The 61259-nt window shown below is 40.1% G+C and overlaps 1 protein-coding gene across 1 annotated transcript; it reads right to left on the bottom strand.

Moving 5' to 3' along the window:
* Positions 1–7042: 7042 nt before the first annotated feature.
* On the bottom strand, positions 7043–37940 carry mrps30 (mitochondrial ribosomal protein S30). The gene is made up of 5 exons (XM_076269784.1): positions 37318–37940; positions 30764–30909; positions 9607–9712; positions 9326–9502; positions 7043–7383 (listed from the first exon to the last, which is right to left on the bottom strand). Exons 1-5 carry the CDS (start codon positions 37901–37903, stop codon positions 7124–7126), a joined length of 1275 nt encoding a protein of 424 aa, XP_076125899.1. The 5' UTR covers positions 37904–37940; the 3' UTR covers positions 7043–7123.
* Positions 37941–61259: the final 23319 nt, after the last annotated feature.

Below are 61259 nucleotides of genomic sequence, written 5' to 3' on the forward strand. Positions count from 1 at the left end.
ACCATGCTAACTAGCTACAGTGGGTAGGAGTCATAGTTGATGACAAGTAACAGTTACAATAGCTGAACAGTTAAAAAGTTCAGTAGTTTAAAGAGCTAAATTGTTTAACAGTGAAATATTGTAGTGAGGACTTACTTTGAAACAGTTTTTGGCAGAGGAAGCAGTTGAACAGGGTGTGTAGTCTTAATAGAGCCAGTTTGTATGCTTAAAGCCTGAGACTGGCAGTTGATCCAGGTGGCCGGAACCAAATAGAGAGTTGCGACATCTCCATTGACGCTAATGTTCCATTTTTTTCCAACAATGGCGGCTAATGGAAGCCTCAAATAGTTCCCAGAAGTTAACAATTAATAATAGCAGCAGTGCAGTTACAGCAGTATAGACTGTTTGTAGCCAACATTTCAGACTCAGATTTACATTATTGGCTCATCCAAATAATAATAATAACAGTGATAACAGTAATAGTAGTAAAGTAATAGTATTAATAACCTAATTATAATAACTATTTATGTATCGACTATGACAGCTTTTCTACTGCTCAGTTTTTATCAGTTCCTTATCAAATAAATTAAAAGAGGCTGAAGCCCAATAAAAATTTGCCACACATAATAACCTAATACAAGATAAACCTTGCCTATCCCATTTCAATTCAATTAGGCAGCACTAGGCTACACCATGAACAAGCTGTCATTAAGTTTTTTGGTTTGTAGCCTACAACTTTTATGAAGTGACGTGTCTTGGGCATTTAGCTTATCGTCATGTCAACATAGTTGTAACGTTATGCGCAATGCTCATCTAGGCTATGGAAGTGGTTTAATTTTAAAAAGGGCAGCAAAAGTGGGATAAAGTGCAACTGCTTCCCCAAAACAGTTCCTCCATAACTGTGGATTTAATCGTTTGATATGTGGGTAACTTTCAGTGGACTAAACACATAAAAGGTAAGATTTTGTTATCACAAAGCTAGCTGGTTCGTTAAATATGGCGAAGCGTATTTAAAGCCAACTTTGTACTTGCAGCAGTGAAGCTGAGTTTGTTGTTAACATTGTTGGTAACGTAAACATTTCTTCAGTTAGGAGCAGGGCTGGGGTTTTTTTAAATAATTTTTTTGAATTCATTTTAATTGGCAAAAGCTAGCCTAATATGCATGAGAACCTAGATTTGAGGGAGCTGCAGCTGTTAGCATCAGCACGGTCATAGTAACACAGCAGGGCACACTAGCCCAGTGATGAAGGATCGTGTAAAATCCCCATCCCCAGAAAGTTTCAAACCAAGCTTGCGCTCATATGATGCATGATCACTGATCAAATTGCTATTTTCTGACACGATGCACAACCATTCCCAGGTGCTCACCTGTCTGAATAAGCTCTTTAGCCTAGCATCTTAATGCTGTTCACAGCACGGTGAATGACAAACGATGACTAAATGCTGTTCATGTTTATGAGTTCATAGCCTGGTTATTTATCGAAGGACTTACATGTCACATTTTATATTTTATTATGATCACTCGCATTACCATGGGGTTAGTGTGTAGGTAATGCCACGGTTAACTTAACATGCCCACCATCAGTGTTGGGCAAGTTACTTCAAAATCGTAATGTACTATGCATTACTTATTACTGTCATTTCAAAGTAATTTGTTACATTATAATATTACTTTCTCTGAATTGTAAGGCATTACACTACTATTGCATTACTTTTAAGTTACTTTCACCAAAATATCTAGAAATATGGATTTGCCATTCTAAATGCAGTTTATTACGCTCAATGCAGCTTGCTCTTCCAATGGAGGGAGATGTGGTATACAGTAGCATAATGACTGAGCTAGGCTTAAGGCAACAGTAGAATGCAATAGGCGCAGTGCTCATAACAATCATAGTCAGACTTTTGTCAAAAACCGACAAAAGGTCAAAGTCTGGTAAATTGTGATAGAAATACTGTAACTTTAAGGCCTAGGCCTACTCATTAAAATCAATAGAGAGCCTACTATATAGTAAATCAAAGCTTAAAGGAACCATATGTAAGATTGTGGCCAAAACAGGTACTACAATCACTTTCAAATTACTGTAGAGCGGTGTATCCCCTTCCCCTCCCCTCTGACTGGCAGAGTTGGCAACCGGATGACGAAACACTACTGACTTTGTGATTAGTAGATAGGTGGAGGGTGGCGCATTAGGCCAAAACACAACATGACAACATCAACATCAGTTGAGGGCTACAACTTCACTTTTTAAATGACAATATCCTGGCCAGACTACTGTTGTCAGTGATATAAGTATTTGAAATGAACATGATTTCTTAATGTCTAGTGACATATCAGGGCAATTTTATGATTAATTGAAATACATTTTTTACATATGGTTCCTTTAATAAAGACATGTCAAGATGGTGGCCTGCTGGCCATTTCGGTGCCCTAAGTGAGTGGCTTTGAGTGAGTGACATTTAAATGATAAGAGCATTGATCTTTAAGTTGTCATAATGCCCTTTTGCCAGCTCTTGTTTACAAGCCTTATTTGTTTGAGTTACATTGATAGCACAATATTAACAATAATATGCACAATGTTAAGTTGTTTTAAGCAACCTTCATTGCTTTGGTAATGGAAGTATGCAATGACATGTTGCTTCACATTTGGTTTTGCGAATACAAGTGAATTATGAGCCTGGTATCCACCTAGCTATCTGAATGGAATGCGTTTCAGTCGACTCAGCATATCATGTGCTTCATGTAGCCTAAATGCTTGGAAAACGAATGATTGAAGACCCACCAATTCTAGTACTACGTGGTGATTGAGAGAACCCAAAAGGTATCAAACTTGCATGTAACATCGTGTTAGTGCATTTTGACATTGTAAACGTTATTGATGAAGAGTGAAACGCAGTTTGCAGTAAAGCTACTATTCATTGGTTACATTTGGGTGCCCCCTCTGTCCTTTGGTGCCCAACGCAAAGTGCGTGATGCGCGTGGTGGGAGCGGTGGCACTGCCAGGCTACACAATCTTTTTCTGCATTTCTATCCCTTTATTCTCTTCAATTCAAGTTCACAGCACAAAGCTGACATGCACAACAGCATAGTTTGTGTTTTATCAAGAATCAAAAAGATTAGCGTGGCACTATTTAGATGTTTCAATAATTTACTTGTGCTATTTCGCGAGCTGAGAGATCTTTCGGTTTCGCAAACAAAGTGCACTAACTATTATGTTCTTCATAGCCTTGTCTCTGACAAGCTGAAAATAATGAGCGTAGGCTTATGTCCCGCAAATAGAGTCCGGCTGCGAGTCTGCTGCAGCCACAGTCATATTCAACCAGTATCAGGAGATAACGTTCTACTATTTTGCGAGGATTTTTTCTCCTCTGTTGTTCTCGCGTGGTGTTTGCGAATATGTATCAAAACAAAACAAGCGCTTAAATTTGGGTTAAACTGCATTGTAACGCGCGTTACTGAAGTTTGTACCGAGTAAATATTACCCAATTTGTAATGCCTTACATTACTGCGTTACCGCAAACAGCAATATATTACAGTAATTACATTACTTTTGTAACGCATTACTCCCAACACTGCCCACCATTACACTGGAGTTAAAAAACTTTTTTTTATTCTCCCGCGACGATAGGCTCATTAGCTCAGATCAGTGACTAGGCTACCAGAGAAAACACTGGGGAGAAAACTCAAAACAAGTTAATGTTAGACTAGCTGTGTTACAGTTTCTAGTTGCAAAATCAAAATTTCACTGGAGCTCCATGCCCTTTTGTAGGCTACAGTCTCAAAAAAACTGTTTACAGCTTTTCGAGTTACGTACAAGGTCATTTTTTTATAATGATAACGTTAATTTAGATACACTTGGGTGGGTGCAAAGCGTTTTCTAAAGAATCTCCCGTCTTGGTTTTGTACAGAAATTAGGCCAAATATTAAGTGACACATACGTAAAAGGGAGAAAAAAAGGTCACCTTCTGATATTTAGCAGGCTACGATATAAGGTCTGGAATTTAATTTAATATTGTTGTAATGGTAGGATAACTAGACAGTTTACACAATAAATACACTGTGTTATAAATATTGTATATCAATGCATTTATTGACTGTCAATTACCCAAAATCGTGTCTCTGTCTATCATTGAACAGTAGCCTATTTAATGCATTCTAATCCATTGTCAATCACTTCCGGGAACTTTTTGAAGTTTACATGAACCACGTGACCTTAACGAATTTTGAACACCCATTGTCGCAACTCTCTGGCCGGAACACCTGGCATAGGATTCTAATTGCTTAACGGCTCTATTGTGATGTCATCAGCCCATGTTAAGTCTATGGGGAAATTTTGAGTAGTTTTTAATTAATAGTTTAAAAAGTATAAAAGTTACAAAGCTGAAAAATACATAGCCCACATGTCCTAAGTAAGACCTACGTAACATAGTTTGAATGAAGTTTCTACGTTAAACGGTTGAAGCTGCATTAACTGCGTTAGAAGAAGAACTAGAAAAGCATTTCCTGAAGGAAATACAGTGCATGAAAATGCAAAAATATGATGTAAAATATCATACAGAGTAAAAACAAACTATATTGGTTGCTAGGTAGATGAGGTTTAATATAGTTGGAATGACTGAACTAGGTAGATGAGGTTTAATATAGTTGGAATAACTGGACAGTTAAATAGGTGGATTGTTTAAATGGTTAAATTCTTTGCTAGATAGATGAGGTTTAATATAGTTGGAATGACTGAACTAGGTAGATGAGGTTTAATATAGTTGGAACGACTGAACATAGTTGGATAGTTTAAAAGGTTAAATTATTTGCTAGGTAGATGAGGTTTATTATAGTTGGAATGACTGAACTAGGTAGATGAGGTTTAATATAGTTGGAATGACTGAACAGTTAAATAGGTGGATAGTTTAAAAGGTTAGATTATTTGCTAGGTAGATGAGGTTTAATATAGTTGGAATGACTGAACTAGGTAGATGAGGTTTAATATAGTTGGAATGACTGAACAGTTAAATAGGTGGATAGTTTAAATGGTTAAATTATTTAATAGGGAATTATTGTAGCAAGGACTTTTATTTTGAAACAGTTGTGGACAGAGGAAACAGTTGAATAGCATGTGTAGTCTTAAAAGAATGAGACTGTATGCTTAAAGCCTGAGAAACTGACAGTTGATGCAGGTGGCCTGGCCACCTGGCAGAAGATTCTAATTGCTGTGATGTCATAAAGGCCCAATGTTAAGTCAATGGGGAAATTTGGAATAGTTTTTAATTAATAGTTTAAAAAGTATAAAAGTTACAAAGATGAAAAATACAAAGCCCCCATGTCCTAAGTAAGACCTACGTAACATAGTTTGAATGAAGTTTCTACGTTAAACGGTTGAAGCTGCATTAAATGTGTTAGCGGAAGAATAAGAATAAGAAGCCTAGGAAGAACAGTACAGTGCATTTTCATGCACTGTAATAAGAAGCCTAGGAAGAACAGTACAGTGCATTTTCATGCACTATAATAATCAGAAGAAAAAGCCTTGGAATAACAGTACAGTGCATTTTCATGCACTGTAATGAAGCGCAGATCATGTAGTCCCCAACGTGACGTCATCACCGAATTGCGTAAAAAAAACCTGCTAATGCTAAAAACAACAAAAACTGATCAAAAAATTATATACATATATTGAGTGCTTTATGTACCCATTAATCAACAGTGGTGGTTAACTTGCAACATGGGCTTTAATTCAAATGTAATGGCTAACTGTAAAGCTGATGATACACAGGGCAATTTTTTGGACAATGGGAACCAGGTGAGTCACAGGGCAACAGACAACTTGCAACAGACGAGGGCAACAGGCAACTTGCGATAACTTTGTTAGCAAAACACTAAATCCCATTCAATCTCAATGGAGCAATGGTAGCTAACAGTTTACTGGAGGAAAACACAAGGTCTTTTTAACCTCGGCACATAAAAATAGATGTTAGTTATTTTATTAAGCATTTGATGAGGTAAAATGCCCAGTTTGGGTTTCAACATAAACACTTAACGAACTGTTGTGACCCTGCCATCTTTGTTGAAAATTTCAGCTCACAGATGGTCATGTAATTGTCATTGCTAGGACCCTGATTGGATGATCTCAAAACGTAGAAATTATGTTGCCCAATCTCAATGGTAAAGTGTCGCTCAGAAACATTGCCCAAAGAGTTGCCCCGTGTGCCCCTTTAGGTAGAAAATGTCAATATGTAGTGGAACTACAAAAATTATTACATTGCAAATAGATTTTGCCTCATTAACAATACTTTGCCCGTACTTTTTTTTTGTCACAGTCAGAAACACCAAGAAAAAAAGCATGGAATTTTGAAAAGGAAAATGAGTAGGAACCCTGCTATTACATTTTGTTTCTAATATTTTCTAGGACCTAGGATATAACTGTTTTTTTCTCCAAAGAATGTTGCCGTGATAGTAAATATGATTTGTACCTTTATATTAATTATATGCCAGCTGGCTCTTAGCCAGCACATATACTGTATTTCCGGTGGAGTGTCAGCTGGGTTGTAAGAGCATCTTCTGTTATATTCTGCTTCTTTTGTGTATCTATGCTAGCCTAAAAATCTAGACGCACCCATAGCGGCAGCAAATGTAATTTGCTGGCAGAGTAGTCTAGAAACTGTCCGTTGGCTTGTGAGCTGGTGGGAAAACGCATGGGACTCATAAGTTGTAGCGCTATCCTATTGCGTGTAGAGGGAATTTGAAAGACAACCCCTCGGACTGAGCACTGCGAATGGTGAGTCCCCAGATCTTGATGTGGGTGGCTCGTCAGGCTATCTTTATGCTGCATTACTTCTCTAAAAGAAAGGTAACATTAAAACAATAGCCACTACAACACATCTGATGCTCCACTGGAAATATATGTGCTGGCTGAGAGCCTTCTTCGGCATATAGTCAGTTAGAAAATATTGACCGTGGTCATAATAGGCCATGCCCACAAATGACGACACCATGGCCAGGCCATGACACATAATTTTGATATGGTTCAATAAGCAAAAAGCAAAACCTTGATTAAAATTCAAAAAGAAAAAAAAATACAAAATGTCTTTGTTTAATGTTATGCAAACAGAACATACAGAGGTACCACAAAAAACAGTAAATCCTGGTTTTCCTGGACTAGGCCCCATTCAAAAGAAACTGGATCAGGAGTCTTAGTACATGGTCATCTAATCCAATTACATCATTACCAATAATGTTTTCATAGAGCTGCATTCTCTTTGTACCCCAGCACAAGTTCTTCCTTGGATTGTCCACATCAGCTTCATCTGTCAAGGCTAAAGTATTCAGTTGATAACAGAAAAAGGAAAAGTACTTTCCATCTGTAATTACTGCCTGAGACACAAATGGCCTATCCAGGTCTTCATGGCTCCAGAAACCTTATGGAAGACAACAAAAATTAACATGCAGCAGTTAAGACTGTATTGAGATCAAACATACAATAGGCAGCTCATTTATTATTCAGGTACTGTAGCAATAATGACAGACTTACATTTTACCTGTAGTCTACTAATGTCATAATAACTACTGCGTTAGAGCAGGGGTTCCCAAACTTTTCAGCCCACGACCTCCAAAATAAACTGCCAGGGTCCACGTCAATTCAACCAGGGCCCACGCACTTAGGTCTCAAAAAAATCCGGATCATCCAGACCAAATGTGACGATTTTGCTATTCCTATTTATGTACCAGCACGCATTACATAGGTACACCTGGTAATTTTTTCAGATTTTTTTAAAACCTAAGTGTGTGGGATCTGGTTGAACTGACGTGGAATGACCCGCCAGTGATTTGTGAACCCCCACTATTCCCAAAGGTGGTAGAAGTATGTTGCGTGCAACAGCACACACACACCTAGAGGCAAAGAAATTTGAAAGGCTTTTATTTGAAATTAAACTACTATTTTTATGTTTTGTTACAATTTTGGTTAAAATAAAATATGCCATATACCTTTTATTTTCTGTAAAACAGTCCAGAGTAATTCATCCCATGCTAATACAACTCTGTAAAAAATCTATGTAGATATTCCGTCATATCCTGTTTAAACATAGTTTTCTGTGTTTTTTTTTTAGCATGGCTAGAGCTGGGACGATTAGTCGACGTAATCAATTACATAAATTCGTCAACGTGAATAATCTGCGTCAACTATTCGCAACGTAGATTTATTAATGCACCCGTGATCTAGCCTACATCCCGATTTAAGCCAAAGACAGAGCGCACTTTGAGAGATGTGTCTAAGGTGGTAGCTAAACATATTTGTAGCACATGCTACAAAAAATCATTCTGTGCCATGGATGATTAAGGCCCAATTCACACCAAAGATTCGCAATGAGACAAAACCCTTGCAGAAAGGAGTTGCAATGGTGTGAATTAGATGTTGCACGTCGTCTAGTCACAGTTGCAAGGTTTTAGAATGTTGCAGCAAGTTGCTGGTTTATAGAATGTTCTTTGGTGTGAATTGGGCCTTAATCATAGGTTAATCATTAGGCTACCAACCTAACACCGGTGCGATACAGTTTTGCCTATGGCTATACATGCGTGAGAATGAGACGCTTGTTTGTTTGTTTGAAGTGCGTGTGTAGGGTAGCCTACATGAGGAGAATGTGCTTTGATTCCAATTTGGTCGTAATAGTCTACACGATTAAAAAGCATGCCCACGTGTGTGTACATAGTAGGCTATCCAAATAATCCTGCAACAGCTTGCGAATTATTCTCCCGTGCCCAGCAAGTGTTTTGCCTAAAGCGAGATCTGTTGTAGGGACTGGTGCATTCACAAATTTATTTTTTATATGTGTATTGTCTCCAAAGACAAAGATATGGCCTAAATCATTACTTTTACTGATGGGTTATGATTCACCATTTTTTTTGTAAAAAAATGTTGGTTATTCATGTTCTTTTATTCTGGATATTAAATCAAATAAATATAAAAAAATCTACATTAACAATGAATTGTTCTTATTTGCTTAATACAAACTTAACTTATTACTTAATACAAGGGCAAGTTATCATATGTACAGGCACAGCTCACTAAGTTAATGGTCAGTAATATTACAATGAAATCATTTGAAAATCGAATCAAATTAGAACACATCTCACAGATTGATGTCTTTCATTTGGTATTATTATTTTTCATTCACGTTACTTTTTAGTCATTGTGAGACAAAATAAAAATCTTAAGTCTGGCAAGATGCTTATTCCCCCTAAATATTTTCTCTTTACACTGAACACAAATGATTAGAAGTATCACATTTTAATAACAAACACAGTCATGCATTAATTTCTCCATAATGCATTCTACATTTTGCAGAGTTAGGTTTGACTTGCCTTGATACATTGCCTGAGCTCCTGTCCAGGCAAAGAGGCTGGCAATGGCATTTGCCCGCAAGGTAACTTCTACCTGGTCTTCGGATGTTTGTTTGCTCTTCTGTGCTCTGTGCAAATGAACTGGTACTGTATGAAACTGTGTGTGTCCGTAACAGCATGGGTCATCGACCTTTGAACCTATGACACAGAAAACACTTTTAGAATACTCAGAGCAGGAAAGGACTAGTACTGAAGACCATTTATGCACCCAATACTGTTCTTTTTTGGTTAGGTGAACATACCTAAATAAATATTGTTCTCATACTGCCTCCTAAACAATGGTAGCCGGTCAGGCAGTAGATTCATGACTGGGACTTCGACAGGAACTTCACTCCTCAATGGGACAAACTGGTGAACAAATAAAAGATTAATTGTTTTTTAATTGAGACAAATAAAATAGCCCATCAAGCCGGTTTATCTTGAGTGTAACATAAAACAATGATTGTAGAAAATAACATGAATGAGTCCCTCTGTGTGGTAACGTTAGTTCCTGAGGGAGTACCCATTTATGGCAGCAAAGCAAAGTGAATTCTGAGAGTTATTGGCTTTCATCCACGAGCCAAAAATACATTTTCCGCTTTTTCTCGGTCAAGAAGGTACTGACTTCAAAATATATTTCACATTTCTACTACATAAATGTCCCAATGTGAATACACATTCATCTTTCCAGCGGTGAAATGCTCCTTTAAGTATGGGACAGTGGAAAGTAGAATTTGGGACAGAGGTGAAAAAAAGTACATTTAGTGACCCGTCTATACCATAGACTGTATATATAGAACTGGACAGTGTGCCATCTGTTAAGAGTGATGCGAGCGCCTAAAACAATTTTTGTATCAACAACTTTTTATTTGAAAAAATAGTTTTCAAGATGCTTCAATACACAATTTTTCTTTTCTCGCTGAAATTATTTCTTTTAATGTTATATTAACAAATCTAAAAAGGGCGTGTTTACACCTATGATTGACAGCTGGCTGGCTGCAGACACAACGCTTTGTCCATTAAGTTTTACCGTCTAGGCTGCAGACACTACCACGTCATCGCTCACTTATTTTAACGACACCTGATTTCGACACATAATCTAACCTAAAGAAGCGTTGCTGTTATCATCATTAGGCTATATCTTATCACAGTCTGACTAAATACATATTGATAGCAGTGTTGCCAACTTAGCGACTTTGTCGCCATATTTAGCGAGATTTCAGACCCCCCCCAAGCGACTTTTTTTTGTAAAAAGCGACTAGCGACAAATCTAGCTACTTTTTCTGCCGTTCTTGGAGACTTTTTGAGAGCTGTGCAAAGCAAATGCAGCAGTTGGGAATAGGTTGGAAATGACTGCTTTTCAGCCACTTAATGCTCATTCTGGTGTATACTATGACAAGATGTACAGAAGTGTAAAGTGTATCAATTACCACAAGTATATTAAATTAAATATATTTAAATTAGGCTCTTAAAGTTGCCTATTTCAGTAGGTCTAGGAGAAAAGCAAACAAGTGTAAAGGGGAATTAAAGGGCCATCACCGTTTTTTTTTTTTGGGGGGGGGGCAGGGTCACGACCTGGTGACGTAATTGATATGTAAATTAGTGTGTGACTTTTGGAGCTGGCTTTAGCTACTTTAGCGACAACGTTACTTGTGTTTTAGTGAACACATTATTGGACCATAGCTTAACGTGAGGAGGGATTCAAAGTTACAAATGGCCAATTTGCTTAGTATGCTCAGAACAGCGGTATCTGAAAATGCGTTAAGGTATCGTTGTTACCTGCGATTGCACTGCTGGAGAAGCATTTTGCATTGGTATGATTTGATCAGGTCTTGCCAGTGATGTACGTCTACGGGAGGATTTACACATCATTTCAAAATAATACGTCTAAATTGAAAACTGCGACAACTCATTGATAGGCTCTCTCAATATGTCTGTAATCGTATGCCTCTACCACATGCTTGCTAGTCTTTCACCAGAGAGGGTGCTCCATTATAAATCAAAAATGTAATACTGCAGCCTTCATGTCAGCTGTAAAAATATGAGAACATGGATCTACTACATCAGGATACTCTGTAAACATTTTACACATAATCAGGAAGCTACTTTGCTGTTCAATGTGTGATGTGTTTAAAGTGGTACTACGTTTAAAGAAACATTTTTATTCTTTGTTTCAAGTGCATAAGAAAATACCACATTATGATGATGATGGTTAGGCCATCCTTAAAAATATTCTTGTTTGCAGTAACAGACAAAAAAATAAAAAAATGGGTCGGTAGGTAGGTCAATATTTTTTTTTTCAAGATTCAAAGTAAAAAAAAAGTAAAATTTTGGTCATGGTGATTACGTAGGTATGAATTTAAACAATTGTATATATTGTGACGTAACTGACTGGGTCCTCAACCCGTGCCTTCAGGCGCATCACTGCAAACCTCAATCTGATGCAGGTTATGTAGACCAGCCTTTCTCAAACTTCTTTGACCTGAGGCCCAGTCATGGCAGACTTTGGGGTCATAGGGCTCATCTACACGTACCCAACCCCACTCCCTCCAAATCAAATTGTCATTATCATTATCACAATCATTATTATGCCTAGATTGTTATACATGCACTTTCACTTAAATATTTTGTGACATGCACATCAGAGGACTGCTTTAGTAATGTAAGATATAATTAGTTTCATTACTTTTGCATGGTTGCATGATGCTTGCATAAGAAAAGAAATACTTCTCAAAACAGCAGCAATTATATGGGTGCTATTGTTTTGGGATGTTTCCCTCATGCAAGCATCATACATTGGTATGGAGAAAAAAAAATACATGTTTTTTTAATGAAGTTTAATTTGAATGCCTGAATGTAAGGATTCAGGAAACACAATACCAGCTTTTTTGACGAGCAGATAGGCGTAAATCACTGATCTGTTGATCTGATGAACAGATAGAAAGAAGGCTACAATAGCTATTGGCCACGTTATATTCAAATTTGACTATACAATACTCAGTGCTATACAGTGTATTATACAGTCTCTGCTCTGTTTCTATGGAAGTTCCAAAAATCAATGTTGTTCTATCAAGTGTCGTTAAACAATTAAATAGCATTCAACAGGTTGAAGCAAAGCTTTGATACCAACGTTATTGATTTGTTTCAGTTTCTCTCGCGCAGACGCCTGCATTGAATGAACGCTCATACCACCACTTTATTGCATGGCTCCATGTTTAATGACATCGATAGCAGAAATGTTTGTTTTCTTTTTTTTGTCGGCCCGCGGTATCTTGATCAACTTCGCAGCAAATTATCAGACGAAGCACCGGGCCTAATTTCACTCCACGACTCCGCAGACCATCAGTCTCCACGTTGCAGACCCATATTTTGAGAAATACTGAATAGACCACAACCAATTTCAATTCTTCAACACGGTCACCGTTAGACCAGAGGGGAGACGGGATGGGAAAAGATTCTGGGCACAGTTCTTCCAGAACTTCGTGCCAAGTTCGAGCGTTGTCGAGATGTTTGTGTAAATGAAACGAAGCGTATAGGCCATAGTGTGACATGCGTAAACCAATGGTGTACAGATGACGCCACAGGGTTTTATTTAAGAGAGCCTACGTTTGTATGTAGGCAATTTATATTCACAATACTTAGGCCTACTAAAATAAATAATTAAAGTATTTTATTTGTATTGGTTGTTTAGAGTAAAAAAAAATATCGGTCGGTCTTAACGCAAGTTTACAACCGGCAAGTCGGTCGGACTAAAAGGGGAAAAAAATAAATATGTGGGTCGGTTCTAAATTGACAGAGTCGGTCGGGTTACGGCAAACGAAAATATTTTTAAGGATGGCCTTACCCTTAACAAATACAAAACAATAATATAGCCGCAAGCGGCAATGGCGGGCCCGAGCACCTGCGGGCCGCAACCCATGACATTTCAGAATCCAACAAAGCACCGACGTGGTGCATTTGTAAAATGTACATATTTGATATGTGTGTTATTTGTTTTTGCATGTTATTTTCTGGCACATTTACTTGCTTGGCCAGGTGGGGCAATATGCAAGGCAGGCCCATTGTGTGTCATCATAATCATAATATATATTAACCTGAGAAATTTCAGATTATTCATTTTAAGCAAAGAACATTTTTGATACACTTTTTGGCCAGATGGTGGCGCTATATTAGGCATGTGAATTACACATGTGAATATCATCACAATAATGATATCCAATATTTTGTAAAGTTTCAGATCAACCAATAAAGGCATTACCAATTTCTGGCACATTTTCCTGCTTGGCCAGGTGGTGGCGCTATGCCAGGCAGGCCCATAGGGTGTCTGGATATCATCATAATTATAATATCTATTAACCTGAGAAGTTTCAGACCATTCATTCAAAGCATAGAGCATTTCTGGCATATTTCCTGTTTGGCCAGATGGTGGCGCTATGCTAGGCATGTGAATTATATGTGTGAATATCATCACAATAATGATATCCAATATGTTATAAAGTTTCAGATCAATCACTTAAGGCATTGTCCATTTCTGGCACATTTCCTACTTGGCCAGGGGGTGGCGCTATGTCAGGCAGGCCCATTGGGTGTCTGGATATCATCATAATCATAATATCTATTAACCTGAGAAGTTTCAGACCATTCATTCAATGCACTGTGATTATATGACACATTTCCAGTTTATATGGTGAGATATTAAAATCATGACATATTACAACATATCAAAAATCCCTTCGCAATTTAACATCAGCAACATCTTGGCATAATGTTAGCCAAATTTCACATGAATCCGGCAAACCGTCTAGGAGGAGTATGTTAAAATTGATCATGTAACATCAATGTAATTGCCATTCTTTCTGTTGCCAGGTGGTGGCGCTATGCCAAATATACATTATGGGCATGTGAATATCATCACTACCATGGTATTCAAAGACCTGTGAAATTTAAAACATTTCAAGCCATGCATGGTGAATTAAGACACATTTATTGTTAACGTGGAAGGGTATTAAAATTCATAGTTTCGCCATTTCGTCAAATTACAACATATCAAAAAAAGCTTCACAATTTAGAATCAGAAGCATATTGGCATCATGTATACCAACTTTCACATGAATCGGATCAATCGTCTAGGAGGAGTACATTAAAATTGATCATGTCCACAATGCACAAAATCCCAATTACCTCACTTCCTGTGGGCGTGGCTAATGGCATGTTAATACAAAAGTTGATTGTTTTTGGGAGTTACACACACCCACCAAATTTGGTGTGTGTATCTAAAACTATATTCCAACCACAAGTCACAGTGACATAAGGGGGCGCTATGGAGTTCCTGGGCCAAGCCCAGTGCCAAGGCTTTTCCCCTGTGTATTCATGGTACCCTTTTGACGTGTGTGCCAAATTTCATGCGTTTTCACCGATGGGAAGAACGTCTTCTGGCATCACAATTCATCACATTTTAGTCCGCACAAAATCCCAAATACCTCACTTCCTGTTGGGCATGGCTAATGCATTGTACATACGAAAGTTGTTCATCTTGGGGAGATACACATACCTACCGAATTTGATGCGTCTAGCTGAAAGTATGTGCCAACCACTGCCTCAATCACCTAAGGGGACGCTACTGAGTCCCTGGGCCACGCCCAGGGCCAAGCTCTTGTACCTAACTGCTTTGCGTGACACCTGATATGTGTGCCAAATTTCAAGCGTTTTCGACCATGTTAACCACCTCAAAAAAGGAAAAAGGAAAACGCTCTGAGACAAAGTTAATATAATAATAAATATAGCCGCAAGCGGCAATGGCGGGCCCGAGCACCTGCGGGCCGCAACCCGTGACATGTCGGAATCCAACAAAGCACCGACGTGGTGCGTTTGTGAAATGTACATATTTGATGCGTGTTCTATATGTTTTTGTATTTTATTTTCTGCCACATGTACTTGCTTGGCCAGGTGGGGGCGCAATGCAAGGCAGGGCCATTGGGTGTCATCATCATCATAATATATATTAACCTGAGAAACTTCAGACCATTCATTTTAAGCAAAGAACATTTCTGATACACTTTTTGGCCAGATGGTGGCGCTATATTAGGCATTTGAATTACACATGTGAATATCATCACAATAATGATATCCAATATTTTGCAAAGTTTCAGATCAACCAATATAGGCATTACCAATTTCTGGCACATTTTCCTGCTTGGCCAGGTGGTGGCGCTATGACAGGCAAGCCCATAGGGTCTCTGGATATCATTATAATTATAATATCTATTAACCTGAGAAGTTTCAAAACTGTCATTCAAAGCATAGAGCATTTCTGGCATATTTCCTGTTTGGCCAGATGGTGGCGCTATGCTAGGCATATGAATTATATGTGTGAATATCATCACAATAATGATATCCAATATTTTATAAAGTTTCAGATCAGTCACTTAAGGCATTGTCCATTTCTGGCACATTTCCTACTTGGCCAGGTGGTGGCGCTATGCCAGGCAGGCCCATTGGGTGTCTGAATATCATCATAATCCTAATATCTAGTAACCTGAGAAGTTTCAGACCATTCATTCAATGCACTGTGACTTTGACACATTTCCTGTTTATGTGGTGAGATATTAAAATCATGACATATTACAACATATCAAAAATCCCTTCGCAATTTAACATCAGCAACATCTTGGCATCATATTTGCCAAATTTCAAATGAATGTGACAAACCGTCTAGGAGGAGTATGTTAAAATTGATCATGTGACATCAGTGTAATTGCCATTCTTTCTGTTGCCAGGTGGTGGCGCTATGACAAATATGCATTATAGGCATGTCAATATCATCACTCCCATGGTATTCAAAGACCTGTGAAATTTAAAAATTTCAAGCCATGCATGGTGAATTAAGACACATTTATTGTTTATGTGGAAGGGTATTAAAATTAATAATTTCGCCATTTCGTCAAATTACAACGTATCAAAAAAAGGCTTCACAATTTATAATCAGGAACATCTCGGCGTCATGTATACCAACTTTGACATGAATCGGTTCAACCGTCTAGGAGGAGTACGTTAAAATTGATCATGTCCACAACGCACAAAATCTCAATTACCTCACTTCCTGTGGGCGTGGCTAATGGCATGTTAATACAAAAGTTGTTTGTTTTTGGGAGTTACATACACCCACCAAATTTGGTGTGTGTATCTAAAACTATATGCCAACCACAAGTCACTGTGACGTAAGGGGGCGCTATGGAGTTCCTGGGCAACGCCCGGTGCCAAGCTTTTATCCCTGTCTATTCACTGTACCACTTGATGTGTGTGCTAAATTTCATGCGTTTTCGATTATGTTAACCACCTCAAAATATTTGCCAACCACGGGATCAGTCACCTAAGGGGGCGCTAGCGAGTCCCTGGGCCACGCCCGGGGTCAAGCTCTTGTACCTAACTGCGATGCATGACACCTGACGTGTGTGCCAAATTTCAAGAGGTTTCGACCATGTTAACCACCTCAAAAACAGGAAAGCAAAAAAGTGGAATAACAATAATAATAAATATAGCCGCAAGCGGCAATGGCGGGCCCGAGCACCTGCGGGCCGCAACCCGTGACATGTCAGAATCCAACAAAGCACTGACGTGGTGAGTTTCTGAAATGTACATATTTGATGCGTGTGCTATTTATTTTTGCATTTAATTGTCTGCCACATTTACTCGCTTGGCCAGGTGGGGGCTTAATGCAAGGCAGGCCCATTGGGTGTCATCATATTCATAATATATATTAACCTGAGAAATTTCAGACCATTCATTTTAAGCAAAGAACATTTCTGATACACTTTTTGGTTGGCCAGATGGTGGCGCTATGTTAGTCATGAAAATTACACATGTGAATATCATCATAATAATGATATCCAAAATGTTTGTAAACTTTCAGATCAATCACTTAAGGCATTGTCCATTTCTGGCACATTTCCTGCTTGACCAGGTGGTGGCGCTATGCCAGGCAGGCCCATTGGGTGTCTGGATATCATCATAATCATAATATCTATTAACCTGAGAAGTTTCAGACCATTTATTCAATGCATAGAGCATTTCTGGCACATTTCCTGCTTGGCCAGATGGTGGCGCTATGCTAGGCCTGTGAATTACGCATGTGAATATCATCACAATAATGATATCCAATATTTTATAAAGTTTCAGATCAATCACTTAAGGCATTTTCCATTTCTGGCACATTTCCTGCTTGGCCAGGTGGTGGCGCTATGCCAGGCAGGCCCATTGGGTGTCTGGATATCATCATAATCATGATATCTATTAACCTGAGAAGTTTCAGACCATTCATTCAATGCACTGTGATTTATGACACATTTCCTGTTTATGTGGTGAGATATTAAAATCATATCAAATATATTACAACATTCAAAAATACCTTCACAATTTAACATCAGCGACATCTTGGCATAATGTTTGCCAAATTTCAAATGAATCTGGCAAACCGTCTAGGAGGAGTATGTTCAAATTGATCATGTGACATCAGTATAATTGTCATTCTTTCTGTTGCCAGTTGGTGGCGCTATGCCAAACATGCATTATGGGCATGTGAATATTATCATTAACATGGTCTTCAATGACCTGTGAAATTTAAAACATTTCAAGCCATGCATGGTGAATTATGACACATTTATTGTTTATGTGGAAGGGTATTAAAATTAATAATTTCGCCATTTCGTCAAATTACAACATATCGAAAAAAAACTTCACAATTTATAATCAGGAACATCTCGGCATCATGTATACCAACTTTGACATGAATCGGATCAACCGTCTAGGAGGAGTACGTTAAAATTGATGATGTCCACAACGCACAAAATCTCAATTACCTCACTTCCTGTGGGCGTGGCTAATGGCATGTTAATACAAAAGTTGTTTGTTTTTGGGAGTTACATACACCCACCAAATTTGGTGTGTGTATCTAAAACTATATGCCAACCACAAGTCACTGTGACGTAAGGGGGCGCTATGGAGTTCCTGGGCAACGCCCGGTGCCAAGCTTTTATCCCTGTCTATTCACTGTACCACTTGATGTGTGTGCTAAATTTCATGCGTTTTTGACCATGTTAACCACCTCAAAATATATGCCAACCACGGAATCAGTCACCTAAGGGGGCGCTAGCGAGTCCCTGGGCCACGCCCTGGGTCAAGCTCTTGTACCTAACTGCGATGCGTGACACCTGACGTGTGTGCCAAATTTCAAGAGATTTTGACCATGTTAACCACCTCAAAAACAGGAAAGCAAAAAAGTGGAATAACAATAATAATAATAATAATAATAATAATAATAATAATCCTTACAAAAACAATAGGGCCTTGCGCCCTTCGGTGCTCGGGCCCTAATAAATATAGCCGCAAGCGGCAATGGCGGGCCCGAGCACCTGCGGGCCGCAACCCGTGACATGTCGGAATCCAACAAAGCACCGACATGGTGCGTTTGTGAAATGTACATATTGGATGCGTGTGCTATTTGTTTTTGTATTTTATTTTCTGCCACATTTACTCGCTTGGCCAGGTGGGGGCGTAATGCAAGGCAGGCCCATTGGGTGTCATCATAATCATAATATATATTAACCTGAGAAATTTCAGACTATTCATTTTAAGCAAAGAACATTTCTGATACACTTTTTGGTTGGCCAGATGGTGGCGCTATGTTAGGCATGAAAATTACACATGTGAAGATCATCACAATAATGATATCCAAAATGTTTGTAAACTTTCAGATCAATCACTTAAGGCATTGTCCATTTCTGGCACATTTACTGCTTGAGCAGGTGGTGGCGCTATGCCAGGCAGGCCCATTGGGTGTCTGAATATCATCATAATCATGATATCTATTAACCTGAGAAGTTTCAGACCATTCATTTAATGCACTGTGATTATATGACACATTTCCAGTTTATATGGTGAGATATTAAAATCATGACATATTACAACATATCAAAAATCCCATCGCAATTTAACATCAGCAACATCTTGGCATAATGTTAGCCAAATTTCACATGAATCCGGCAAACCGTCTAGGAGGAGTATGTTAAAATTGATCATGTAACATCAATGTAATTGCCATTCTTTCTGTTGCCAGGTGGTGGCGCTATGCCAAATATACATTATGGGCATGTGAATATCATCACTACCATGGTATTCAAAGACCTGTGAAATGTAAAACATTTCAAGCCATGCATGGTGAATTAAGACACATTTATTGTTAACGTGGAAGGGTATTAAAATTCATAGTTTCGCCATTTCGTCAAATTACAACATATCAAAAAAAGCTTCACAATTTAGAATCAGAAGCATATTGGCATCATGTATACCAACTTTCACATGAATCGGATCAATCGTCTAGGAGGAGTACATTAAAATTGATCATGTCCACAATGCACAAAATCTCAATTACCTCACTTCCTGTGGGCGTGGCTAATGGCATGTTAATACAAAAGTTGATTGTTTTTGGGAGTTACACACACCCACCAAATTTGGTGTGTGTATCTAAAACTATATTCCAACCACAAGTCACAGTGACATAAGGGGGCGCTATGTAGTTCCTGGGCCAAGCCCAGTGCCAAGGCTTTTCCCCTGTGTATTCATGGTACCTCTTGACGTGTGTGCCAAATTTCATGCGTTTTCACCGATGGGAAGAACGTCTTCTGGCATCACAATTCATCACATTTTTGTCTGCACAAAATCCCAAATACCTCACTTCCTGTTGGGTGTGGCTAATGCATTGTACATACGAAAGTTGTTCATCTTGGGGAGATACACATACCTACCGAATTTGATGCGTCTAGCTGAAAGTATGTGCCAACCACTGCCTCAATCACCTAAGGGGGCGCTACTGAGTAGTCCCTGGGCCACGCCCAGGGCCAAGCTCTTGTACCTAACTGCTTTGCGTGACACCTGATATGTGTGCCAAATTTCAAGCGTTTTCGACCATGTTAACCACCTCAAAAAAGGAAAACGCTCTGAGACAAAGTTAATATAATAATAATAATAATAATAATAATAATCCTTACAAAAACAATAGGGCCTTGCGCCCTTCGGTGCTCGGGCCCTAAATATAGCCGCAAGCGGCAATGGCGGGCCCGAGCACCTGCGGGCCGCAACCCTTGACATGTCGGAATGCAACAAAGCACCGACGTGGTGCGTTTGTGAAATGTACATATTTGATGCGTGTGCTATTTGTTTTTGTATTTTATTTTCTGCCACATTTACTCGCTTGGCCACGTGGGGGCGTAATGCAAGGCAGGCCCATTGGGTGTCATCATAATCATAATATATATTAACCTGAGAAATTTCAGACCATTCATTTTAAGCAAAGAACATTTCTGATACACTTTTTGGTTGGCCAGATGGTGGCGCTATGTTAGGCATGAAAATTACACATGTGAATATCATCACAAAAATGATATCCAAAATGTTTGCAAACTTTCAGATCAATCAATTAAGGCATTGTCCATTTCTGGCACATTTCCTGCTTGACCAGGTGGTGGCGCTATGCCAGGCAGGCCCATTGGGTGTCTGGATATCATCATAATCATAATATCTATTAACCTGAGAAGTTTCAGACCATTTAATCAAAGCATAGAACATTTCTGGCACATTTCCTGCTTGGCCAGAAGGTGGCGCTTTGCTAAGCTTGTGAATTACGCATGTGAATATCATCACAATAATGATATCCAATATTGTATGAAGTTTCAGATCAATCACTTAAGGCATTGTCCATTTCTGGCACATTTCCTGCTTGGCCAGGTGGTGGCGCTATGCCAGACAGGCCCATTGGGTGTCTGGATGTCATCATAATCATAATATCATAATAGAAGATTCTGACCATTCATTCAATGCACTGTGACTTTATGACACATTTCCTGTTTATATGGTGAGATATTGAAACCATAATATATTACAACATATCAAAAATCCCTTCACAATTTAACATCAGCAACATCTTGGCATAATGTGTCAAATTTCACATGAATCTGACAAACCGTCTAGGAGGAGTATGTTCAAATTGATCATGTGCCATCAGTATAATTGTCATTCTTTCTGTTGCCAGTTGGTGGCGCTATGCCAAACATGCATTATGGGCATGTGAATATTATCATTAACATGGTCTTAAAAGACCTGTGAAATTTTAAACATTTCAAGCCATGCATGGTGAATTATGACACATTTATTGTTTATGTTGAAGGGAATTAAAATTAATAATTTCGCCATTTCGTCAAATTACAACATATCAAAAAAAGCTTCACAATTTAGAATCAGAAACATCTCGGCGTCATGTATACCAACTTTGACATGAATCGGATCAACCGTCTAGGAGAAGTACGTTAAAATTGATCATGTCCACAACGCACAAAATCCCAATTACCTCACTTCCTGTGGGCGTGGCTAATGGCATGTTAATACAAAAGTTGATTGTTTTTGGGAGTTACACACACCCACCATATTTGGTGTGTGTATCTAAAACTATATGCCAACCACAAGTCACAGTGACATAAGGGGGCGCTATGGAGTTCCTGGGCAACGCCCGGTGCCAAGGCTTTTCCCCTGTGTATTTACATTACCTCTTGACGTGTGTGCCAAATTTCATGCGTTTTCACCGATGGGAAGCACCTCTTTTGGCATCACAATTCATCACATTTTAGTCCGCACAAAATCCCAAATACCTCACTTCCTGTTGGGCGTGGCTAATGCATTGTACATACGAAAGTTGTTCATCTTGGGGAGATACACACACCTACCGAATTTGGTGTGTCTAGCTGAAAGTATGTGCCAACCACTGGATCAATCACCTAAGGGGGCGCTACTGAGTCACTGGGCCACGCCCGGGGCCAAGCCTTTATGCCTGTGTAGCCATTGTGATACCAGATGTGTGTGCCAAATTCCAAGACTTTTCATCCATGCTAACCACCTCAAAAATAGCAAAAAGGTGAACAAATAATAATAATAAACATAGCCGCAAGCGGCAATGGCGGGCCCGAGCACCTGCGGGCCGCAACCCGTGACATGTCGGAATCCAACAAAGCACCGACGTGGTGCGTTTGTGAAATGTACATATTTGATGCGTGTGCTATTTGTTTTTGTATTTTATTTTCTGCCACATTTACTCGCTTGGCAAGGTGGGGGCGCAATGCAAGGCAGGCCCATTGGGTGTCATCATAATCATAATATATATTAACCTGAGAAATTTCAGACCATTCATTTTAAGCAAAGAACATTTCTGATACACTTTTTGGTTGGCCAGATGGTGGCGCTATGTTAGGCATGAAAATTACACATGTGAATATCATCACAATAATGATATCCAAAATGTTTGTAAACTTTCAGATCAATCACTTAAGGCATTGTCCATTTCTGGCACATTTCCTGCTTGGCCAGGTGGTGGCGCTATGCCAGGCAGGCCCATTGGGTGTCTGGATATCATCATAATCATGATATCTATTAACCTGAGAAGTTTCAGACCATTCATTCAATGCACTGTGATTTATGACACATTTCCTGTTTGTGTGGTGAGATATTAAAATCATATCAAATATATTACAACATTCCAAAATCCATTCACAATTCAACATCAGCGACATCTTGGCATAATGTTTGCCAAATTTCAAATTAATCTGACAAACCGCCTAGGAGGAGTATGTTCAAATTGATCATGTGAAATCAGCATAATTGCCATTCTTTCTGTTGCCAGTTGGTGGCGCTATGCCAAACATGCATTATGGGCATGTGAATATTATCATTAACATGGTCTTTAATGACCTGTGAAATTTAAAACATTTCAAGCCATGCATGGTGAATTATGACACATTTATTGTTTGTGTGGAACGGTATTAAAATTAACAATTTCGCCATTTTGTCAAAATACAACATATCAAAAAAAGGCTTCACAATTTAGAATCAGGAACATCTCGGCGTCATGTATACCAACTTTGACATGAATCGGATCAACCGTCTAGGAGGAGTACGTTAAAATAAATCATGTCCACAACGCACAAATTCTCAATTACCTCACTTCCTGTGGGCGTGGCTAATGGCATGTTAATACAAAAGTTGTTTGTTTTTGGGAGTTACATACACCCCCCAATTTTGGTGTGTGTATCTAAAACTATATGCCAACCACAAGTCACAGTGACATAAGGGGGCGCTAGCGAGTCTCTGGGCCATACCCGGGGCCAAGCTTTTTTACCTAGCTGCTTTGTGTGACACCTGATGTGTGTGCCAAATTTCAAGACTTTTCGATTATGTTAACCACCTCAAAATATTTGCCAACCACGGGATCAGTCACCTAAGGGGGCGCTAGCGAGTCCCTGGGCCACGCCCGGGGTCAAGCTCTTGTACCTAACTGCGATGCGTGACACCTGACGTGTGTGCCAAATTTCAAGAGTTTTTGACCATGTTAACCACCTCAAAAACAGGAAAGCAAAAAAGTGGAATAACAATAATACAGAATAATAATCCTTACAAAAACAATAGGGCCTTGCGCCCTTCGGTGCTCGGGCCCTAAATATAGCCGCAAGCGGCAATGGCGGGCCCGAGCACCTGCGGGCCGCAACCCGTGACATGTCGGAATCCAACAAAGCACCGATGTGGTGAGTTTGTGAAATGTACATATTTGATGCATGTGCTATTTGTTTTTGTATTTTATTTTCTGCCACATTTACTCGCTTGGCCAGGTGGGGGCTTAATGCAAGGCAGGCCCATTGGGTGTCATCATAATCATAATATATATTAACCTGAGAAATTTCAGACCATTCATTTTAAGCAAAGAACATTTCTGATACACTTTTTGGTTGGCCAGATGGTGGCGCTATGTTAGGCATTGAAATTACACATGTGAATATCATCACAATAATGATATCCAAAATGTTTGTAAACTTTCAGATCAATCACTTAAGGCATTGTCCATTTCTGGCACATTTACTGCTTGACCAGGTGGTGGCGCTATGCCAGGCAGGCCCATTGGGTGTCTGGATATCATCATAATCATAATATCTATTAACCTGAAAAGTTTCAGACCATTTATTCAAAGCATAGAGCATTTCTGGCACATTTCCTGCTTGGCCAGAAGGTGGCGCTATGCTAGGCCTGTGAATTATGCACGTGAATATCATCACAATAATGATATTCAATATTTTATAAAGTTTCAGATCAATCACTTAAGGCATTGTCCATTTCTGGCACATTTCCTGCTTGGCCAGGTGGTGGCGCAATGCCAGGCAGGCCCATTGGGTGTCTGGATATCATCATAATCATGATATCTATTAACCTGAGAAGTTTCAGACCATTCATTCAATGCACTGTGATTTATGACACATTTCTTTTTTATGTGGTGAGATATTAAAATCATATCAAATATATTACAACATTCCAAAATCCATTCACAATTTAACATCAGCGACATCTTGGCATAATGTTTGCCAAATTTCAAATGAATCTGGCAAACCGTCTAGGAGGAGTATGTTCAAATTGATCATGTGACTTCAGTATAATTGTCATTCTTTCTGTTGCCAGTTGGTGGCGCTATGCCAAACATGCATTATGGGCATGTGAATATTATCATTAACATGGTCTTTAATGACCTGTGAAATTTAAAACATTTCAAGCCATGCATGGTGAATTATGACACATTTATTGTTTGTGTGGAACGGTATTAAAATTAACAATTTCGCCATTTTGTCAAAATACAACATATCAAAAAAAGGCTTCACAATTTAGAATCAGGAACATCTCGGCGTCATGTATACCAACTTTGACATGAATCGGATCAACCGTCTAGGAGGAGTACGTTAAAATAAATCATGTCCACAACGCACAAATTCTCAATTACCTCACTTCCTGTGGGCGTGGCTAATGGCATGTTAATACAAAAGTTGTTTGTTTTTGGGAGTTACATACACCCCCCAATTTTGGTGTGTGTATCTAAAACTATATGCCAACCACAAGTCACAGTGACATAAGGGGGCGCTAGCGAGTCTCTGGGCCATACCCGGGGCCAAGCTTTTTTACCTAGCTGCTTTGTGTGACACCTGATGTGTGTGCCAAATTTCAAGACTTTTCGATTATGTTAACCACCTCAAAATATTTGCCAACCACGGGATCAGTCACCTAAGGGGGCGCTAGCGAGTCCCTGGGCCACGCCCGGGGTCAAGCTCTTGTACCTAACTGCGATGCGTGACACCTGACGTGTGTGCCAAATTTCAAGAGTTTTTGACCATGTTAACCACCTCAAAAACAGGAAAGCAAAAAAGTGGAATAACAATAATACAGAATAATAATCCTTACAAAAACAATAGGGCCTTGCGCCCTTCGGTGCTCGGGCCCTAAATATAGCCGCAAGCGGCAATGGCGGGCCCGAGCACCTGCGGGCCGCAACCCGTGACATGTCGGAATCCAACAAAGCACCGATGTGGTGAGTTTGTGAAATGTACATATTTGATGCATGTGCTATTTGTTTTTGTATTTTATTTTCTGCCACATTTACTCGCTTGGCCAGGTGGGGGCTTAATGCAAGGCAGGCCCATTGGGTGTCATCATAATCATAATATATATTAACCTGAGAAATTTCAGACCATTCATTTTAAGCAAAGAACATTTCTGATACACTTTTTGGTTGGCCAGATGGTGGCGCTATGTTAGGCATTGAAATTACACATGTGAATATCATCACAATAATGATATCCAAAATGTTTGTAAACTTTCAGATCAATCACTTAAGGCATTGTCCATTTCTGGCACATTTACTGCTTGACCAGGTGGTGGCGCTATGCCAGGCAGGCCCATTGGGTGTCTGGATATCATCATAATCATAATATCTATTAACCTGAAAAGTTTCAGACCATTTATTCAAAGCATAGAGCATTTCTGGCACATTTCCTGCTTGGCCAGAAGGTGGCGCTATGCTAGGCCTGTGAATTATGCACGTGAATATCATCACAATAATGATATTCAATATTTTATAAAGTTTCAGATCAATCACTTAAGGCATTGTCCATTTCTGGCACATTTCCTGCTTGGCCAGGTGGTGGCGCAATGCCAGGCAGGCCCATTGGGTGTCTGGATATCATCATAATCATGATATCTATTAACCTGAGAAGTTTCAGACCATTCATTCAATGCACTGTGATTTATGACACATTTCTTTTTTATGTGGTGAGATATTAAAATCATATCAAATATATTACAACATTCCAAAATCCATTCACAATTTAACATCAGCGACATCTTGGCATAATGTTTGCCAAATTTCAAATGAATCTGGCAAACCGTCTAGGAGGAGTATGTTCAAATTGATCATGTGACTTCAGTATAATTGTCATTCTTTCTGTTGCCAGTTGGTGGCGCTATGCCAAACATGCATTATGGGCATGTGAATATGATCATTAACAGGGTCTTCAATGACCTGTGAAATGTAAAACATTTCAAGCCATGCATGGTGAATTATGACACATTTATTGTTTATGTGGAAGGGTATTAAAATTAATAATTTCGCCATTTCGTCAAATTACAGCATATCAAAAAAAAACTTCACAATTTATAATCAGGAACATTTCAGCGTCATGTATACCAACTTTGACATGAATCGGATCAACCGTCTAGGAGGAGTACGTTAAAATTGATCATGTCCACAACGCACAAAATCTCAATTACCTCACTTCCTGTGGGCGTGGCTAATGGCATGTTAATACAAAAGTTGATTGTTTTTGGGAGTTACACACACCCACCAAATTTGCTGTGTGTATCTAAAACTATATGCCAACCACAAGTCACAGTGACATAAGGGGGCGCTATGGAGTTCCTGGGCAACGCTCGGTGCCAAGGCTTTTCCCCTGTGTATTCACGGTACCTCTTGACGTGTGTGCCAAATTTCATGCGTTTTCAGCTATGGGAAGCACCTCTTTTGGCATCACAATTCATCACATTTTAGTCCGCACAAAATCCCAAATACCTCACTTCCTGTTGGGCGTGGCTAATGCATTGTACATACAAAAGTTGTTCATCTTGGGGAGATACACACAACTACAAAATTTGGTGTGTCTAGCTGAAAGTATGTGCCAACCACTGGATCAATCACCTAAGGGGGCGCTACTGAGTCCCTGGGCCACGCCCGGGGCCAAGCTTTTATGCCTGTGTAGCCATTGTGATACCAGATGTGTGTGCCAAATTCCAAGACTTTTCATCCATGCTAACCACCTCAAAAATAGCAAAAAGGTGAACAAATAATAATAATAATAATAATCCTTTCAAAAACAATAGGGCTTCGCACCTCTCGGTGCGCAAGGCCGTCCCGGCCTCGCGCACCGTCGGTGCTCGGGCCCTAATAATAATAATAATAATAATAATAATCCTTACAAAAACAATAGGGCCTTGCGCCCTTCGGTGCTCGGGCCCTAATAATAATCCTTACAAAAACAATAGGGCCTTGCGCCCTTCGGTGCTCGGGCCCTAATAATAATCCTTACAAAAACAATAGGGCCTTGCGCCCTTCGGTGCTCGGGCCCTAATAATACTTAAAACAGGGATCAATCAATAGCCTAATGAAATAAACAATGAAAATGAGGGGGGAAAGCAATAATAAATGATAATGCCCATTCAATCAATAATATAATAACAAAAACATGGTAAGACTACATTAAGGAGAATATCAATAATAAACAATGTCAAATTAATCAACAGCCTATAATGAAAATAAAACAGTACTACTGCATACAAACCATAATGTATAAGAAGTGCTTAAAAGACCAAAAACTATCACAAGAACGAAGAGCACTGGGCAACTCATTCCACCAACATGGAACCACTGAGGAAGACTTTTGAATTTGACCTAGCATTTAAGACTGGTCGACACAACAGACGCTCATCAGAAGACCGCAGTGGGCGGTTGGGGATGTATATCTTGATCATTGAATTAAAATAACAAGGAGCAGATCCAGTCAGTGTCCTATAGGCCAAAGTGAGAGATTTAAATTTAATTCTGGCTACTGTAGGGAGCCAATGAAGAGTAACTAGGAGAGGAGTTACGATGTGTCCTCTTTGGCTGATTGAAGACCAGTCATGTTGCAGCATTCTGAATGATATATCACACAAAAGAAATAAAAAAAAAACATTTAATATTGATTTAGTATCAACCAATAATTATTCTGATATTAATATTCTTGTAATGTCTACATCTTTGTGCAGGCTACAGTTAAATACTAAGCAATGGCCTCTGACTTAAATACCAAGGCAGTTAAATGACCGTGGTATGGTATAGTCTACGTGATACACAGGACTACACAGTAAACCCATTTAAAAAGCATAATCATCTCAGTATACCCATTTAAAATAGGCAAGGATACGTATTTAATAACATTTGGGGTTGCTCACAGTATACCCACCACTACAACTAACTAACTAGACTACACCACTGGTTAAATGGCGTATTGCAATTTACAATTTGTGTGAGTTCAGGGGCATACAGAAAGTTGAAGTTTGGGTGACATCAATAAAGAAAATAGAAACAAAGGGATGTGTACAGCCTCAAGTATGAATGATGTCACATTAACAGAAGGTTCAGAGCAGCGGCAGACCTTTCTTGGTGCCACGCAAGTTATTGAAAGTCATGTGTTTTCAGAACGTAGTGGTGCTGTGCCATGTCCCATGTATAAGGGGCTTCAGATTGATCCAGTGACGGTGGATGATAATGTCAGGGGACTTGGAGAAAGGGGGAGGACATGCCACCTCAGACCACCCCAGTCAAACCACTTCACGTAGGCATTCCCTTGCTTGCAGACTAATGTAGACCATGGAGACCACCTTGCCGCCACCTCCAGTACATTCAGCCATCACCCATATCTTACCTGCAAAAAGGAAAGTTACAATAAAGTTAGTCAGACAATTTTACAACATTACAAAGCATCTAATCAGGCACTCAACACCACTAGTAATACCAATGAATTAATATGTGTGCAATAAACTTCACAGCCTACCTAATGTTAACTACACATTTAAATATGCGGTGTGAATGTTATTAACTTGCGTCAGCTTGAAAAATAACGTTATCAGTATGACTGATCATGGACGTTAGATGACAAACTAAGGTCTTTCTCAAATGTTCACCGATATCCCTGGGAAGTGACTGGTTCTTGGCGTAGTGTTTAATGCAGGCGTTTCATTTATCGATCATTCACTTATGCGGTCTACAACTACCGACCTACCGATCTATTTTTTACAGTCTATCTATGCTACCGACCTACCATCACAGAAGTAGCTCTAACAGAGGTGTCTGTCGTTAACGTTAGAAAAAATGCAACGCTGGCAAACTGGCTAGTAGTTACATTAACATGACTGGTAGATGAGGTCCATGCTTCACATTACGTTAACGTTAACTTGCGTTGCTTTATCACATCATACCGTTGCTTTATCACATCGATCATATACTGTACTGACTGTATAGTGTCATTAATCCCCATGTACAGTCAATGGTTACTCCATGTTGAGATGGCATACATTAAGATTGAGATATTTGAAAACAGCAACAACTAATAAAACCAAGTATATCATGCATCGACTCTTACGGGAGCTGTGTGCTAATCTTCACTTCAACGACTTAGCCTCCCGTTAACGGTAACGTTAATGTAGCTGCTAACGTTAGCATGTAATTCGCTGTCCGTATTTCTGTTGTTAGCTCATTAGTATTCACCATACTAAATTGTCACAGTCTATAACCAACATAATAAGCTCTCTTAGACGTATTTAAGAACACCACTAGACAAAAAAAACTTTTCAGTTGATACGGAACACTTACCAGACAAGAACAAACTGATTGTTGTTTGTACTGTTTAGCTAACTCACAGCCGCAAAATTCATCCAGCCAGCTAGCCTTCGGCGCAGAGTCGACCTGCGTTGTGGAAAGGAGAAGGGGGCGGGTTTCACTTGACAAGGGGCGGGTTTCACTTGACAAGGGGCGTGTTTAACTCGCTTAGTGGCAACTGAGTGGGCGTGCCTGACCGCGACTCCTCTTCACTGCGCATGCTTCAACTTTTTCTGCACAGCCGCACTTCAAATTGGCTCCAAATTTTCCAAGATGGCGTCGCCTCGGCAGCTTCAATTCCATAGAACACTGCAGAATGCAGCCACACAGTCCAGTTCTATATATACAGTCTATGGTCTATACAGTGCAATACTGAGGCTTTTCATGTATTAAAACTAGCAGCCTTTACATAAGCTCAGACAACAACTGAAAAGAGAGAGCCTTATGACTTCCAAATACTTCATAATTGTGCTGTGTTACAATCATGGGCTCTTGCCTTTTTAATAAAAAAAAATGTTTGGCAAATTCATAATTCAAGAATGTTAAGGACACTTAACTGATTACACAAAATCTACTGGATTAGAGTAATGATGAAAATGTACCTCTGGAAGTTGATGAGGTATCCTCAACTGGCACAGTGGCTGGTCATCAATCTGAAATCGGATGGGCTCTGATCGACCTCGGCGATGTCCCATTGGGATAATCCTCTTCCCTCTTAACCAGTAGAAATTTACTTGTGGGTCAGAATCTTTGGATAAAAAAAAAAAACATGCAAGGTTTCAGTTAAATCTCAACACACTCAATTAAATTTCCACACAGCGAAGCACCTAGCAAATTTCACTTCAGGGGTATGTACATCGACACAGAAATGCATTTCATTCATTTATCCAACAAATGAAAACAATTTATTATATGAGTTTGCCTGTTCATTAAGAAATAACAACATATTGTGATGGATAAATGAACAATCTAATAACCTTTGAGAACCTAAGTAGTATGTTGTCATAAGGTTTTAATTAAAAAGTTATATATTATGTTAACACCCCCATTGTTAAACAATTTAAATATCTAGGTATTGAAGTTTTCCCCTCCTTAAATAAGATTGTTAAACATAATTATTCAGTTGCTCAGTGCAATGTTTTGAAAGATATGGAAAAATGGATGTCTCTCCCCATGTCTATTCAAGCTCGTATTTCTGTGGTTAAAATGAATGTTTTACCCAGGATTAATTTTGTGAGCTCCATGCTACCTCTTTCTCCTCCGTATGGTTATTGGCATAAACTGCAATCAGCAATATCTAAATTTATTTGGAAAGGCAAAAGGCCGCAAATTAAGATGTCTACTTTACAGAGGAGGAAGGAGGATGGTGGCCTTTCAGTTCCCAACTTAAAATTTAATTTTTGGTCCTTTGTGTTAAGACCTCTCCTTTTCTGGTTTGATCCAAACGCCTCTGTTTCCTGGCGTACTTTAGAAAGTGCTATGACAGCACCTTGGTCTTTACATGATGTTCTCTTTGTTTCTGCTAAACAATGTCAGCTACGGTTTGGCCCCATTATCTCTCATCTCATCAAAGTTTGGAGATTGGTCGAAACATATCGTCATAATTCATGTAACTGGCACACTTTCTCCATTATTTAATAATAAAGCACTTTTGATTGGTGGTAGACCTATAGCGGCTCTACAGTGGGAACAGAGGGGGGTGCATTATCTAAAAGACATATTTACTGAGGCTGGCTTGTTACCGTTCTCTGATTTGCAAAACACATTCAGTCTGCCCCGTTCCTCTTTTTTCTTCTACCTTCAATTAAGATCAGCACTTAAAGCATATGGTGTTCCCTGGCAAGAATCTCTGCCCACCCATCCAATCAGACAATTATTTTCTGTACAGTCAAAAACCAAGGGTATGGTGTCATCAGTTTCTGGTGATACCTCACCGCTTTGGCCTCCCTGTAGAGAGGATTTGGGAACGTGATTGCCCAGATCTGGTTGACGAAATTGATTGGCATGACGTATGGTCTAACATCACAGAAGTCTCACGCAATCCAGACCACCAGCAGATCCATTACAATTTCGTTTATAGGACTTACCTTACCCCTGTGAAAATGCATCACATGAAAATAATCAATAGTCCTTTATGTACTTTCTGCCCACTAAAAGCTCAAGGTACATATCTCCATATGATCTGGGATTGCTCTCCTGTTCATCAGTTTTGGAACAACATTGCATCCAATCTATCTACCTTGATTAATAACACTGTACCTGTTACTATTAGTGTTTTGATTCTGAACGACCTGTCAGTCTTGAACGTCTCCAAAGTGCTGAAGCGTGCTGTATATGCTGGACTTACAGCTGCTAAGAAAATGGTTGCAACTCGCTGGAAACCACCTCATGATCTGTCTGTACGGACATGGACTCTACTTTTCTTGGATGTCGTCTATATGGAGCTCTCTACAGCGCGAATCAATGGAGCGTCAGAAAAAGACACAAGACACTTGGCAAAATATTGCAGAATCTTTAAAACGTCTGCTGTAGGCCTATGCTAATCCTTTCTGCTTTGGTTTGTGCACATCTGATCTGTGTAATATTTGTCCCTCTATAAGTGTATAAGTGTTTTTTCTTTTCTTTTTTGTTTTGTCTGTTTGTGCTTGTCCATCGTTGTGTGCTTGTTTATGTTTTTGATATTGTGGTGTTTTTATGTCTCATAATTATTTAAGTAAAAAGGGGTTTCTAAAATTCAGTGCATTGTCAGATGCAGAAAAATCAATACTAAAGATTTATCATCTTTTTACAAATGCCTCTTGGATCCACGAATCCTCAAACCTTGTTATGAATACTTGTGATGGAAATACACATGGTCATCTTGTGAAATACCTTGATGAACTGAATTTTAGAAACCCATTGTTTCTTGAATATGTTCCTATATGACATTCATTTTCCAACTTCTTTCCCAGATCACATGGAGACAAACCTAGCGTTCATGGGCTTCGTAAAAACCTTTCTCCGAGTGAAAACATCATCATTCCGCGTCATTTACGTCACGTAATGTGTGAGTCAGAGGTCGGAAACTGGGGCTAGATTTTGCTAACAGAGTTGCCCAGTTAGGGGCTCGTCATCACTTTTGTCGTCACGTTGTAGTTCGTTTGTAGTCCATGTGGCCTTTCATGTCCAACAGTTTTAATGTGAACTTGGGAATTTGCCCTTTTTATCACTTGAAAAGCTGCATATCTTTCTTTCACGAGCATCTTACACTATATTTTAAGCAAATACAGTTGTTTGTTTAGGATTAGTGAGTGTATGTTTTACCCTTTGTTGTGGCATCCGTGTTTGTCACACATTCGATGGCAAAGCACTTGAACACTTGCTGTCGGAAAAACAAAGTAGCCATGGGGGCGGTCCTTGTCATTCCGAGGTGCTCTGAATGCACCAAAAGCACTGATCTTCATCTTGATGCTCTTTGTCTATGTATCACAGAGGACTGCATCCAATGCATATTTTCCCCTTGGGGATCAATAAAATATCTATCTATCTATCTATCTATCTCTCTCTATATATATATGACGATGGATATAGACTTTGCCTAACCAGCTGGCTAGTAATTATTAAAGTACTCACATAGGCACTGATAGATTGAAGCTGGTGTAGAAAGCTCGTTACAAAGATGGTAATTATGCTAAATCCTCTTGCTGCATGTATGATGACCAGTCAGTCTTATGTGTGTATAATTTACTTGATCAGTTTATTTTCTCTAAATAAGATTTATGTATGAGTAGTATGTTGTTCATGTTGCAATAATTATTTGGACCAATTCAACTATGAACCATAAACTGTGTGTTGAGATTGGATATGTGCAGCAAACAAGTGACTCTCTTACTCTTACATTGACTTATTAAAAGAGTACCACATGTGGTGCAAAGTGGTACTGCAGATCCAGTACAAATTCAGTGGATTTATAGACAATATTTAAAAAAAAAAAAGAAACTCAGCAACAAGCCCAAATTTTGGGCAGATGATCCTCACATACAGAATAATATATGATAACATTAAAAAAAAACCCTGTTAACTGTTAACATGCTCTGAAAATATGAAAATGATAATGGGACCTTATCACTTACATTACAAGGACCTTATAATACATATATGAGTAGGAAAAAAATCTGATGAATTTGTGTCACATACTTTTTGAATGAGAAGCCCTAAAAGGTGATGATGTCTTTTTACATTATGAATTTATAGCCATTTTCAGAGCTTTGCAGAGGAGAAAGTACACAAGATACGTCTGATCCGATTGGATTTTTTAATTCAACAGAAAAATGTACTTCTATTCACATAGTTTCACTAATGTGTGTGAAATACCAAAAGAGCCAATAATGTTGGAAGTTGAACAAAAAGGATTGTTCACCACAATGCTTAAAATAACTTGAAGTTTGAAAGGCCTGTAGTTTTGCAACGATTAGTTATACATTATACTATTTAAGATCTATGCATGGATTTGGTCAACACACACCTGTGATTTTTTTCAGATTTTTTCAGAGAGGGTCACCTGCCAAATTGTGCTGAAATTGGGTGATTCACATGGAACTAGAAATGCAATTCCGAGGAATTACACGAGGGGATGCAGTCTGCTGGTTAGGGTGTTGGTGGGGCTGTTGAGCTTGCTGCTAGCTGGTTGGTAGGGTAATTGTGATACCTGCAAAGGTGCTTTTGGGGTAACCAAATTTGATTCTTGTGTGACATGGTATTCTTGAGATATCACACTCAAGGTGTTTTTGACCTTGACATTTGACCTTCAACCTCCAACTTCAACTCACTTCATCTTTGAGTCCATAAAAACACTCGTACCAAATTTGAAGCCTGTACGTCAAGCCGTTCTGGAGATATAATGCTGAATGCATGAGATATGGCTGGGACTTTTATTTTGACACACAGGAAACACTTTAACAGGATGTGTAGTTCAGGTAGAGCTAGATTGTATCAGAGAATGTCTAATAAGGGGAGAACCTTCACTCTCGGAACTCTTCCGGTGTGGTACTGCATCTAGGGGCGCTCGCGGGCGAGTCCAGAATGAATGGAGGTCTATGGAGCTGTACCCCTCAAAATCCACTTTTCTCGGGATATATATTTTTTTCAAGTAATTTGAATATTGTATTCGAAAGGGGAGACAAAGACAATACACTTGGTATTGTATTATATTTTTTAAAGTCACTTAATTGTTCTAAAAAGCCTTTCAAACGTGTCAATGACGTCATTCATTAGCATGATCATAGCATAGCATAGCATCAATGCTAGCGTGTTATGGGCAACAACGACCCAACCTGTAAGAAAACGAAAGGACATGACTCCCGGATTATTTCAATTTTGATTGATAATCCATATCCATTTTGCGAAAAATAAAATAAAATCTGAGGGTTTCAGTTGTTAAATAGGTGAAAACAATAAATGTAGCCATGTAGCTCCATAGGACCCCATGTATTTTGGACTCGCCCGCGATCGCCATCTAGGTGAACTCTGGTGAACTGCAGCCAAATTCGGTTTGTATGGGATTAATAGAGTGGGGAGGCTCTCCGTAGACGGGCTCTGATTGTATGCTTAGAACAGGGGTGTCAAACATGCGGCCCGCTAGATGGTTTAATCCGGCCCAGACTTGTAGAGAATACATTTCTGACGATGTCAACAAAAAAAAAATCTCTAGCCCATTCCTGTGAGGAGTTATGAATTTTCAAAGAAATAACCGAAATGCTCAATTCAGCCGCTAGGCGCAGCCAAAAAACAAAAAAAAAAGTTCGGAGTTGACTGGTCCTGTGCTGTCAGTTTGGCTACATTGTCGGGAGAAAAGCAGGCGTTGCGACAAAATTCAGAGACAAAGTGCAGCCTGCAAACGGAGGACAAGATGTTTGGGCATTTTATTGTATTTTGCACCAGGAAGTGTTGTGTTGTAAAACACTAAACTTGGATCATGTTAAAGTGTGGTTGTGCAAACTGTAAATTTAATCAGGTCGCGAGGTCTGACTCACCGTCAGTTTGACTGTTTTCTTAGCTGTAGTACGGTGGTTAAGCCGAGGTGCCATACTCAAGCGTTTCTTTGAACTACGAGAGGAAATTGGACAGTTCTTGGAGAAAAAAGGCAGACCAGTAGCAATTTAAATGCCCGGAATGGGTGCAGGATCTGGCCTATTACACAGAACCGCCACCTAGCCTACAAAATTATTTGATCTGATGTAACCTAATCGTATCAGTTGATCGTATTGCTCATGCACTGCTAACTTATGTTTGTTAAATTCATTTTTATTTTTCATACATTTGCACATTTACATTTTTAAGGCAGAATGTTAACTTTCTTCATAGCTCCCACTTGAGTTTAGTGTGGTGAGTTGGTTCAGGTGGTCAGATGTAAAAATGTAGGCCTATCCACTCAACTATAAAAATAAACCAGTTGTTTATGAGAGTGAAATGCATTTTATTTCAATTTCATTGGCCTCTCTGAATAAATGTGTAATAATCTAATATATCCCTTGTGATTATGTAGGCTACAAATGTAGGCTGAAGGGTAAAGCATAGCCTACTGAAAAAAACTAAGCTGGAGATTTGGAGTTGTCAAAGGATGTTTTGCAATTATTTCACTGGTCCGGCCCACTTGAGATCAGATGGGCTGTATGTGGCCCCTGAACCAAAATGAGTTTGACACCCCTGGCTTAGAAGCTGAGACAGTTGGAATCCTCACAGGTGACACCTGTGCCAGTGTTCTGATTAGCCTGGGAACTGCTCTGAGAACTACTTAACGAGCGCAGCTGGCTCTATTATGACATCACAGCCCCCATTCAAGTCTATGGGGGAAAAATACACTTTTAATTACAAAAAGTATAAACTTCTCAAAAATGAAAAACGGATAGGACGGTAAAGCCTGGGAAGATCTACGGAACGGTGTTTCAACCAAATTTGTACGTTAAGCGGTTTTGGGCTGAATAGCGCGCACAAAAAGGTAAAAAGGAAAATAATAAGAAGTTTTCGGATTTCAATAGAGGGGATGCATCCCCTCTAATGACCCAGTAGGCCGTCGGAGGTAGCTTAATAGTTATACTACTACAAAATTGTATAGCGCTTTTCATGGAGAGAGCTAATGTAACAGATGCCATGAATGAATAATGTAATGTAACCTTACCAAAAGCGGAGGATCGTAGGTTTGGATTCTGCTTGGCCAGGATACTCGCCATACCACAGGTCAAATTCTTCAGAAAAGGAGCCATTGTGTGCTGTAGCTGTTTGTGAAGAATATCCTGTCCTTTCCTGACTTGACAGTTCTCCTGTAGAAGTGAACTGCAGACAAGGTTACGAATCTCTGCTAACGAGGCATCTTCATTCTGAGGCAACGTGGTCTGGCTACCTGCAGATCCTTCTGTCTCATTAATTGGCTCGGAGTACTTTTGAGGAAGCCCAGTAATATACGCAGTCTTAGTGAAATGTTGATACCATTTATCTGCATTCAGGGCGAACGTCTGCGGATACACCACATATTTCATCCGCTGGGATTTTGTAAGTGATGACAGTTTATCCTTCACGCTGCAGTCACGGAGGTGGTCAAAGAATTCCGCCACACGGCGCCGTTTTGCGGATCGACTTTTAGCCGTAAATGACGGAAGAACAGCGGGATACCTTGCCATGCTTTCGCAAATATTTGGGGTACCTACACGGACTGGTACCCCAGCACTACTGAACCGCCGAGCAAACAACCTTACCATGGCAGCCATGACTGGATGTTACCAGCAACTTCCGCTTCTAGCTTCAGCTCTTCCGCTATGTGACCACCACTTCTTCTCATTTCCTCGTAAAATCCACTAGACACCTGTCATAGCATTACCGCCCCCTACAGTGTAACCAATGACAGTATATTTATTACTGAACCAGATTTATTTTTATATCTGACAAGTTTTATGTGGTGAGAAGTTATGCTTGTAGGTGAGAGGCCAACATAAAAGTGCCTGCCTATACTATGAAAATTGGACAGTTTAGGAAGTTTGTTAATATCAAAATTACATTGAAGCAAAAATTATATTCCATCAACTTTCCGGAAAATAAAATTTGGAATGAAATACCATAACTTGTTTTTATTTTCAATGTAATTCTTAATTCAGTTTACTCTGAAAATGATATTTGAAGAATGAAAGTCTAGAACATTAGGCCTCCCTGATCATATGAGTTGCCTACAGTATGACCCGATTATTTAGGTAGTGAGGTTTGTTCCTCCATATAAAATTTAATAAGGTTGTCTATTAGCCTGACGAGCCAGACCCACATCAAGATGTAGGGTCTGGGAACTTACCATTGGCACTGCTAAATCCGAAGGGCAGGATCAACGGTTGTCTTTCAAATTTCCTCTGCACGCAATAGGATAGCGCTACAACCGGCTAGCTCATGAGTCCCATGCATTTTCCTACCAGTGGACCTAGTTGGCTAGTTGATCAAACCTTTGCCAGTTTAAAAAAAAAGCTTAACTCGAGTTGCGATTCAAAGACTGCTGTTAGCCAGCAGTAGCATCCATCTTCTTTGTTTTCAAGTAGCAGGAAATTCACGTGGAAATTCACCATCGCCGACATGATGTGATTGGCCTGATAGAGTTTAATTTGTCCAGCTCTCAAGCCAACGGAGAGTTGCTAGACTACCCTGGCTGCAAATTACATCATACAGGAGTATGCGACCTTTGATAGATAAGTCTCGCATTAGCAATAAATTAAACCTACTTTTAATTTTTGGGATGAGGGGGTGGAAGTTACACTGCATTGTTTCTAACTGATTTTTGCAAATGACGATACCTAAATATGTAACTTTGTCTGTAAAGGAGCAAATTTCTTAAGATTTAAATGTAAGTCAGATATATTTGAAAACTCCTTAAGACGCTCAATGACCTTCTTGACCTGCATTTCATCTTTGAGAAAGATAGCCGTGTCACCAGCTAGCTGACAACATTTTATTTCTCTTTCCAGTATGTTAATACAGGCAGCCGTGGCCTACTGGTTAGTGCTTCGGACTTGTTACCGGAGGGTTGCCGGTTCGAACCCCGACCAAGGGCTTAAGTGCCCTTGAGCAAGGCACCTAACCCCTCACTGCTCCCCGAGCGCCGCTGTAGCAGGCAGCTCACTTGCACTGCATCGGGATTAGTGTGTGCTTCACTTCACTGTGTGCTGAGTTTGTTTCACTAATTCACAGACCAAATTTCCCTCTGGAGACTAAAAAGAGTGTGTACTTATACTATACAATATTTGCATAACTAAAATAAACAAAAACTTCTAGATATGTTGAATCTAGGCTAGTACCCCCTGGAAGTTTCACTGAACTATTACAATCATTATATAAAGTTTTTATTGCATTCTTGAAGAACTGACCAAAATCAAAAAAGTCCAAAACATCAAATGTGTTATGCTTAACAGTATCAAACGTTCGAGATGAACTGCTAACTGCTACGAGCTACAACAGACGACAGCTTATCCTGGACAGACCGGCTACAGTCTGCCTGACGTGACTCGCAGGAGATATCACGGAATTTTGGTTGCAATAAATACAGCATAACTTTCATTCTTACTCATTAAAAAGAGCATGATGACTGACGAAATAAATTGCTATGATGTAGTTTAAATAAACCACTGTTGGAATAGTTAACAGGCCTACATTGTAGCACATAAATTCAATATCAGTGTTTTCCGTATGTGCCTCTATTATATCTATTTAACCAACAGCAGAAAATAACAGAATATCCAAACGCTTTCCGTAGGCTAGCCTACCATTGTTGCAGAAATCACATATAAGAAAGTATCCCTTCGATTTCTGTACATTTTCGCATATTCCAACATATGAAAGCAGCATGAGAAACCTGTCAAAATCGTCATGAGGAGATTCCTCCCAAACAGCCCTATCACGTTTTTGAACTGACGTCATGAAGCAACTGCAAGATCTGGCTGCAGGCGAAGACTCCAGTGATATTTTAAGGTCATGTGACATGGTGACACGGTGGTAAGTCCCTCCCCGGCTGACAGAAGTCAGACAGGATTTCGAACCAGTATGCATTGTGTCCATCCCAGTATGCATTGTGTTCAACCCAGCATGCATCACATCAAGTCAAATCTGAGCAGATCTGCATTAAGTCGAACAAACCTTTTGTTTTTCCCACAGCGAGTGTTCATGTGTTTTGCCGTCAGAATGTGTGACAAACATGGATGCCACGTCAAAGGTTAAAACATACGCTCACTAATCCTAAATAAACAACTGTATATAAGACGCTTGTGAAAGAAAGATATGCAGCTTTCAAGTTACAAAAACGGCAAATTCTCAAGTTCACATTAAAACCAGTGGCGCAAAAAGTGGGTATGCGCTATATGCGGCGCATAGGGGCGCAGCTCCATGGGGGCGCCAAAGCGAGGGTAAAAAAAAATCTATATATATATATTTGGTATTTTCTATACGTAGCTACTGCTGTCCGTTTCTAAATCATTTCAACTTTTTCTCAATGTTCTATAACATTTTAGAGGACTAACAGGCTAGAGTAGGCGCCCTATATCATAAGATTCCATTATAGAATTTTGACATAGAAGAGGGAGTGGGGGCGCCATGAGCGCTGGGCGAGCAGATAGGCCTACAAGTATGAGTTGCCGTCTATGGAAAAAGATGGATACAGCAAAAAAAAGCTGTTGACGACTAAAAATAGAAAAAGAAAGAGGGAAAAGGAGATGGCATGTCAAGGGATGCAACAGCAGGACGGTGAAAGGCAACATGTAAGATTTAAAGTGATGACGTCTGTACTTGGAGGCTTGCAAATAGACCTCTCCAGAATATATCCCGCCTCCTAGCTTCCGTATCCATCCAACTTCCGGGCGTGGATTGTCTATGGGAAATAACATGGCGTTTTGAAAGATCGTACCTGTCAAACTCTGTAGGTGACAAAGTAGAAAAAGCTGCTGGGCAGATTGGCCTACACACTTCTGCCATCTAGTTTCCACTGGATTTTTTGTTTTTCGGTGCCGTTTAAGTAGTATAGTCTATAGTATACTACTTAAACGGCACCGACAATCAAAAAATCCAGTGGAAACTATATGGCAGAAGTGTGTAGGCCAATCTGCCCACCAGCTTTTTCAACTTCGCTACCTACAGATGTTTTACCGGTATGATATTTCGAAACGCCATGTTATTTCTCATAGACAATCCACGCCCGGAAGTTGGATGGATACGGAAGTTACGGAGGCGGGACTTATTCTGGAGAGGTCAATATGAATGTTAACAGACTAACTAGCGCTTGTTAAGCATAATGCCGATTGAAACATAGCCTATTCCATTCAGATAGCTAGGTGGCTACCATGCTCATACTGCACTTTTAATGGCCAACTGCAAACAGAAATGTCATGCTAGCAGTAACTCATTACATTTTTCCATATCCTAACAATGAAGGCTCCTTGTAATAACTTAATATTGTGTTGTCAATGTGGTGCAAACAAACAAGAGTGCCTTATCCATCCTTATCAGCCTTATCCATTGTGAGCATTAGCTGGCAAAAGGACATTATGAGAACCGTTTAGACTCTCTTAAAGTGGCAATGCACCATTTATCAATACTTATCAAGTATAACATCAAGTTAAACATCAAATTGGCATCATTTCTTTAAAAACATATTCAATAGACACTAATACACAGTAATAGTGTAAAATATTGGTCTTTTGTTTTGCTTTAGTTTGTGTTTTTTTTTTTTTTTTTTTTTTTTGGGGGGGGGGGGCAATATTGTTGTTGCATACCCCTCAAAAATGGGTAGTCGCGCCCCTGATTAAAACTGTTGGACATGAAACGCCACATGGACTACAAACAAACTACAACGTGACGACAAAAGTGATGACGAGCCCCTAACTTATGGCAAGCCGTTTAGGACATAACGTCTGTCAAAATAACGCCTCCACGTGTAGATTTTTTACTTCTTCAGGAGTAAAAAATAGACGTCTGAGCGTCAGACGTAAAATTTTTACGTGTGCCACGCGCAAAAACTTTGCGTCTGACGTCAGAAGTAAAAAAATGACGTCTGGGTGATTTGCTGCAATGCCAGAGCCTTTGTGCCAGAGAAGACACAGCATTGGCTGCTGGAAACAGGAAATGCAGCCGCTATAGTTGCAGCAGAAGAAACAAGATGCCAGAGCAATGTGCAGCATATTCCTGCTCAAATCCATCGAAACAGGGTTCGGGGGATTACTTTTCACAAGTAAGATTTAACATTATCGTACTATTGGTTGTATTTTGTGAATGCAATATTACCAGAGAGTTGAAAAGGTGCAAGGATCTTTGTTATTGTATGTAAATCGTAGCCAGCTAGCTTGGCTACTTGCTAGGTGTTCAGGTGTTCACCCGGCTATAAACTGAGACTTGATGAGTCATATTCCATAACACTGACTTACATTACAACTGACACAAGAATGCTATTGTAGAAATGAATCAAATATTACTAATATAACATTGGCCGGCGAATATTACACAAGTGGCACAGACTAGCCTATTATCGGGCAGTTGCTACTTGTAGCTTATGTAGCAGGGGTAATTATGCTTCCCTGAATTTCCCCATCGTGTCTACAAGTTCTATGGACATATTTTGTAGTTTCCCACGCCTCTGAGGTACAGTAGGTTGTAGGGGGGTGTGGCTTGGGTGTGGCAGGGGTTGGTTCCCACGCTGAAGACCCCTTAAGTGTTCATGTAGCCCCCTCCTCTGCCTCTTTTGCTACTGTCCTGAGGCAGAGGTATGTGGAGTCTTGCATACAATACATCATATCTTTTATATACTTGTATTGTGCATTTTTCACAAAGAACTGTTTTCTGGTGTTGCACACCTTATATACGAGTTACGTTTGTTTAATCTCTGTTTTTATGTTACATCGTGACACAGTGCATATTACCTCAGTTTTACATGCTACAGTCTGCTAACGTGGCTGCAGGTGTAGCGGCGTTAACTAGTTAGCTTACAGATCTTCATACTGGTGAATTGACTGAATGTATTTAAACGTGGGTTACCTGTTTGATTGGCAGGAGCTGTGACGCGACTGGCTCGCTCCCTGCCTGATTTGTGTTTGATTTGTCATATTCCAGGTATGCCATGTTTGTTTTATTGTGTTATTGTCTTTTCACATGTACTTTTATGACGATTCACGCAACTGCGTGTCTCGTAAGTTTGCCGCGCTCTCTTTTGCTACTGTCCTGAGGCAGAGGAGCTGTGACGCGACTGGCTCGCTCCCTGCCTGATTTGTGTTTGATTTGTCATATTCCAGATTTCAGAGCAATAAATATTAAAGCAAAGGTCGGTTGTGGCGTCCATCACTTCCACTACAACACAACGCAGAGTGATCGAGGGAGGGGAGAGACGACCTCTGTTACACTGGTGCCGTTTGACCCGTCGTCAGTTCAGCTGTAGCCGAACACCTGGGTTGCTGCATGTTGATGTGACGTCTCCACTGGACCGGAGCTGTTGCTGCTGTGCTGCCTCAAGTCTACTGTCGCCGCGCCTCTTCTGCTTTTATCGTCAGGAACGTCAGTGTCGTCTGACGTGTATCTTTTGCATGGACTCTGATATCACGCATTTTCAAGGGTGTTTTAATGTGTGTGTGTTGCAAATGAGCATTGTATACATGTGTATATAGCATATGATTTGTGTTATTTCTTTTCCCTGCATTTTTACATTAACATGGATTTCACTGGTGAGAGTCATGGGTACTTTAGTGTGGGGAGAGGAAGGGGCCTTCTGACATTTAGTACTCCGGGTAGCCCTGGTTTAGCCAGTGGTGGCGTAGTTAGAGATAGGGTAACATTTTCCACGCCTGTACATCAGGATTTGCCACCACTGGAGTTCACTGAGTCGGCCATCCCTGTTAAACTGACTAGAGAGCAGGTTAGGGAACTCAGTTCTAACGTTAGTCAGTCTGTTAGCGCAAACCTTGCGCATAACGTCGGTCTAGGTTCACCAGCTCTTTCTGCCGGCCATTCCCTGGGGGGTGGTACTCTTATTGATGCGTCGAAATTGAATCTCGTTCTCAAGTCTGAGAGGAAAGAGCCGCCTTTCTTTAGAGGTGATGGTAGTGATAAGTTCTCTCTGTGTGAGTGGGAGGGATTAATGAGATTGTATCTGAATAAGGGTGGCTACACTGGGAGGGACTGTGTGGATGAGCTGCTTAGCAGACTGATGGGTCGCGCCAGGGATGTAATTCGGATCTGGCTCCGTAATAATGTGCAGGTGTCTGATTCAGGCAACGTGGATGCTGTTTTTTGCATTCTCAGGCAGCATTTCGACAGTGCTGTGCATTCTGGTATGCCTCTGGCTGATTTTTACTCCACTGCGCCGTATGTCAATGAGCAACCTCTTGACTACTGGATCAGGTTGAATAAGGCGGCTGAGGTAGCAGAACAGTCTTTGGGACATGACAGCAGGGCGTTGCGGCTGCAGACTGTACAAGTCGCCGCCATGTTCATTAGGCATTGCCCTGATAGAGAGCTCTCAATGATATTTCTAAGTAAGCCTCAGAGTGAGTGGACTACTTGTGAGGTCCAGGCACGCCTGGATGAGTTTCTAAGGAATCACAAGTTACAGAGGAGTAACGTATTACAGAACACTGCTTCTATGGGCACACCTGTAATGGAGGCTGTGAGCTGCAGTGTGTCACCTGGTGAGTCTTCTGTGGGGGTGGGCAAGCCAGATAGCGCAGCTGCAGAAGGTACCACATTGGACAGGTTATTGGACATGCTGGAGAAGACACTGGTGTGTAGTTCCCAAGCTACTCGGCATAGTCAGCCTAAGCGAGGTGAGAGGCGCAGTTTCAAGTGTGACGTGTGTCAGAGTTTGGACCACTCTACGCAGTCACACTGTAGATTGCATAAATTGTGTTTTCTGTGTTTTAGTCCTGAGCACATGCGCTCTCAGTGTCAAGGTAGGTCACAGGGTGTGAGACGTGCTGTGGATTCTGCTGCGGTGGGGACTGCGCAGAAGCCGAAGTCGTTTCAGGGAAACTGAAGAGCCTTGTGTTGCCCCCTGCAGGTAACCCCCAGAACCTAGTCAACGTCAGCCGTTTCTCAGACGTAACCCCAGGCCTAAGCAGTTAAAACCTACGATACCTCCCTGGAGGTAATTGTAGATAGCAGGGACCTACTGTCGAGTGCAGTCGCACGACTTCCCTCTGCGGCGCAGATAACCTAAAGCTCTTATTTTAAATATCCCCCTTGGAAGTTGATCAGGCTTCTGTGGTGGATTTATTGAGATGTTTATGAAATAAGGAGCGACTACGCCTAGGTCTCGAACAGTTGGCTAACGTGCGAAGATGTTTGACCCTAGAGTTTATCTAGAGACACAGGTTATAGGCTACTTCTTGCTCAGGTTTTATAAGAGTGGAGACCTTCTTACCGTCCTTCAGTATAAAGTCACGCTGACCCAAGTCTTAGAAAAGACAGATGAATAACCACAGAAGAGACAAGTTATCTTACCCTCCTGCTGGAATTCGTAGAAAGACCAAGAAAAGACAAAAATACTGCTTGAAGAATTAGATGCCAAGGTTAAATAAGTTCTTTACTTTTCAGCACTTTGGAGATGATAACAAAATGCGGCGTAATATCCACTTGCAGGTTACAATGTTGTAGAAAATATAAAAAGAGTAAATCCACAAAATAGGAAAATAGTAAATCCACAAATGGAGAAGAGATTACAATAAAAATAGTAAATCCACAAATGGAGAAAAAGAGAATATACGGAAAAAAAGTAAGTCCTCAAAAAAGGGAAAAAGTCAGCTGATTGTCTTCTGCAGTCACTCTCTGTCGGAGTAGCAGGTCTGATATCTGCAACAGGTTCCACGGAGTTTCGGTCCGCGACTCAGCCTGGCACGACGTCCAACACTTTGCTTCTCAACGAATTTCGGAGGACGAATTCTAACAACCGCACGCGACATCATTAAGCAAAAACCCAGCGAGTTGAAGGAAGGAAAAAAGAAGAAGCAGCCCCGATCATTTAGTTCGACCCTTATTTATACTAGGTAGACTTGTCCTCCCCCACACATTCCTAAGGCAAATCAATCTTTCCCACGACAGTTTAGAACCTTCTAGAAGGTTCCCACGAGGGCTGGGAATATTCTCACAATAGCTAATACATTCTAGAAGCCACTGATCTTACCCAACAATTTAAAATGACACGCATTCACATCCTTCTCCGGGTTACATTTTGGAGATGATACATTACATTCAGGTTTACAGATAGTTTCCAGAGGTTACACAAACAGTTTACATTCAATGGCAATTATAACCATGTGACACATTACATTTAGCAACATACACTTTTACAGTCATTAAGAGAGATCGGTTACATTCTTACAGGTTACAAACACTTATGGCATTAACTCTTCACACAATGCAATCTGAATACATTCATTTGAACAGTTTAAGGCACTTTACTCATTCCACAGTTTTGAGACATACAATTCTTTTACATACATAACTCCCTAGACTTTACAAAGTCATGCTACTAAAATACTTGTAATGATACATTTCATTCATTGCACTTTATTATTTATTATGAGGTCATTGTTTGCAGTTATGGTTCATTTTCCATTCTTTTATTCATATTCAATAATCATCAAGTATTTCTGAGGTCAGGGTAATCTGGTTTAATAATCCTGCACATTGTTCAACATCTGCTTCAACACATTCATTCACTTCCACGCTTTCAGGTGATCTTAATTCAAGAGTAGGTTGCAAAGTAATTGGTTTAACATTACGATTCAATTCCTGGTCAGTTTCTTTCCTAATTTGTCTAATCATATTTTCTAGATCAGAGAGATTACCTTGATAGCTAGCGCTGAATCTAGCCTTTCTGCATTTTCGCCTTGTAAGACGTATTGGTTTTGTGCTACCGCTCTGTGGTCCATACGGTCGGTGTCCTGGCGACACGTCACCCCCTACTTGGAGCACAGGGCGTAGCACAGAAGTAGGCACTGCGTAAGGAACTTCGAAGGATACTGGACCCCACAAGATGCCAATCCGGGCTCCAGTATGATACTGCAAAGAAGCCCAAGGGGCTCGCGTCTGATAAGCATAAAAAAACATTAATACTACACGGGTCACTGGATAACTGTACAGAATTGGAATTTGTCGATATGGAGAGAGATTCCATGCATGCAAGACAGAAGAACTGATCAAATCAAATATATTGTCAGGATATACTACCCAGCACTCGGGTCTAGCAGAAACGCAGATTCCGCACAGGAGGTAGGTATCACTCTGTCGTCCGAGGTCACGGTCAGCCTGGAGCAGAAGAAATAACGCTATACCTGCCCGGGAACATCTGACGTTGCTACACACCTGTTCTGAGGCAAGGCTAGTTCCAGCAACACATTGGCCCAATCCGCCCGATATTCCGGGGTCTGTAGTGGGGAAGTCGGAGTCTCGGTCGGGACTATCCGATCGGTCTCCATCACATGGTCCTGGCTACATGAGGGAATAAATAAACATTTATCCAGTGCCCCTTTCTCTGTTAGTGGATCGCTTTTCCAAATGTTTGTAAAGGTATCGAGTAGGCAAAATAATCACATGACAGTGAACAGGATACTAAAGGCCTAGGATGTTTTATTGCTGATTCTATGTACATCTCGTCTTGCTTCATAATTTGGATTCCAGGGATATTCCCCAAAATGCTTGCCATTTGTCCTCGCAGGGGTAACATTCCATAAACTAACTGACACAATGGCTTCACTTCCCGCAAATTCAACTCTTGAATAAAGTATTGCACCTGATCCAGTGACATTTCACGCATGCATTCAACACACACTTTCCCCACCATAGTCTCAAAAGCATTGTTCAAATAGTCCATGTCACAAAATGAACATGCAGACTCTTTGATCATTAGAATTTGTCCCCTATAAAATCGTCGAGTGGGTCGGAGTCTCCCGATCCCCTGCTTCCAGATGTGGAAGTCCTAGGGCAGGGGTCGGCAAATAGTGGCCCGCGGGCCAATTTTGGCCCGCCATTGATTCTATCTGGCCCGCGAGATGACGTTAATTTGCTGTTGAATGAATTTTTTTTTTAACCCCATGTTTTTAAAAAGAAAAAAAGGCCTACAGCAATCCCATCAATTTCAAAACATTTATTGAGGTATAGATGATAGTCCTACTAAAGTGACAAAACAGGTGGAACATCCTTGCAGTTATCCATGACGCACAGGTCGGAACGGTATTGGCACGCGAGTGCGCGTAATCTTGTGCAAAAAAACAACAACAGTGTCCTGTCTCCCTCTTCCAGTGGGCAAGGTCAAAAATAGCCTATGTTTCGTTAAATTAATAGGCTTGGCATTAAGAAATGCAGGCAGGCTCAACACATACCTCTGCTTCCATTCTTCTTTGTAGGTCCTGCATTCTGAATCAATTTTTCTTTTCAAGGCTTTTGACAACGACATTTTGCATCGATAACTAGCATATAGCAATGTTCAGCTAATCATTTACACGTCATCCAAAAGAATAATATTTGTAGCCTACACATTAGTTACGGCAAGTTGCTAGGCAAGTCGCCTGTTTCATGAGAGACGACAGGAGATGCAGCAGGCGGCATAAAAACAGCGCACATAAGCAAATAAACGTTTTTAATGGAATTAAATTAAATGCATTTTAAAAGTTAGATGATGTTTATTTTAATATAATATAATAATTAATAATTTAAATAGTAGGCCTATAACACCCCCCCCCCCATTACAAAAGCTATGGCCCGCGATGCCATTGTCTGAAAAAAAATTGGCCCGGGTCCAAACGTAATTGCCGACCCCTGTCCTAGGGTAACATTTACAGAACTCAGTTAGATACAAACTCGTGAGGAAAGCAGCAGCGTAGCCTGGTATAATCCAGACGGCGTGACATACTTCCAAAATGAAGATTATTACTCCATATATCACAGACTTCAGGACATCCAATCTATGTATCTCAGGATCAGTACGTCTGTCCCATATGGCCTGTAGAGGCGTCATACAAGCTAAATAGGTTAAGAGGACAACTGTAATTTGAATGACATGACTGTAATTGGCCGCCAGGTGATAACTTTCCCTTAACAACACTTGTCTTACTATACCCATACAGGTGACAACCCATCCTGTGATGGCCAGTATCAATTTAATTTGTTTAAGTTCATTATAGGTACCTAATGGTGCATAAGGTTTAAATAATCCAACTCTATTCGGTAGTATAGCAAATATAAATGTCACCACTATGTCCTGTGACTGCTGTACTAAAATCATAGTTAAACGCATCATATTAATGATGGTTATCAGAATGCTATATGGTGTCAAATCCATACTTTGCACAAGCATGTATCCGATCCAGATAATCGTAAATATCATGTAACTTACGTGAGTAGTAGTAGAATCCACCCCAGAGATGGATGCAATAGATGGAGTAGGTGAGGAGTTAGAACTAGCAGATGAGATATCCTGGTAATTTAATATATCTTGAGCCATGATTTCGTAGTTTGGTAGACTAAAAGTCGTAGTGAGTTTGGGAACTTCTTACAGGCCTTAATGTATCTGTCTAACAGACACCCCACACCCCACCTTTCTTTAAGTGGGCGAAGTTATCGATATGCTTGACTACTCATTATCCAGACTGTATCTGAATTCCGTTCAGGTTGACTAAGAGTTTGTAGCATTTTTTACTTCTGAGACTTATATCTGTGTTGCATATCCAAATAACAACCTCTTAATTTCATTAAAATCCCTAACATGAAAGCTATGCCCAAAATTAATGCTATAATCCACCAGGCTTCTAAAAACCATTTTATTCCTTTCCAGATGCTTGTAAAGACCCCAGTGAAATTATCATATACGTTCTTATGTTGGCGTAGTATAATAACGAGATATAGTATAAGGGCTACATGCAAAGAATCGGAGAGTGAGGATTCTGTCCGTTAACATGTTAGCGGATGCCAGTGTAGCACCACTCCTTCAGTGAATCAGAAAAGGGGAATCATTCAAACATTCCCGCGCAACATCTTAGCAACTTCTCTCGCTCCTCAGTCATGTGACGCAGAACATGCTTACTCAACATTGGATAATGTAAAGGGAGGAATAACATGAATGGCCATAAACTATTTCACTTCCAATATTAGGCCATCCAATAGGTGCAACTTTACGCACCAGATATGTTAGGATAACGTCCAAAAAAAAAAAATAGATTAGGTAACACATTAGGTCAAATAACAAAAACATCCTTTCCTACACGTTTCATTCTTCATGAAGATAGAACATGATTAGTATAAGTTGTCATGAAGTTAGCAAATATCCTATTGCTGACGGCAATGTGTTTGTGCGGCTTATTCCGCGTAGCAAATGAGCATGCATCAGTAACCTTATCACTTTCATCTTTCCCACCTATGTGTGGCGAACAGCCTTGTAGCTCATGCTCCCCGAAATGGAATTTCTCGGGATAGTTAGTTTTTGCAATGACATGCAGATTAATGTGATAAGTAGCAAATTGTTAAATCTAAGCATACAAAATCATTAGCCTACTCTGTCTTAATATAAAGATGTTATCATGTTTGTCAATTGCTCTATGCTCACAAAATAATCGTGAGTCAGAGAAGGCCTATGCCTACTGAGATAAGAGTTTGTCTTACAAGTAAAAGTCCTAGCGCAACTTGGATACCCACAGCATTTACGCAGAGGGTCACAGGCAAATAGTCATAATAATGCTGACAACAATTACACAACTTTTAACATGAAGATCTTAAGAATATTAAGAATAAAGATCTTAATATCGGATAAAGTTCCTTATTGGACAATGGGTTTGGACACATCTCTTTATCATTTAACTCTAGAAAGATAAAACTTGTTAAAATTTCTGTAGGTCATAGCCTACCACAGCTATAAGATCTTCAATAACATTACAAATGTTATTCACTAAGGAGGCACAATATTTTACCCAAATAAGTATAATTAACTAAAACTTACGCATAGGTCTACTCGCTCTGCTTAAAGGAAATTTGCCCATGAAAGTGCGTCCTTAGTGAAGCCCGTCTCTGCGTGAGCTTTTTAATGACATAACAAGAGGCGGTTGAGGAAGATGCATGGTCATGGAGGGTCTAGAGACATCTGACTACATTTCGTACCTACAACGAGCATCGGAGTCTCCTCCCTGCCAGTTATCCTTAGCCTATCTGCGTTGGGGTCATCTGCAGGACGAGAACCATCATGTCTTATTTGTATTTACTAGTGTTTCCAGGTTTTACTGAATTTTAGAGTATCTGAGATTGAATGTAAGATCATATCTCTATTAGTAAATGGGATACTTCCTTAAATGCATCTAGCAATTAACTGACGTTGTTAACCACGGTAGGCCTCTGCAGGCATCCCTTATAATGATATAACGTTATCTTCCACATCCTGTTTTGTAGTGTCCTCACACTGTCTCTTAATTACAACACTACTGGTCCATGGAACAGTCAAGTGAATGTCTATTTATTATTTTAACATTGTATACTAATGCACATCTAAATCTTGTAATGGAATAAGTAATGGTTGGGTTAGCAGTAAAACTGAATTGCCCCTCGGGGACTAATAAAGTTATTTGAATCTGAACCCGAATCAATACACAATTGGTTAAATATACCCAGAAGTTACCTTAGCCAAAGCAACACGTGTCTAAGAACCTACCAGCAACTGGACACTTTGGATAAGTTATCATTATAACGCGTGTTTGCATCTTCTATTACTTACTACACGCGCATGTAACTGGCTACACTTCGCTGCATACTTCCATCTGCAGTATGAATTCTTACCACCAGGTTATCGTGTCACATTTCAATTCTAGTTATGCTTTCTTTCTAACATTCTATCTTATACTTCACCTATGAAAGTTATATCATACTAAGTTCAATAAAGATCATTGTTGTCAGGTAAAACATCTTTACCATCTTCCTGGGAATATACAAGATATTTTGCATTTAAACATTCTCATGCGAATAGGGGAAAAAATACAACAGCATTTCCAATTCCTGCCACGCTAGATTGTGCTTACTAGAACGCGTTATGTCACAAGATTCCTACGATTATTTTAAAGTTTGATCATATTGTCTACCTATCATTTATATATGCTGACATTATATTTTTAAATGAGCATGGCAAAATAATGTTTATTAATCACACGCTGTAACTCGTTCTTATGAAAATGTCACTTTCAAGCATAAACATAAATCATCTAGGCCTACTTTTACGCACAATGGATAAAAACATATCAAGACGCGGACGCGCCTATATGCAGATATAAGTCTCATCGAAGCAGTGTCATACACCAACCAAGCCAAATGGCCTAGAAGGGACGAGGTTATCGGGCATTCAAGGAAATATGAGTTAGAAAATCGAGTTGAGTGTCTACTTAAAAACTGGCGACGCACTCCATCTCAAATAGAACAGTAACCGATTAGGTATTTAACTATCTAATTGCCCAAAGTGTGGCTTTCTCCACGTGATATTTTGTTTCCTCTGCATATGTTATCAACGACTAAAGTTGTTGGTCCTGTTCATCAACACCTTAGTAGCACAATCTGATTACGTTACTGCCTGGCTCTGGCTGCCCTAAATTACCTCGTAACACGGTTCTTCATCTGAATTTTTTGCCATAGCCTACATTTTACCAAGTCTAATATGGACTAATGCAACCTAGAGTCCATTTCAAAGCTTACATTGTAATTTGCCTAAACCAACGATCATCGAATTGTATTACATTGTAACATTCTCATCTGTATGGTTCACGGAAGACTATATGCGTATCTATTAGCAGAGTAGGCATAGTTAAACTCCGGAAGGGTACACATTCGTTTTCCGCATAACCTGAGACTTTAACACCAAGCAATTTAAAGTTTCTTGTTTCTGTCAATAAAGATAAACATAGGAAATATAAACGTGAGACTGGTATGTAATTCTGCAAGGGATCTATCTGTATGGCCGTGCGCATTCCTTATCATCTGATTAGATCCACGCAATCCCACAGAGCTGGTCTTCGTCTCGCATCATTGCTCCCAAGGCTCCCATTACCCAAGCCTCGCTAGGGTCTCTGTAAAGTAACCCCAACTTATATGCGACGCCAACATCTTTATCTCACTCACCGTTACTCTGGATAATTATTAACTTAAGACACTATTTCAAAGGGTTTATGTATAGCATTGTGAGTTGTTTCTTACATGTTACTGTGCTTAAATTAATCTTGACTAGTTTAACTATTCGATATGGCCAACGCTCCTCTGAGTCTCTTTGCTGGCTAAAGCAACCCATGAACGCGGGAACTGCGCAAGGTTTCATACCGTCCCGATGATTGTAGACGTAGAATAGTGGAGTTAAAGTGTCTAAACGGCTACCAGCACATTGACACGATCTGATTCAAAATCATTAACCTTTTCTACATTGTTATAAGACAAAGACGTGCCTACTAAATAAGGGACTTCCACCCATTGATTCTAAGCGACGTGATAAGCCTATGTTAGAGAAACCATTGTAACAAAAACGATGTGTGAGATCCCATGAATATTACAGCGCAACTAACCTAAAGTCGATCCTTCGGCTTTAAAGATGAATTTAAATGTAAGGATTTAAAGATCCGCTGCTTTTAGTTTACTTTCTTTTAGATAAAACTTGTATCTTTACTTTAAACAATACACGGGTATTGTAAATGGGGATTCATTACGGACCAAGCCTCGCAGAACTCTCTATAGTCTCATGTGATAGCAAAATCTGAAAATCACCATCGGGATCATACCATGCATATTCTTAGCATGGACTAAGTTACAAAGCATCAGTTACTCAAGGGGAAATAGTCACCACATGAGACAATTCCACACTAATTATCTTATCTTAACAGTATACTTTATCTCCTATCGTTAGGTTTGGAAGCTAAGAACCATTATGAATGTGAATTACAACGTGATTATGGGTACCATCCTCAGCTAAAAACAGAATGCCTTTGCGGAGACAACTACCAGGGAAAAAAGTTTAGAAATTTCACTACCCCCACCAAGGGTCACAAAATCTGGCTCTGCCCTGACTCGACAGGCTAGTGACAGAAACCAGGACACCTTGGGGTAGAGCTCGAGAAGCTTATCATGCCAATTCAAGATTAATGTATTGTTGGTCGTACCTGGTACATTGTTGGAATTTGTCTCAAAATTGACCTTCCTAGTTTACGCACCATTCCCTATGTTTTACGCATAAAATCTGAATACAACTTTCAGATATAGCCTACTGTTGGACAAGGGACATTATTGATCAATAGACAGACTACATCTATGCATCCCCCGCAACGTTGCGTTATGTCTTAAACAAAAATAAAGAGTTATAGGCTGATTTGAACGTTCAACCTGTCCTGAATGAACTTAAACGCTTATTAAGATTCCCGTTATGGACACAGCAGAATAGGTTATTATCCTAAAGTTTATTTTGAAATCTGTCTGTCTGCGAGTCTATAGCGAACTGCTTGCGCGCACAAATGAGCAGCCAGGTCATTACACTGCAGTGGTTTGATACGGTTGGCTAACCTCTCGTTATCTGTGGTTACTCCAATCCCCAGTAAAAAAGTTGTCTTTTCCATCCTTCCCAATAAAAACTTTTCATCTAATTTAAAAACTGCTGTTTACATACTTTGTTTATAAACTAGAAACCATAAGGCCCTGATCCTGCGAACATTAACCGACTATTCAAGTATATTGACGTGGTCCTGTACTTTCCAAACATTACCGACAGACGCATGTTTGACACTCGTGAATATCAGTTTAATACCCATTCTGAAACATAACAGACTTAAGTTACTTTACGAGTCAAATCATATTTTTTCTTGGCAGACTGGTTGCTTTATCAGGCGGACATTTGACATCTGCTTTTTAAACAGTCTACGTAAGCAGCCTATTCCCTCCATTCATCTTAGGTTCGCTGACCTGAGTTGTACATCGAATAGTCGTCTATTTCTGTCAACGCAACGAACGAGCCTCTTAGAATAGTTTTTTTTTCCTCGCTTCACAGCTTGTAACATAGACGGGTGTGACTGATCCTTATCGCCAAGAGTGGCCTATCTCTGCATAGCCTCGACTGTGTCCTGCATAACTCTGTTAAGCAGCCAGGGTCACAGAAACACATTTCAAATAACTCTCAAAAACGACTAGGAGGGGATTTAAGCTAATGCGTTTATCACAAAAGGCTACAACTGTTTCAAAGAACTTTTCATCCAGTTCACGTATGGCATATCAAATAAACCCATCTTCCCGCAGCCGCACTCACGGACGGAGAAGGCTATCCTATATCTCTCCTGGGATCTAACTCCTAGAAAGTTTCTATTAAAACACGATGGATTCTGCATCATTTAGGTATTACACCAATGACAACCTGAAGTCATTGACGTTAAGCCTACGCTCTCAACACCAGTCGAATTAGTCTATACTTGTACTTAATGAATCAACATAACTTTTACTCACGCTCCCACGCATTCAAGCGGTGTGTCTGTGAATTCCATGCAGCGCACTAGTTACAACGTTCTGTCCAGCTAAATAGATACTCGCTTCTCATCCATTCACGAACGGCGCTCTTGTTTATTAACACTGATAACTCTGCTCATTAGCTGTGCAAAAGCGATTGGGGGTTTAAGTTATTTTGCGTACTTACATCTAGCAATAACCATCCATTAATTTATTGAATACCGTCGGCAATACATTATAGCAGTGGAACAACATGGGTCCTGGCCAGTAACCCACGCAGTGTCATCACCACAATGCATCCCCAAAAACTTTAGTTAGTTGTAACTACACAAGTTAATTGATACTTTGATCGAACAGAAACATTTCTTTGTCATGTATACTAAATACTACACACAACAAACTCGTCAATTATTGGAGGCGTAACAGCCAATATAATTTAAGGCATTTTGATGAGTTGTAAGCGCTTAAGCACTCCTGCTGGTATCCGTACCAGTGATGCCTTCAGCCTATCTCCCCTAATCTCGGTGCTTATCGAAGGGGAGCGACCCCTCATAGCCCAACCGCAACTAGGGAGACGGCCATCGCAGTTTGAGGACTGGTAGTTTACCTGCAAGTTGTAATACGTTTAAGTTTAGTTAAGCCATTCTGTCATTACTCGCTGGCTTACATTTTCTAATACGATTTTTCAATTAGCATAGGGTACTCGAAGCATTCTACAGTCCCAAACATTAGGGACGCGAATCTCGACTCGCAGTAAGCGTTTTTTTTTTTCTTCTAGATTCAGTCTCATCTCCTGATGGAGAACCTCATAAGCCTACGACAGGCTCAAAATAGGCAAACTCTGCCATCGCTAGAGCTGTTACTTTTAGTTTTACGCACGGATTTCCGCCTATAGTCTCCCTACTACTTAACAACACATAGTAAAGATGCCTTTAGAACCTATTCCCAAAAGATATTTGTCTAATATCTAACATAGACTCCGTATCTCCCTTTTCCAGGCAAGCGCGTATCTCGACGCTGTTTATTACTTTCCGTAACTGTTTCTGCAATATCAGTGCAACCTCTTTCTGAGGTTACACCAGTTACCCTCCTAATAGTCCGGAATATTAGGAACCGTCTTACTTTTACGGTCTCGACCCACGAACTTTCTGTAGGTGTTTTTGTCGAGGAATAACCACTTCCCCTCGGAACTTAAAACAACAGCCACAAGTGTTTTGTCTTACGCGTTGTTTGTATATTATATTTTCTAATATAAGTTCGAGAGATAACCACCAGGACCGTTATGTGTCTATCAGAACACACCGAATGCAACGGTTTAACACTTCTCCAACGCCAAAATTAGACTGATAATTAGAGTTGCGTTCTCAACATCTAATATTATTATCTAAAGGTCCTCCCGGGTTGCTTCGGCACCATGTGTTGCCCCCTGCAGGTAACCCCCAGAACCTAGTCAACGTCAGCCGTTTCTCAGACGTAACCCCAGGCCTAAGCAGTTAAAACCTACGATACCTCCCTGGAGGTAATTGTAGATAGCAGGGACCTACTGTCGAGTGCAGTCGCACGACTTCCCTCTGCGGCGCAGATAACCTAAAGCTCTTATTTTAAATATCCCCCTTGGAAGTTGATCAGGCTTCTGTGGTGGATTTATTGAGATGTTTATGAAATAAGGAGCGACTACGCCTAGGTCTCGAACAGTTGGCTAACGTGCGAAGATGTTTGACCCTAGAGTTTATCTAGAGACACAGGTTATAGGCTACTTCTTGCTCAGGTTTTATAAGAGTGGAGACCTTCTTACCGTCCTTCAGTATAAAGTCACGCTGACCCAAGTCTTAGAAAAGACAGATGAATAACCACAGAAGAGACAAGTTATCTTACCCTCCTGCTGGAATTCGTAGAAAGACCAAGAAAAGACAAAAATACTGCTTGAAGAATTAGATGCCAAGGTTAAATAAGTTCTTTACTTTTCAGCACTTTGGAGATGATAACAAAATGCGGCGTAATATCCACTTGCAGGTTACAATGTTGTAGAAAATATAAAAAGAGTAAATCCACAAAATAGGAAAATAGTAAATCCACAAATGGAGAAGAGATTACAATAAAAATAGTAAATCCACAAATGGAGAAAAAGAGAATATACGGAAAAAAAGTAAGTCCTCAAAAAAGGGAAAAAGTCAGCTGATTGTCTTCTGCAGTCACTCTCTGTCGGAGTAGCAGGTCTGATATCTGCAACAGGTTCCACGGAGTTTCGGTCCGCGACTCAGCCTGGCACGACGTCCAACACTTTGCTTCTCAACGAATTTCGGAGGACGAATTCTAACAACCGCACGCGACATCATTAAGCAAAAACCCAGCGAGTTGAAGGAAGGAAAAAAGAAGAAGCAGCCCCGATCATTTAGTTCGACCCTTATTTATACTAGGTAGACTTGTCCTCCCCCACACATTCCTAAGGCAAATCAATCTTTCCCACGACAGTTTAGAACCTTCTAGAAGGTTCCCACGAGGGCTGGGAATATTCTCACAATAGCTAATACATTCTAGAAGCCACTGATCTTACCCAACAATTTAAAATGACACGCATTCACATCCTTCTCCGGGTTACATTTTGGAGATGATACATGGTTATGGTTATGGTTATGGATTTAGCAGACGCCTTTGTCCAAAGCGACATATAAATACAAAACAACATAATAATATTTAAAAATGAACAGGGAACAGATTAAAATCTAGGTCAAATATAGTAAGGAGAATAGTTGTAGTACACAATAATATCAATTCAATCAATAGCCTAATAAAAAAAGCAATGTAAAAAAGGGGAAAGGCAATAATAAAACAATAATGTCAATTCAATCAATAATATAAAAACAATAACATGCTAAGACTACATTAAGGAGAATATCAATAATAAACAATAATGTCAAATTAATTAACAGCCCAATTAAAATAAAACAACATTATATAAACCATAACACATAAGCGCTTAAACAACTAAGTATATGTTGAATAGGAATGTCTTTAGACCCCTCTTAAACGACCCAAAACTACCACAGGAACGGAGAGCACTGGGCAGTTCATTCCACCAACATGGAACCACTGAAGAAAAGAGTCTGGAATTAGACCCAGTTTTTATGACTGGTCAACACAACATACGCTCACCAGAAGACCGCAGTGGGCGGTTGGGGATGTAAGGCTTGATTATTGAATTAAAATAACTAGGAGCAGATCTAGTTAGTGTCCTATAGGCCAAAGTGAGAGATTTAAATTTAATTCTGGCTACTATAGGGAGCCAATGGAGAGTAACTAGGAGAGGAGTTACATGTGTCCTCTTTGGCTGATTGAAGACCAGGCGTGCTCCAGCATTTTGAATCAGCTGTAATGATCTTGTTACACAAGCGGGTAAGCCAGCTAATAGTGAATTACAATAGTCCAGCTTAGAGATGACCATGGTCTGAACAAGAAGTTATGTGGAATCTTGTGTCAGATAAGGTCTGATCTTCCTAATGTTGTAAAGCATAAACCGGCATGATTTTGCAATAGAAGCTATATGCTCAGAGAAGTTAAGTCGGTCATCAATTACAACGCCCAAGTTTCGTGCCGATCTAGTTGGGGTCAGTGAAGTTGAGTCAAGCTGGATGTTAATCTGTTGGGGAATAGCTGTTTTAGCTGGAAACACCAAAAACTCTGTTTTTGAGAGATTAAGCTGAAGGTGCCGATCTTTCATCCAGGCTGAAATATCCTTAAGGCATGCAGAAATCCGGTGGGAAACACTAGAGTCATCAGGTGGGAAAGACAGGTAAAGTTGAGTGTCGTCTGCATAACAGTGATAGTCAAATCCATGGGAGCGAATGGTATCACCTAAGGAAGTGGTGTAAATAGAGAAAAGCAAGGGTCCTAATACTGATCCCTGAGGCACACCTGTGGTGAGGGCATGAGACTTAGATACCTGTCCCTGCCAAGACACGTTGAAAGAACGCCCTTTAAGGTAAGATTCAAACCAGTCAAGAGCTTTTCCAGAAATTCCCAGTTCAGATAGTATAGATAGGAGAATGTCATGGTTAACAGTATTACATTCAGGTTTACAGATAGTTTCCAGAGGTTACACAAACAGTTTACATTCAATGGCAATTATAACCATGTGACACATTACATTTAGCAACATACACTTTTACAGTCATTAAGAGAGATCGGTTACATTCTTACAGGTTACAAACACTTATGGCATTAACTCTTCACACAATGCAATCTGAATACATTCATTTGAACAGTTTAAGGCACTTTACTCATTCCACAGTTTTGAGACATACAATTCTTTTACATACATAACTCCCTAGACTTTACAAAGTCATGCTACTAAAATACTTGTAATGATACATTTCATTCATTGCACTTTATTATTTATTATGAGGTCATTGTTTGCAGTTATGGTTCATTTTCCATTCTTTTATTCATATTCAATAATCATCAAGTATTTCTGAGGTCAGGGTAATCTGGTTTAATAATCCTGCACATTGTTCAACATCTGCTTCAACACATTCATTCACTTCCACGCTTTCAGGTGATCTTAATTCAAGAGTAGGTTGCAAAGTAATTGGTTTAACATTACGATTCAATTCCTGGTCAGTTTCTTTCCTAATTTGTCTAATCATATTTTCTAGATCAGAGAGATTACCTTGATAGCTAGCGCTGAATCTAGCCTTTCTGCATTTTCGCCTTGTAAGACGTATTGGTTTTGTGCTACCGCTCTGTGGTCCATACGGTCGGTGTCCTGGCGACACGTCAGCCTCCATTCGGGGGAGGGCAGTGGCAGGCATCTGAGTTTACCCTCCAATTTGAATGATGATATTGAGTCTGTTTATTCGTATTTTTGTGAGACATTGCCAAAGTCAAGTAAGGTTGTTATGCAAAACACCATGAGAACTGCACAGAGTGATGGTCTGTTTTACACCTCTGTATTGGTGCAGGGCAAAGTTGAGTTAAAGGGGATGTTGGATACTGGATCAATGGCCACCACGCTTAGTGCAGACGCTGTGCCGCGTCTGAAGGAAGCAGGGGTGTTGCCAGGTGAGTTTCCAGCCCCTGTTGATATTGTTCTGGTTGGCTGTGGAGGTAAGCAGACTAGTCCTCTGGGCGTGTGTGACTTGGCCATTGAGATGTATGGGTTTAGTTTTGAAGTCCCGGTGTTGATTGTTGAGGGGCAGGTGGATCCATTGATTGTTGGAACGAATGTCTTAAAGCCATTAATCAGACAGTTCAAGTCCAGTGATGCTTTCTGGCGGGTTGTGAGCCAACCTGACGTTATAGGTCAGGAGAATAGCAGTCAGTTCCTACGTCTTTTGTCCAGCCTGGAGAGATGGAGAGGTGGGTCCATCCCAGATAAGGTGGGAACTCTGAGGCTGAAGAGCGCAGTCACGCTCCAGCCCATGGCTGAGCATCTTGTGTGGGGTAGGTTACCACCTAAGACACGCATCTCTGTTGGCAGCACGGTTGTTGTGGAGCCCAGCACTTCGCGCTGTATTAACAGACAGATGCTAGTTGGACGAGTGGTCTCTCCTATGTGGGGGGACGGGTGGCTTCCGGTCAAGATTGTTAATCCGACGTCGGTGGCAGTAACCCTACGCCGGAATGCAAAAG

This window comes from Alosa pseudoharengus, unplaced genomic scaffold (genome assembly GCF_046254945.1).
Source record: "Alosa pseudoharengus isolate Yale_2024_CS ecotype anadromous, Long Island Sound unplaced genomic scaffold, YU_APseudo_1.1 YU_APseudo_1.1_scf_6, whole genome shotgun sequence".
NCBI classification, from domain to species: Eukaryota; Metazoa; Chordata; class Actinopteri; order Clupeiformes; family Clupeidae; genus Alosa; species Alosa pseudoharengus.

What these genes read in the sequence shown, in the direction of transcription:
- mrps30 (XM_076269784.1), bottom strand. Translation starts at nt 37,903, where the DNA reads ATGGCTGCCATGGTAAGGTTGTTTGCTCGGCGGTTCAGTAGTGCTGGG. An exon ending in CCTACGATCCTCCGCTTTTG is followed by an intron (nt 30,910 to 37,317) that starts GTAAGGTTACAT and finishes TTTTATCCAAAG; the next exon opens with ATTCTGACCCACAAGTAAAT. An exon ending in AGCTCAGGCAATGTATCAAG is followed by an intron (nt 7,384 to 9,325) that starts GCAAGTCAAACC and finishes GTCTTCCATAAG; the next exon opens with GTTTCTGGAGCCATGAAGAC.